This window comes from Rhagoletis pomonella, unplaced genomic scaffold (genome assembly GCF_013731165.1).
Source record: "Rhagoletis pomonella isolate Grant_MI unplaced genomic scaffold, Rhpom_1.0 Rhpom_scaffold_00003, whole genome shotgun sequence".
NCBI lineage: Eukaryota > Metazoa > Arthropoda > Insecta > Diptera > Tephritidae > Rhagoletis > Rhagoletis pomonella.
The window spans coordinates 97,550,369-97,614,257 of record NW_023458557.1 but is presented as its reverse complement, the minus strand read 5'-3'; the positions used below and the strand labels follow the sequence as shown (position 1 = coordinate 97,614,257).

Below are 63,889 nucleotides of genomic sequence, written 5' to 3'. Positions count from 1 at the left end.
GATTTTTATCATATCTTAGCTTTTCGACTTTCATTTAAATTTAATAAAAATAAAACCTACAAAAAACTCTTTGCTAACGCTCTTCAAAGCGATTTTATTTAATTAGTACATACATAGCTGCATGCAACTGGCTTGGCTGGCCGCTTCCGATTTGACCATATTTTCAATTGTGTTGTTCAAGTTTTTCCATCCACATGAATTTTCAATTATTCTCCTCTGCACGTCCGTCATTCGCTATCGACAGTCATAAAACCAGCTGTTTCGCAGTCCTGTGATATTTTTAATTCCAATTTTTGTCATTATTTTTATTTTTTTTTTATGTATTTAGTTTTATTTTTATTTTGTTATTGTTATTGTTTTAACTTTTTTCATTGCTCTTTGGCATGAATTGCAATTCCGGTTTAGTTTTTAGCCGCTTAAAGCCGGTTTAGCTGCGCACACACAACAATTTAAAGGCAAAGCCAAAGAAGTACGTAGTAAAAATGGTAAAAGAGTATGCAATGACAGCGACGAAAAAGAAAAGGAAAACCGAACTCGCCCAGACAAGTTGCTGACTACCGTTGAAGGCGAAGCAGTCCAAGTACAATTTTTATAGTACATATAGTGTTTGTATCTTTGTGGGCATACATATGTACAAAAATATGTATGTATGTACAGTGACGAGCAAAACTGTAACATGATGTAACACTTTTTATTTCAGCCACCGCTATCTTTCATAGTTCTAACGACTTTCATACTTTTGTTGTATATTCTTATTGGTACACTCCTACTCCCGCTCTCATAACGATTTGAGGTCAATCCAACAACAATAAAAAAAACCTGGAGACAAAAATGTAAGTTAAGGCAAATGTTACAGTTTTGCACTCACTCTCAGTTTTGCATTTTACAGTTATCTTTTGCTTAGTTGGAAGTCAGATGACTTTTTTCTTTATTGTAATTTATTCAAGAAGTGATCACCAATAAATAATATGGTTAATCAGGAAACATAAATGTAAATAATAGATTTATTGCGAAAAGGCGGGACCGCAGGGAAAGGGGCAAAAAATTGTGGAGTTTGCCACATGAAAATGTTAAGACTGAGAAAAAATATAGCCTAAAGTGTTACTAAGGACAAAGAAAGTCTGTCAAAATATATTACAGTCCGATATCTTGTGAACTTAGTAGCAAGTAGCGCTGCAGGCACTACTACAGAAGCGCTTAAGGTATTAAAATTGAATGGAAATCAGTAGATAGTGAGGCGAAAAATTGCCAAATTGAGCAAAATGGATCATAAAAGACGAAAAAAGCAAATTTGATCAAAATACATGTGCGAGTGTGGCAGCGTTTTGCTGCATCGCACGAAAACCGGACCGTTGTCTATTGGGATATGTTAGGCATTACAGAATGCAATAAAAAACACATTTTTAAGATTTAATTGAGGGTTATTTGGTTTGACAAGACTAAATTAATAGCTTTCAATCAGATGGCCGGGCATGGTATTGGATCAAAGGCCCAAATTAAGCCTAAGCGCATCATGTAAGGCACACTGTGAATCACAGTGGTCGGTCAATAATAGTTTGGGGTTGTATTTCAAAAATGTTGTTGATCCGTTTGTACGCATTATGCGTAAGGAACAGTATATGTTCATATTTTAACAAAATTTGCAAGATGTAGTCAAAAAAATTAGAGTTTCTGCTGAAAAAGCAACCAAAACACACTGCACATGTTCGCAAAGACTGGAACAAAAGCAGAAATTTGATAATTTGAAATGACCTCCACAATCCGAGGACATGAATCTCATCGAGAATTTGCGAAATCAACTAAAAGCGCATCTTACTAAGTATCCAAGTCCGTCCAATGGAGTACATGAGCGGTGAAAGCACACCAAGGATATATGGGAGGCTATACCTCCAGAATTTTTACAGCCATACACGTTAGGTATGCCAAATTGCAACCAGGAACTAAATAAAGCAAAAGCATACTGAACATTGTGTTAATAATTCTTTTTTTTTGTGAAAATTGTCAAAAAGTTATTAAAAATATATGAGTGCAAAACTGTAACATATGCCTTAATTTACATTTTTGTCTGCTGGTTTTGTAAATGTTGTTGAATTGACTTCAAATCGTTATGACAGAGGAAGCAAAGATGTACCAATAAAAATATACAACAACCGTATGAATGTCGTTAGAACTTGGAAAGATAGCGACAGCTGAAATAAAAAGTGTTACTCCATGTTACAGTTTTGCTCGTCACTGTATATAGGAATTGTATATGGTTCTCATACGAATTTTCTTGTACTTGTTTTGATAGCGGCAATTGCAAGTTGTGGGCGCTTCTTGTTCATCGGCGGCTGTTAATGTAGTGCGCTTATAAGCGGCTTAAAAGAGTATGACCCAAAGAGGCTTTACAACAAGTAATTTTTCCACTACCAATTATTACGTTTGTATGAATGTATGCTCATATGTAGTACGCGTGCGAGCATGTAACAGATAGTTATTTTTGGGTGTGGATAAATAAGCAGTTACTCACTACTCGTACTTGCTTCGCATTGCACATATGGTAACACTGAGGAAGGAAGAAAGAAAGTTTAGAATTGAAAAAATTTGCAAAACCTCTTTTTTAAATTTTAAAATTTATAACATTTGCATATCAACGCCCGAAAGTAAACACAAGACATGCAAAACCAAGGGCCGAGAACAAAACGTATGATCGAAACTTAATGTCGTTTTCGTAGTTTTGTTCCCAAGAACGCTTGAGAATCAAAACCAAATTGAGAATAAAACTGTCGAGAATGTTCTCAATGAGAATTATATTGGAAGAAATCCCTGTGGAACGTTTCCAAAGAGAACTAAATGCGAACAATACTTTCGCGAACTAAGGAAGTTTCTAACGGAGAAAGCAGAGATAACAAATCTTCTCTGATCTATTCGCAAAAAATGTAAGCGAGAACAAATTTTTTAACATTGCGTTCATTAGTTTGAAATTTTTTAATATTCAAATTAATTAAAAAAGAACTGAAAGATAATTATGCAAATGATGTCAACGAAATACTTAAGACACGAACTTTTCTTGTAAAGTAAATGAAAAATTGTTCCATAAATGGACAGTTCACACTAATAATAAACGATCTGCAAATTGAATTCTTCCAGATTTCCTCGGGCTTAAAATGAACAATCGTGCTTCTCACTGAGGCGATTTTTCATTCCAACATGCAGATAATGTTCTTGATACTTTCATTCTCACTGGAAATGTTCCCAAAAGTTTCGTTCTCATTCTATTCTTCTTGAGAACGTTCCCGAGAGTTTCGGATTTTTCAATTATTGGACTTTTTCCCAAAAAGTTTGAAAAATAAAAAGAATCCAGGATTGTTGTCCAGGTCCTGGTATCAAAGGAACATTGATAACTTTATTCTACGGCAACATTATGTACAGTATCGGACATATCATACCAACTTCAAAATAATATTGTTATTTATTTGTTTTTGAAATTTTTCAATTAAAATACAGTTCCTCCTCTAACGGAACACATATAACCAAAATTTGAAACTTTGTAAAAACTTAAAAAAAAAAACTCAAAAAATGTTCATTCAAATTTCAAACTTTTTTCTGAGAAATGGTAGAATTTTTTGAGTATACAGTTTTGTAGCCTATCAGTGCATTATCTAATTTGCAAGATCCAAGTATTATCGCTGATTTGGTATAAATTTTGTTGCCGAAGGGTTGCGAGTTAATTCCACATAAAAAAATGCGACAAAAGAAATCTTTTATAAATCTTGTGCAAAGTTTGAAATTTTGTCTTAAATGGTTTATGCTAGATAGTGATCAATACATTTATAAAAAAAACAATAAACATTTAATATCTTTAAGTTTACATTAATGTATTTATTTTCAATATTTATCACATTTGCTCTTAAATTGCTCCTAAGCGATTTCTCTCTCTTCATATTTTTTTCTCTTTTTATGACACTTGCACATTTAGTCTTTAATTGAACTCACTCTCACTCACTAAAATTGCTGGTATCAATTTCAGGTTTTACAACTCACTTGCACTGCCAAATTAAGCTACCTTTGCGCGCATGCGCAGTGGCAATTATTGCCTTTTGCCAACTATCGGTGTGTACAACAAAAAAAAAAAAAAAAAAATAAACAAGTAAACGAGCGCTACAGCTGTACAAATGGGTATGTTAACTACTTTTTCATTCCTACATTGTTATTTTAAAACTATATTCAAAATCCTTTATAAAGGAGGCAATTTTGATATCCGTATACGTCGATCACTTACGTTAATGAATGATTTGGATATTCCGACGCGTATTGTATCTTATCTTAAACTATTATTTACTTTTAGAACATTGCAAAATCGTATTTTTTATTTTATTTTTTTCGATAAAACAAAAAAAAATATTTGTTAATTTTTTTTCGGTCAAACTCAATCATTATTTTGTGATTTTGGAGTTTTTTGATACAAAATAAAAGTTTTTTTTTCATTTGTTCAATCATTTTTAACTGTCAAAATTCGTTTGTATGACCGTTTTAAATTTTTTGTGATCTAAAAAATTAAGTTAGAAAATAACGGTATGGTAAAAAATAAAAATCCAATTTTAACGGTTCAACCTTATTTATAAAGATCATAACCATTACGGCCCCTGATATAAATAAATACATATTTATATATAACGATAACAACATGAGTAAGTATGGGAAAGGAATTAAATAGTATACATATATCTATGTACATCAGGGTGGTCCTTAAAATGTCAGCATCATGTGGCACTCCTTTACAAAATAAAAACATCCACAAAAACTAAAAAATTTAAAATAAAATGTTAGGGGTGGTTACTGGGTATGAAAAAAATTTTTTTTTTTGTAATAACGAAAATTCAACAATATTTGGACTTTGGTCAGCTAGAAATCAGGTAATTTATTCCAATTTGTTTCAATAAATTGTCAAACTTGTCAGATTTTAGCTAAAAATTTTGTAAAATTTTTGCAGATGTAAAAAAAAGTTTAGCGGCATATTGTTCCAAAATGTGAGCCCTGATATAGAATTTTTTTTTGCAAAAAGCAGAATTGTACCCGCGCGGTTCAGGTTCGTATTCGCCAACGTTTTCGATGCTGTTATTTATATATTATACAGTCGGTGTCAAATGTTAATGTACACCTTGTTACAATACAATATTCACAATTATTTTCATGGAAATTCTTTTTCATTAATTATTTATGAAAATATAGTTCATTCGGTAATAAAAACCGTACAAATCAAAGTTTTACACTTAACATAAAAATTTCAAAATTTTTATTGAAAATTTCTAGAAAATTCTCGAGTTAATTCTTGTGAACTTTACGTAAAGTGAGAAACTTTGGTTTATATGGTTCATATTACAGAGTGAACTATATTTTCATAAATAATTAATGAACAAAATTTTTCGTAAAAGTAATTATGAATATTGTATTAGAACAAGGTGTACATTAATATTTGACATCGAAAACGTTAGTGAATACGAGCCTGAACCTCGCAGGTGCAATTCTGCTTTTTGCAAAAAGATTTTCTATATCAGACTACCATTTCGGAACAATATTCTGGCACGCACCCGACAATTGACGACAAGCTCGATCGCCAAACCACATAGTTACCAAAATGTCTATTTTCCTCTTATTTTTAATTTATATCAATAAGTTCGCTCAATCGCTGTTTTTGATCGCAATCCATCGCTAAGAAGATCTACAAAATTATTTAAACGCCCAGCGCCAAGTAGGGTATCTGTTGATGGATGTGTGCCAACTCTGCAATAGAGAAAAAAACCTATTGGCGCTATGTATAGAATCCAAATCATAAACTTGGTCTTCTTGAAACATGAAGCCGCACCTCCGCGTCAGAATATACACTTTTGCCTGTGTGCTAGTGCATGTGTGTCGTATGTATGTACATGTTTGAATATAAGCAACTCTTTGAAATTGTTATGCTTATACATATATATGCAAGTCAAACCGCTTCCAAAACAACTGAGGCCAACGTTGAAAACATGTATTTAATGTGGTGAGAAGTTGGCGACGACTCCTAGTCGTGGCTGGTCTGCGATCGCTGAGTGTGGGTTAGGGCTTTAAAAAAACGGTGAAACGAATTGTGAAAGAAATCCAAAGAAACGCATAACAGGTATGGCAAAATGGCCACATTGAGTTGTTTTGGAAAAGAAAAATTTGTAAATAAATTCAATTTGTAGCTAAACATTTCCATAAACTAAAGGAAAAATTTATCCTGTGTGTAGATTATTAAACTATTCGATACAAAGAAAAGCATTGTGTTACCAAAAAAAAACGAGCAAAAACCTGCCACGAATGCAAAATAAAATTTTTCAAAAGCGCAAAAATGATTAATTAGAATTCAGTTATGTAAAATTGTGTGTATAACAACGATTTTTAATTTATGTAAAATAAATTCAATTAACGCATGTTCAATAACAAAATTTAGTGTTCTAAACAAATTAAAACAAAAAAAAAAAAACTAATTTAATTTCTAAGAGTCAACTACTACCTGGTTTGGTTCAGCAAATTAAAAAAAAAAAAAGACTAATTAAAAAAATATAAATCAATGAAATATAAAAATACATTTATTATTGCATGCAGCTCATTTGCTGCCTTATTTATTTCGGTGTTTAATTAAATTTTTTATTTTTTCTCACATCGCTCAGCTCCAAGTATATACATAAATACATTTCCAGTGTTGCAGTATATTAAAAATGGCGGTTTTGAAAATTTGCATATTCGCCATTGTTGTTGGTAAGTGCATCTATATATATGTAAATATATAATTGAAATTTGAATTATTCAACATTGACAATTAACTATATGTTGCATGTGTGTTTGTTAAATGCCATTTGTGAGTTGATGAATGTGTAAATGTTAAAAATTATTGATTGTATAATGAAGTATTCTTTTTTAACCTTAATGAGTGTGTTGCAATGGATGTTGTTGAAGAAACTCTAAAAGTCTATCGCCAAATCTAATTGCTTTTCATGTTAACTTGAAATATCAGAAAACACAAACTCTTGCAAGACTTATGAGCAATCGGTCCATAGTCTAACTCACGTAGAAACGTCTTCATATTCATTGATACTTTCAGTAGATAGTTGGCTTGACCGTAGGCCAACAAAATTTCAAAAAGTTTTTGCGGCACGAAAGGTGAACCCTGATTCTTATAGGATTTTTTCCGTACAATCAGAATCTGAAATTAAAAATATTAGATTGGCTCCAGTTGTTGAGATATTTTGACTTAAAAGTGACAAAATACTAATTTTTGGCATTTTTTAACGGGGTCTTGTAGAATCTTTTGAATAAAATGTAAAAAAAAAAAAATGCTAAAGCACAAAATGTAAAAATTTAATTTTTATAAACATAAGTTCTCTGTTATTTTTTTTTTTATGTTTTTTGCCTGCCTACCTGTGCATTTTAAAAACATATCAAAAATAAATACTACCAATTAGTAAGGGGCGCTAGATAGCTTAGTTTTAAACAACAAACTTCTGGCACGTCGTGTAAATTTCGCATAGAATGTAATTGGATCAAATTCTGGAAATTCGTAAGTGTTTACGCATCGTTCAATTCGGAAAGTTTAATTTGGATTACCAGATAAGCACCCTTAAAGTACGTTTACATTTAAAAATAGTGTTCGGTAATCAACCCGTCAAGATGGAGCTCAATATCTTCTTTTTGCCACTGTGATCGTTTTTTACTGACGAAACAAGATATATTTAAATATATTTTAATTCATCATCTCATTAAAAATGCATAAAAGAACCTCTTGTTCTTGCTAGCGTACTTTTTTCGACAAAACTTGCTTTGCTACCGAAAAGGTACAGGTTTAATCTGAGATTATTTCATAATTATAGATTAGCGAGGGACGAATTTCGTGTGCATAATCTGTTTTTGTGTTTTTTTTTTTTTTTTTTTAAATCACAGATTAGCGAGTTAAAGTATGAACAGACGGCAACGTTGATCCGGATTAACCGCGCAGTTGAACTGATCTCTCTCTCTCTCTCTCTCTCTCTCAGAACTTTTATTTTTACCTCCGACCTTGTAACATCTCAAAATTCTGTCGATTTCCTAACATATTTAGTCCCAACTATATATGTACATACGTCACAACACGAGCCTATTTGTGCATAAATCATCATACATTAGCGCCAATCGACGTCAATAGTCATTAATTAAGTATCAAATTGGGCAAACAGATAAGTAAAAAACAACAAATTAATACTCCGTGCTATCTTAATAATTGAGACGATATTTGTATGGTGATCCAACGACTATTTAGTTGCCACCAAATTACAGCTGCCACAAGCCGCAAAAACAAACAAACAAATAAATTCGACCGGTCTGCTGCTCGTCTCATCAAAACTTGTGTTTTCTAAATTAGTATATTTAAGTATATATTTGCACATACATACATAGTATGCACATTAGGGCGGGTCCATTTGTATGGGAGATTTTTCGCCTGTAGCACAGTAGGATTCTGAGCAAATTTTCCGAAGAAATTATGGGTATAAAATCAATTTAGAGTTTGCCAAATTGCGTAAATAAGTTTCTTAGCACTTGGCTGTAGTATAGTATATGTAGAAGTGCTTAAATTTTGTATGAAAAACATGCTATAAGGGATTTTCTGGTATGAGAAATCGAAACAGTGAAAATTTTCAAATTCACATGGAATTTTTTTGGCAAACTCCAAAAAGATTCTTCAGCAAATTTGCTAAGAATTACACGTACAATTCTCCCATGCTATACGCGCATAGTAAAAAAAAAAAAATTGATCCGCCCTAATGTACATACTTATATAGTAAACGCTTAGTATTAATCTGGTATGACTGCTATCATGCCCATCATTTGTTATTGTTATGACTTTTTACTTGTAATTTAGGCCGACGCCGCAAACACTTCTGTGGTCGGCTACTCGATTTTACTTTACCGCCATTCCATCAACCACACTATGTAAATGTACATACATATAATATATACATATACAAAATATGTATGCATACGAGTCGTCATACCCTGTAGAAAAAAAGTATCGGTTGATAAAAAATAATCCACTTGTAGTTAGATTTTTTGCGGGATTTCGGTAAAATATATAACTTTTAGTTAACAACCAAAACCTAATTTGAAAGTTTCAAGTTGAAACTAGTTGAAAAGCAATGCTGACGTATCGGGAGTTGGTTTTCTTTACAGTTTCAAGCTTTTTGTTAATCGTAGTCAAAACCACATTTTACAAAAATGTTACTTCAAATTCTTAAACAAGTTCTTACTATTAATTCGATATTTAAAATTTTTCGGGAGCTCATCCCTAGTTGACACCCAATGCAGAGGTAACCACCCTTGGCTATTTCGCGGCCAACGCCACCTTAAGTTCCTTCCTAATCAACTTCAAGTTAACTTATAGTTAGATACATTTTCTGCAGGGTATTTACAAGCATAGTCAAGTCATCAAGTGCTGCTGTCTGAGTTGAGATGAAGCCACAACCTTCTAGCAGCACACGTTTCTTGTCTCTCAGAAGTCTAGTCTTACCACTTTTGTTCTCCTTTTTGTTGGCCTATCGGTATATTGATATCTTCATTTAGATTCAACTAGCTGTCAACTGGCTGTGGTTTGGCGTTCATAGTATTTGCTTTAGCGTGCGAGTAACTCAAACCTGTATTTTTGTGGTATCGCCTTTTGCTTTGTTATGAAACCTGATGTTGCCAGATGTCCCTTACAAAAGGTTGCATTTACGAAGGACGGAGAAAGGGGAAGAATGAAATCTCTTGGTGCGAAAATTGTACTAGAAAAGTACGCAAAGTAGCCAATTAGTAGTGAAATGCCTTTTGTAAATTCTAATGTATTTGCAGGAAATCTGGCATTTTAAACGAAATGTTGAACGTAATATTGATATATCTACGTGAATTACGTAATTTATGTGCTATTTATCTGTATAAAAACTGCAAAATTACTCAAAATTAATATAAGACTACTATGAGATTGATGTAAACATCCAATGTTTATGTTTTCATCAGTTAAATATGCTTCATATACATATACAAATAAACATATTGCACAAAAGCTTATACTTTTATTTCACCCAAAGCTACACTGTTTCCATGTAAACTTGCAAAGAAGCAACACGGTGCCACTGCTAAAGGAGCGGTGCGAGAGAGACAACTGTCAGTTTAGCTCTGATCCAGTACTCCATGAACTTGCAGGATTTTACACGAACTTGCAGGAAGTTGCAGGAAAAATGTTTCCGTACTCCAAAATCCTCCAAAATCCTGTAAATGAGAGCGACTTTTGGAGAGTTGTGTAGAGAATGAAGTTGCAAAATTTTACCCGAACTTTTTCTTCTGGTAAAATCATGAAAAGTGTCAAGCAATCACTGGTTGACGTTTTTACGGGAAAAATGGATTTTTTGTTCCCGTACTTTTTGTTGTTACTCACTTTTTACTCTCACTTCAGAGAGTAATTTTGCTGTTTGACAGTTTTACAGGATTTTTCACGAAAAGTATTGGATCAGAGCTTTTATCGAACCTTGTATTATTGAATCATGATGCTGCCGTCCATTGGTGAGCAGAGCATGGGATGACCTTAAAAGTGAAAGCGATTTTTATCGCACTGTCTTAGCGGTTGTGGTTGCTTATCTACACATATATATTTATACATAGTGATTGTTTCAATATTTCGCACCTGTTAAGTGCTTAAAAACTGGTTTTGATTTAATATTGTTTTATGCCAATCGCTGATTGCGTGTAAACATTGATAGTCATTGATTGATATGTGATATGCTGATGCTGACGTTAACTGCAGTACGAGTTATTATAACACAGTGACTCAAACAAGTGACCAAGTGTTGATTGTTTTTTAGTATTTACAATATTTTTCAAGTCGAATTTTTTTTTTTGGTATTTTTCTGCGAAAATATTGTCCAAGTTTTAACCAAAACCATATAAATCAAGGTTTCAAGCTTTATACAAAATTTTGGAAAATTCAACAAATTTTTATCAAAATTTCAGCCGCGAAAACAGTCCAAAAAAAAAAAAATCTACAAAATCAACACGATTTTTTTAGACGATTGAAACTTGCTCTTCATTATACTAAAGTTGTATGGGCTTTGACACTTCATAGCCAAAAATGTTCTAAAGATTCAGATTAAAAAGTTGAAATTTTGATGAAGATTTGAAATTTTTTTTTTAAGTTTTTATAAAGTTTGAAATCGTGATTTAGCTTAAAAAATATTACGAATATTTTTTAGCCCACAAAAATTAAGAGTTTCAAGCCATATTATTGCTAAATTAAGAAACGCCAAAACTGTAATTGGCTCTACTGAAAACTTTTATAATTTGAGTTGTGTGGTTATTGCAGAGGTTCGTCGATATGTGTAGCGATAAAAAAAAACTATAAAAGTAAAATACACTTTCTTATGTACATATGTATGCATTTAGCTCTGCCAATCACTATTTTCCGCTGACCCATTTTGCAAATTACACAGCTCGTAAAATCAAGGCAAACGACCTCGCTTGCCAATTCAAGTTGAACCGATATCTTTCATTATTTTTTTGGCAGATATATACTTATGTACATATGTACATTCATATGCACTTGCGTACGTATTATAAATATTTTTGTATGCATCAAAAATTCAACTAAATAACTGTGCAACGAACCTGTAATACAAGAAAGACAAGACTTTCATACATAAATATTTATATATGCATCAGTAGTGCCTCATATGTACATATCAGGGATGTTTCGAATGCAATATTTTTCACATTCACGAATGCGAATGCGAATGCGAGTTTTCGGATTGCGAATGTGCGAAAGCGAATGCGAATGTTAGGAATAAAATTAAAAAAGCTATACTCAACTTAAACTCATCGTTTTTATTACTTGAAAATTTTGTAAATTATTAAAACATTAAACGTGTGCTTAACCTATACAATGCTTTAATCTAGAAGTCAATGTTCAAAAGGGGCCTATTATATTTCAAAAAAAGTAATTTTGCTGCCTTTTCTCCCAAGAGGCAATTTCTTAGAGGCTCGTATATAAGGCCGGCGGCACTGAACAGTTGCTCACTTGGAACCACCAATCGAGAGGATTTTCACCGAGATGAGCTCGTTTTTTTTTTTAAGATAGGCCTTCAGTTGAGCTTTAATTTTACATCCGAGCCTTCGCTTTCGCTGGAGGAATGTAAAATTATTTCTAGGTTGCTTATAATACTTTTCGCAGTACTTGTTGAAGGCCCATCAAAGTTGCTTGATAGACTACTTTACCGTTTAGCGCCTGAAGGTAAAAGCCGGTCATTATCCGCATCCTGCTTAGACAACAGACTTGGAGCCATTTCAACAATATTGGAGTGAACTCGCTGCCAATGCACACATTCGCATTCGCAAAACATTCGTATCACATGATGTGAATGCAAATGTGTAAAATGATGCGAATCATTCGCATAACGAATGCGAATGCAAATATTCGCAACATCCTTGGTACATATTGACCACCACGTACCGGTGCGTGTATGGAATTTTAAATGCGAAAGCGGGGCAGACGTTTGCGTGTCTCAAAATAGCATTTGCGTGCTTTTATGAATGTCTGACTGTCCGATTCAATTGACCAGTGGTATGCGTTTCTTGCATGTCGACGTGGACGACGGAAAGTTAATTGATTTTGGCTTTTGGTTATTGAATTTTTTTTTTTTTTTTTTTGATTTATTTGGTGTTATTTTTTTTATTAACTAAAGTAATGGGAATTAAGTTGTTATGTACATATACTACATATACATAGCTACATCTTAATACATAAAAAAAATCCCGTGTCACTGTGTTCGTTTACGCTCATCTCCGAAACCTCCAGAGATATGCAGCATAAAATAAATCAATTTGCATGGGAGTTACCACACCGCCTTGTCCAATAACTCTTATTTTTCACCATGAGTATGGGATTGATTTCTCATATGTACATACATACATATGTCCACACCAAGCTAGTGTACTTTACCCAAAATATTTGAAGAGATATGCAATATGAAAGTTTCAGTTAGTATGGGAGGTGCCACGCCCCTTTTCCAAAAACGCCGATTTTCCGCCGTGAGTATGAATTTGAATTCACATATACATATACATATCTCCATACTAACTTAAAGTACCAAGTTAAAGTATGGGAGGGGCTATGCCCCCTTGTTTTATGGGAATTATTTTCAGTCGTAAGGCCATCCAAATTTGGTTCTGATCGGGAAAGCTGTTAAGAAAGTAGCCTATTTTTAATCCAGGCCATAAACCCTCTGTGTGCGAAACTTCATGCAAATCCGTTCAGTCGGTTCCCGCTTGATAGAGCCCCATACATCCAAACATACAAACTTTCACATTTACAGTATTAGTAGGATTTCGGCTATTGGCAGCCGCCGAAATAGCATCAGCTATATTAGTAAGGGTGCAATTAGGCATTTAACCGTGGTTGCGCATATTGGACATTTCCATCAAAAAAAAAAAAATAAATAAAAAAATAAAAGCGCCTGATGCTTTGGCTTGATGCATTTCTGAACACGACCTATTTGTTTACTACCTCAAAATTTTGACGGTATACACTGAGAGATTTCCTGATGGCCAAGGAAGTCATGGGAGAACTGTAAAGAAAGCGAGTTGCCTTCTCTTGGAATTGAAGGCCGTGTTTATTCAACTACGATCAAGTTAATATCAAATTAATATGCAAATCTTCACTCACGATCTAATAGTTAGTGTATAACTGTAGAAAACGATGGACTTTTCTTTGCACAAAGAGTGGCGCCACTGGTCAGTAGGTGAGAAAATGAGAATGAGTTTTAGAATGACTGATCAAATGTCGTTTATGTTATGAATTTGTTTCAAAACTTCTTTTCACAGATTTGTTGAACTTGTGTTTGACTATTTATATATCGCAACGGCAATAATAATGTCCCCTGTTAAGGCGCGTACACTCGACGACGTAAAACCGTAGACGGTGTCAACTGACACGATCTATCTTATGGGATTTGCCTGTTAACGAAAACGCATCACCGAATGGCGGCGACGTAATTGTATGCTCAAGATTTTGTTAAATGGATTCCCCACATCCGGCCGCTATCTTGATCCAATGGTACAGTTATTTTATTGATTCCGTGGCTACCATATAGCAACCCATTCTGCATCCAGTAACTTATTCTTGACAGACTATTCGCTTGAAGTAAACCCCAATCAGGGTTTAAACGTGACGGAGAACCCAAATAAATTGGCTCAGTTCTATTTTTTAAGTCAAACACGGACGCTCTTCCACGAGTCGGGTCTACGTAACCAAGATTTTTCAAAATTATTTGGAACCTACTCGCCTTCTGGCAAAAGAATCGCATTAAACGTCGGACCTTTTGTACTTTTTGGACCCTGTTCTAGAAACCTCAATCATGCCTATTACTAATAAAAACTGCCAGCGGACGATTATGGTTAAGCAACAGTCTTTTTTTAGACCTCTGTCGCCACCGTAACTGTTGATACTATTACCGAAACTGTCATCTGTGCATGAAATGTACAGCAGCGAATCTGAATTTTAATTCAAAATTTGAGACTATTTTCGTGTGAGCTGGAAACTAAATTAGCTAAAGTCTCCGCTATCATTAAACTCTTGATAATTTTGTGAGAATGAAAGTGGTTTTGTTGTCGTGTATATATTTCCAAAAAATAGCTATAATTCGCGATAAATATTTCTTTTCCCAGAAGCTAGCGCTTACACATGTTTGTGCAAACTTTGTAGTAAGTATTTATGTTACGAGTTAATCGTCCTTAGATGATTTTCTCAGTTCGCGCCATCTAAATGTGTCCTTCGACTGGCTGTGCATTACTATGAAGCCTTTATTCCTTTGACAGCTTGTCTTACCGCCTGTTACGAATATATATGAATGGATATATGTATGCACATATATTTTCTCTTGCTCCATTGGCAACGGCCGTTCCTTTGCTGTCTTTAATAATTTTTCTAATGGCGTTTTCGTTTCTACAAAAAATGTTGCCTTCTCATTGCCCACTTCTTAGTATTTGTGCGTAGAGGGCAAAAAGAATGTAACCCTTGTTTGGTAGAAACGTAAACGCCATAAATAATTGCACTTGTTATTTTGCAACATTGTCGGATTTTCTACTTTTTATAACATACATATGTACATACATTCGACGTGTCGGAAAAAGGCTTGGCTCGGATTACTTAAGAGTTGTGGACTTGGTTGGTAGCACATGCTGTTGACATTGCTCAGTACGAGTATTCGAGTTATGGCAACGAGCTCGAGTATTTTCTGATCTTGCTATTGACAGCCTTAATTTTTTTTATAACTTTTTTTTTTTTTTTTGTTGTGTGAGTGTATGTTTGTTCGCTTGAATCATGCACTAGTTATTGCCGCTTAGAGGTACGTCATTGACACGGTTCAATGAAAATTTCAACTTATCAAGCAACAACAAGTGTACAATTGCAAAACCATTAGCAAATAAGTGTGTGTGTGCGCTTGGTTAATTCAATTATAAACAGCTCATTCTCCTATCTCGCACTCGATATTGACACCAATACTCCTATCCATATGCAGTAATTCAGTGGTCAGCTAAATATCTCTTAAGTGCATTACTAGCTTGAGCTACTACAACAGCTTTGTCTGACAGCAGCTCACCTTGAGTAATGCCATACATTGCCTTCTATTTGGATTTAATTATGTTGCTGTTGTGTATGGCGGCAGGGAGCCTTTAACCTTCGATTGTGTGCAATTTCGCGGAAATTGCAAGTGCTCATGTCTCTTTCATCGAACTGCATAATGTCAATGCATTATAATGACAGTAGTAGCGAGCGTATTAAAGCAGTCGGTTTTCTTGTCACCATATATAGGTAAAAGTATGTAGGGGCATTACACTAGTTTACAAGGGAAGATAGTATGTTTTTGGCTCACTTCGAAAATACTATATCAGACGTGTGTATGAATATTTAGATAAAAGGAAGTTAAAAAAATCATTGCGCAGTATTCTTTTTAATTGACTTCAAAAAAAAAGGAAGGAGGTTATCAATTCGTCCGAATATTTATTTATTAAAACCTATAAATTTAGTGAGCTATTTTCTAAATAATCATAGAAAGTATATTGAGAAAATCGTCAAGATCGGTGCTGTATAAGCCTTATCTCCTATGCCACTGATAGTTCAGATACAAGTTTTTGCGATATATGTAACTACGGTGACCATTTGTACCGATTTTGGCGGGACAGTATCGATTTTGAGAAAATTGTCCCGATGAATATTTTTTAAAAGTTGGGATGTATAAGTGTCCTGATTTTTCATATTTGTACCGATTAAGTCCAGATTTCCAGAGTTTTCTTTTTCATTTACATCTCGCGACAAAAGATAGCACATTCATATTTTTACCAGTTTTGACTACTTTTCTTTTGCTTTTTTTAAAGTTCATTATTTTTATATAAAACTATAGCTGTTTATCTAACACATACCATATAAATCTAAATTTCAGACTTTGTACAAAAATTATAAAAATTCTACAAACTTTTCATCCCAATTCCATGCATTTTAATTTTTAGAATAATTTTTGGTATGCAGTTTTATAGCTTATTAAATTCTAGTAAAAATGTGCAAGTTTTAAGTTGCTGAAAAATCGAGTTTTTTTTTTTTTTTTTTTTTTTTTTTTTTTTTTGGCGCTTTAACGCCATGCAGCTTCACTGCTAATATACTAATTTATTTATTTATTTAATATTATATTATAGTTTTCAAAATTTTAAAATTTTTAATCGAAGAGCATGAAAAATATTACTGAGATCAAAAAACATAATGTATATATGTATTATATATGGCGCTACATCACCCAAAATACCAAGTCTTCTTATTTTCAGAAAAAAAAAAAAAAATTACGACTTTTCAAGGCAGTTTAGCGGGCACCAAACCTATTGGAAAAATGTCTCTATTCTATCTAGTAACCACAAACAAATTTTCAAGAAAATTAAAAATGCTGTTTTTGAGAAAATTGGCTTTTTGATTTTTCCAAAAACGGCCGCCATTTTGTTAGTTTTCAGAAATTTTCAAGTACGCAAAGATAGAGCATCAAAAACACTTCTACAATCAAAAAACTGCATTGAAAAATATTAACTTAAAAAAAAATAGAATGATAACAAAAAAATAAAATGTTCAGCCGTTTTTCTCTAAAACCACACTTTGCACTAAAATTTTCAGATGCTCGTAACTCGGCGATTTTTTTTTTGCCAAACAAAAAAATACGTGTCTCTTTATTTGTAAAAAAAAAACATGAAAAGTATTAAACTTGATTTCGAATTTTGAACCTATTCACACTGCATGAATTTAAATAGAATCAGCCCATATAAGTCTAAATTTCAGACCTTGTACAAAAATTCCACAAAGTTTTCATCTCAATTCCAAGCAAGTGTTCCAATTCGTCGAATTTTTATAAATGCTCTACAAATTTTTAAATTTTGATTTACACGCTTTTTCAAGGTAGATAAATATAACTTATATTTTCTTAAAAAACTAACAACATTTTTCAATTTTTTTCTCGGTGTTTTCTTTTAAATAAAACTGTATTAAGCCTTTTTACTCTATAAACAAAATTGTGCGTTGGGATTCGATGCCTTAGAAATGTGCCGATTCTTGGCCACAGAAAAATGACCTCGAACCTGACATTATGGAGGTTAACGGACCGCGTATTCGCGGGTCGAATAACCTAGGGATATATACAGAAGTTTGGCTTAATATGCAGCAGCTTTTTTTTGTTTTTGTATACCTGTGTAATTAGATAATGCAAAAAATTGTTGATGAAAATAATTGTGAATATTATATTAGAACAAGGTGTACACTTTCATTTGTCATCTAGTGTATGTGGAAATTACATGATTGACGGAAAATCTAACCGCTCACGCGTGAAAAAGCGTGACACGTAGAAAATCACGTGTTTGGCCCATCTCTAGCATGAATAAATACCTAATTTTTTTTCAATACTTTAAGTGGTCTATTTTGTAATTGCGATACATACATACTTACATACTTACATACATATATATTTACCCATTCCAATTCTAAAAATTCTTGTTGGATTTTGCCCTCAGCCATTTCGCAGGAGTCGTACATATGCACATATATATACGATATAAGCGTTGTATTCAGCCACACTATCAACTTCCGTTTATTCCATGTTGCTTGTAATTCTGTTTTCAGGATTTTAAAAATTTTAAAATTTAGGTGGCAACCAAAATTTAATTACCTTTTGCTGCGGCGTTTTTCAATTAAATACAAGTGTATACCGATGGTAAACAAATTATTTAGATAAATACATAAAATTAACACAAATATAATTGTAATTAAAATAAAGCTGCCATAGAAAATTTCACCGATTATTATGTAATTGAAACCGTTGGAAATTCATGCTTGTCATGCTTTTTCCAGCATAAACAAATATGAACTTTGATGCAAATGTGTTAATGGACGCGGGCAGTGCTACATTTGAATACTTGCGTTTGAAGATAAATATTTTGGCTTTTATATAAACCCAAATTTCGTGAATATTAGCATCCTTCAAGCGCAACAAGTGAGCTGGCTATAAAATCAAATTGGCTTTTTGATAGCGTGTTGAGGTTTTTAATGCTTTTTAGTATTTCCCCTAATGCCTAGATTAATTTTATTGCGCAAATATACATCCAATATTGGTAGTGGGTGTGCAATCCATTACACATTTTCCAGCGGAAGTGAATACTTTGCATGTCCGTTGGCCTAATTTATTTATGATAAAATTATCGCGTTTCTGACGTACATAAGCAATTAGTAGTTACTAATTTCGGGGGATGCGGTCCGACCTCCACGAAACAGTTATTGAGTTTGTTGACAGCTTAGGCAACGCCTAACATTAGTCCAGTCAATTGCTCCTATGGTGACCATAGATTAAAATTTCCGTTACAATCAAAGTTTGCCCTTTTGCAGAAGAAAAGTGCGATTTTGGAGTTCAACGCTTTTACCCTGCGCTCGCTGAACCGCCGTGAAGTCCAAATGTTCGAAAAGAGTCATCAGGCAGTGAAAGAAATCCGTATGTCTTTCTCGCTAATGAAAACGATTGATTGGGTAGTGTGCAGAAGCGATCGAAAGAGAGTGAAGAGAGTGGGGAGAGAAAAGAGAAAGAGTCAGGTGTTATTTACTCGATTTGAACGGGTCAGGTAGAATTTTAAAAAAACAATAGTGGTATTCACCGAATTGAGCAAGTGGCCTGGCAGAATTGAACGACTAGAGATTAGTCCAAAGCTGTTTCCAGGAATATATCTATGCCCGGGAAACCAGGCTACATTCTTTATGCATCGCGTTGCCAAATCGCTTAGAATGATTTCTTGAATTCTTACCTTCGAAGGGGTTTTGTTGCACTATCGATTTTAAATCGAAGCCTTCCGAGTAGACAGTGATGGCGTATTCTATTACAGGCAAGAAGCCTTACTTGTATATCCTAATTCAATTTAGAGGACACTACAATACTCTCGTTGACGCAGTTTTATACTTAGAAGTAGTTGTCTCGAATGTTGCCTTTATTATTTAGCTCAGAACCATCGCTGAAGATTGCAATAGGGCGAGAGTCTAGCTTTTTACTCTTAACCATTCGCTCCTTACGGGAATTTTTGTCGATAACTTGTTACCAAAGTAGGCAGGTAAGATGTCTGTTTGCCTAGTATCATTTACGCTATGCTGGAGTTTCTCTCAATAAGAGCCGAGAGGGCTTTAGGAGCTTTGTAAGGGTTGTAGGGAAAGTCTCTCATGATAAATATGGTCACCGTAAGTATAGCCCAAGTAGTCCCTTATTTGCGATTTAAAAAGAGTTTCTGTTCGAACACACTTTCTCCCATTCTACGATCGAAATTCGCCGCTTTCGCACATCCACTCGTTCTCCAATCTTTCTTTGGGTTAGCGAAGCACTAGTTACGAGCCAGCAGCGGGTACATGGCTCAATTTCCTCAGGAAAAAGCCCAAAGTCTCCAAAAAATGTTAAGTCTCGGTAGGGTAGAACTGAAGAGAATGCTTGCTGTGCTCATAAACTGAACGATAACTTTGTCTGAAATATATTCGGGTTCATTATTTTTTTTAGTTTTAATAAAGATGCTGAAATCTCTTCGTCAAAAAAAAAAAAAAAAAATCTTTATGTGGAAAAAAATGCTCAACACCGCCAGCAAAAACATGATCAAAAATCAAGAGAATTTTTTAAAAGCTTCAAACATGTTTTTTTTTTTACTAACTACTATACAACTGCATACTGTAACTGTAAAAATTCTGTCGAATTTTCGTAAATTTTTTCCAAAGTTTGAAATTTTGGTTAACTTGGTTTTTGTTTTTATACATAGTGGTAGTAACTACTTTTATAAAGCTCATAATGGCTTTGTACCAAACAGATAACCATCCAGGTATATTGCGCCTAATAAATATACTCTTATAAAATTTCGTTACAAAATCTATGTAAGCCAACTAACCTCATCTGAAGAAATTTCAGCTGAATGCAACGTCCTAAATAATGAGTTAGCGGCGGCTGCTGCTGCTGCTGATGAGGTTATTCTACAAAATTTCGGTGTTAAAGTAGCGTGTTATTGCCAGATTTCTATTTAGTTTATACCTAAAATGGAGAAATTTGTAAAGCTAATATTTTGTGCTAATGACAAAGGCGCTTAGTTGATATAAATTGCAACACTGCGCCGCCAAACCAAAGCTTACTAGTAAGCGCGCTCAAAATTAGTTGACACCGTTAAAAGGTAGTCACACAGCATTATTGGCGTTGTTAGAGATTTGCTTGAAGGTTTGGCCGTGCGGTAGGTGTGGTAGTTACATGCACTTAAGTTACTTACAATTAGATATGTATATATACATATATACTTTCACACTGGCAAAGCAGCGCAGCGCAACACAGCGCAATGCGACGCGACATGCTGTAGAAACTAAAATTAGCGTTTTGGGATTAATTAAGTGCCACTTGAAAATGTCAAACGCTAACGTATGCATTCATCGCCCTCAACTTAAGTTTGAGGTTATGTACATAAACGTTGTATGCAAAAGCGTTTGCCGGATGCAGTAGCAGATAATGTTGGCAAAAGGAATGCATGCATTAGGTCGAACATACATATGTATGTATGTATGTATGTATGTATGTATGTATGTATGTGTGGAAATGTGTAACTGTGTCACGAGAGCAATAATATCTATATAGTAGATACCCTGCAGCAAATCAAACCGGTTCAGAACTTGCACTGAGCTAGCCTGAAAAGGGACGGTACTGGTTCTTCATCTATCCCAACTCAATGCTTGCAACTGTCTTTTTTAACATGGCGATGTCCTACGAAGTGACAATTGTCGCCCTCTGCAGAACTTTTGAATTTGTTCTGAGCTGACTCTGGTTTAGATGGTTCTGATACAGTTCATATAACAACAGTTCTTAGATAGTTCAAAAAGGGTCACCTCCGGGCTAGAAAAAATGTGGTTAGTTTTGAGCTGGTTCTAATAAGTATAGTATAGAGCCTTTTCTGTAAATAAGCACGCATACAATTTTGTAAATAAAAATACTTCATTATATGTTTCAAGAGCTATTTGTTTTGAACTAATTTACTTTTTGACGCAAACTGTGCTTTAAATTTAGGAACATAAAGTGTCAATTACTCCTTTACTTTCTAAAACCGTTATTCTTAAAAATAATTTATATTTTTTACGTATAATGGGTATTTCTGGGATCCCTATAATTAAAAATCTGAACTAAGTCGTGTCAAAAAATGAGAAAAAACGGTGATATATTGAATTATTATTTGTTATAACTCAGCGTTAAATTGCATTAAATTTATTGAAATGTAATACATAGACTTTCCGGCATCTCATAAGAAATATAGAATTTTGAATATTCACAATAGTTTTCATACTAAATATTTTTCGTAAATTTTTTATTTAAGGATGGCTCATAAGTATTATAACATAAACAAATAAATTCACGTTTCTAACTGTGTTGGAAATTTAGTAGAAATCTAGAAACTGTTATAAAAACTTCAATATTTTAAATCAGAGTTTATAAGTATGCAGTTCTATAGCCAATTAAATTTTAGTAGAATTAATCGCGCTGATTTTTTATAACTCTTTTTACGCACGCTCTTGAAGGCATTCTCCTATTTAAATATTTTCGTTTAAGATGCAATACTACACTTTACTACACTAAAATTTTATGGGCTACAAAACATACTCGAAATATTTATAAAAAATATCTGATTAAAAAATTGAAATTTTGAAGACAGTTTTTAGAGTTCTATAAGTTTGCAGCACAGTTAGGAATTAGAATTTAAATGGTTTATGGAGTATGAGACATAGTACTTAAATAAAAACTAAACGAAAAATATTTAAAATGAAGAACATTGGAAATTAAAAAAAAATCAATTTCGGGGGCTTACGTATGTACATTATCGTTCATATCAATAGCACTCCCATTTCAAAGTGAGATTGTTTACCACTTTTGCTAATTTTTTTAGATCTGATTAAAAGGTCAAATATTTTGACGAAAAATCGTTAAATTTAACTTTGTTTTGTATAAAGTTTTAAAACACGGTTTATATGATTTTATTCGTATTTTATACGTACGTAGATATGTATAAAAATGACATTAATGTACCAATAACGACTTTTTTGGAAATATTTGAGCAGTTGCCCCATAAAATATGTAGCAACATATGGGTTTCAACCGTCCAACTCTGCATCCCTTTTTCAGTAGTTCAGAGACAGTTCTGAAATTTGTAGGGCGGAACTAGCGCTTTGCCAGACTGTTACTAAATTTTGCTGCAGGGTATGTATGTTTGTGTGCGTGTGCACTACATATGCATGTATGTATGTATGTACATATAAAGTGTTTGAATTATGCGTATATATATATTTATAATGTGCCTCATTGATATCCCCATTGGGGATTCTAACAGAAGAGTAATGGAATTACACTGGCACATAACTTACAATTCCCATAACGTTCATTTTGTAATCTGTTAAGTGCAATCTGTTTCATCTGTTTCATCTGTCTGCATGCAACTATACATATGTACATACATATGTATGTATGGGAGTGTAATGCATGTAAATGCGAGAAAGTGTCACTAATAATGGCCGCGAAAATTTGCAATTAATGTTGGCTCACACACGTGGGCGGAATTAGGACAAGACAGTGCTTTATCATCAACGAATACATACCAACCTATGTACATATACATAACTATACGGCCGCAGAGAATTTTGTCTTTTCATTTTATCAGAGCATGACGTACATACATATGTATGTATGCACGCTCCGCCGTTGTATTGGTAAAGCGCACAAGCAAGTTTAAGTGACACTTCAAGCTTCTACTTCTCCCCTTAAACTGATCGAAATAAATTTAACACATTTTATTGTTATACTTATTTCCTATAACGTTGTATGTATGTATTTCTATTCGACTTTTTTACTTGGATATTTCTTAACATTTGACTGATTTCCATCTTTTCCACAATTTATGAAAACAAAATTATTTCCAGAAAAAAAAAAAAATAAATACACCGCAGCTACTTCCATTTAGACATTTTAAGTCAAACTAACAAGTGCATATTTGCAATGAATACACATTGTGGCAAACAGCAAATATGCATTGTTGCAAGAAATTGCGTAAATAAAAATAAGACATGAAGTGGCAAGTTGAAAGTAGAAAGTGACAGCTGCACGTAAAAGTACTTAAGACAAACGGATTGACAGACAGATAAAATAACACATACATATGTATCTATTGTATATAGAAAGGAAATCTGCAGCAGATTATGTATTAGTGATTGGCCGCTGCTTAATGAAAGCAACAACAAAAGAAAAAAAAAGACAGCGACATGAAAAATAAGAAAGGTGGTAAACATACAAATATTCGTATGACAACCGCATGCAACAAAAATATGATAGTAAAATGCTAGTAAACTTTGTTTTGAAGAATGAAGAGATTGTTTGAAAGTTGCAGGACACTTGCTTGAGCGAGTTGAGTGTGGCAGATAAATTGTACAAAAGTGTGGCATGCAACATTGACAATGGCATTGACAATGAGTGTACGGTTGGTATGAGTGAGTGGTGGCACTTTGTGTGGAATGAAATGGAATGCAACAAAGGTATGATAAATATAAACATAAAAATATTTAAACAAAATGTTTAACTAAATCGAATGAAATAGAATAAAGTAAACTGATATAAGCTAAAATTAAATAACGCAAAATAAAATAAAAAAAATACAAAAATATAAAATGAAATAAAATAAAATGAAAAAAAAAGAAATAAATAGTGCATGAAAACATTACAAATAAAATTAAGTAAAAAGAAAGAAATATAAATTGTAAAATAAAACATAAAATAGAAAAATAAAAAAAAAACATAAAATAAAAAAAAATATAAAATGAAATAAAATGAAAAAATACATAAAAAATTAAAACTTAATTCTAAGTGAAAAGAAAAAACAAAAATATAAATAGTAAAATAAAGAAAATAAAATTAATTGTTTTTATTTCCTATCGGGTTGTATAAATATGTTTTATAAATTTTCATGATGGGCTAGTCCGATATACATAATTATCGCCAGGGCGATACAAATTTATAAAAAATACAATTAAGTTAAAAAATCAATAAAAAAAAGTCATAACACATTGAAGCGAATTAAAAATTCTATCTTATTTAAACAATTTGAATTCAAAAGAAATTAAATATAATAAATTTTATAATGGAAATATTTAAATACGTACACAGTTACAACATTTTGCCGTATAAACATGAAGCTCTTATAAAAGAAACGCGCAAGACCGGTCACAAAAGATTTCAAAACCTCGGAATACCGGTAGTGAAAAAAGCCACGCAATATGAAAAAAAAATTACGAAATAAAAAACTGAAGGCGATTGAATACCCAAAATAAAACCAAATTTCAAATAAAATAAACAATAAAAAAATTGAATACAAAATGTTTTACACAATTTGAGCAAAAATTAATCAATAAAAAATAAATTGTGGTTAATAGAATAAAAGTAAATTAATAGGGCAATTTTTAGGCAAAGTTAGTTTCAAAGGTTCGGTTTATTGTAGTACGAAAATCTTACAAAAAAAGCTTGTAGATTTTATTGTTTTAAGAAAAAAAGTAGTTTTTAATTGCGTTTAATTAACAAAAACCTAATTTATTCTATTTATTCTATTATCTCTTTCTTGGATTACCTTATTAATTTTATTTTTTTTAGTTTTTACATTAAAATTTGTTGACAAAAAAAATATATTTTAAGTTCATGTAATTTTTAGAAACTTATTTAATGTATTTTTCTTATTTTAAACTAATATACATGTGTATGTACTTGTTTTATTTGGCTGCAGTTGACACAGAAGAGAAACGACTGGCGTGCTGTTTTGGCCTCGACCAAAATCGGCCACAGCGCCAATATTTAATTTTTTAATTAAATTTCAGATCTTATTGTTTTAAATGGGAAAATATGTATGTTTTTAGTTACATTAAATTTTTAGGAACTTATTTTATTTAATTTTGTTTATTTAATTCTTTTCTATTTTTACTTGAATTTTCTTTTAAATTCTAGATTTTATTAATTTAAAAATAAATGTAATGTAATTTTTTCGTTTTTAGTTTAGTTAATTTAATTTGGGTTTTTAATTTCTTTTGCTTTTTAGTTTTTATTGCTTTACAAATTAAATTTAAACTTAATTTGTCAAATTTAAATTTAAAAGGTAAAATACATATTTTTTAATATCTTTTAATTTTTAGAAAGTTGTTTTACATAGTTTTCCTTTTTCTAATTTGTTTCCTTTGTAGTTTTTAGGTTTTATTGTTAAAAAAAAAACACACATTTTTTTCTTTGGTTTTCACTTAATTTTTAGAAACCTATTAAATTTTTTCATCTTTTATAAATTTAATTTTCTTTTAGTTTCCACATTTTATTGTTGTTTAAGAAGAAACGTTTTGTTTTAATTTCAGTAAATTTTTGGAAACTTAATTTTCGTTTTTTCTTTTTTTATATTTTCTTTAATTTTTAGATTTTTATGTTTTAACAAGAAAAAATATTTTTTTTTTAATATCATTTAATTTTTTCTTTTTTAATTTAATATATTTTTTGCCATATATATTAGTTGCCAGAATTGCCCTGAAATAAAATAAAATAAAAAATCAAGCTAAGAAATTAACAAATTTAAACTAACAAAATTATTTAAGAAATAAAAACAAAATAAAACAAACAAAAAATAAATTGTAATCGTTTTTATTTATTTTATTAATAAATACTTATAATTTTTTTTTTCCTTTAGGCACCGCTTTAGCGCAACGCAGTAATTTCCGCTCCGGCGCCGGACATCCAACGTCACAGCGACATCTGCCTAAGCGACCCACAGATCCGCCACCAACAGAAGAGGGCTACGTTCCGACAGACGAATGCCCTGAACCGAATGGTTTCTTCCCAGATTTGCAGCAATGCGACAAATACCACGCATGTTTGTGAGTTAATAAATACATATATATTATCAAATTGCTTTCAATATTTTCCGATAACTTGTTCCGGTTTTTTTTTCGCGTAAATTTCAATGACATTTTCCATCTCCATGTAGCCAATATTTCGAAGTTGTTGACATTTAGTGTGGTAAAATTTCGGTTTCAAAATAAGGAATTTTTTCTTCGACTCTTAACGGGATATAGCTAGATGTTGTATGTTGTTCGGCGGGCCTGCTATTCTTTTGCAGATTTTTGGCGACGAAAATTAGCGATAACGAATGTTGGAATCCAGCTGCTGGTATCCCTACATTCAATATAAAATACAAATTACATGCAAACATCTTTATGTCGATTTAATTTGACAGTATTTTTATATTGTCTCCAAAATCCATGGGACTTTAGTACATAAATATTAGATGCAGCTCATTTCACATCACCAACCGTAATCATATACGCCCTCACACTGCCGAAAATAAACACATTTAAGTGGCAACACTTAACACCAAATACTTTCTACACCCACAGCGAGTTTTTACCGATATTTATGATAAATTTTTCCTACCAGATATAATATTAACTTGACAACAACAAACACTTTGCATACACTTCTGTATTATAAAACAAGAAGAAATTTTTTCACGCCAGTAATTCATTTATTCGTTTCATGTGATTTTGTTGCTACACTGTATGTATAAACATGTGAATATATATATAAATTAATTGCAGCGAAGGCAAATCTACTGAACGCCTTTGTGCCGATGGTATGGTCTTCAATGACTACAGCCCTCTGGAGGAAAAATGTGATCTGCCATACAACATTGACTGCAGCAAGCGTTCGAAATTACGTGAGTAGATTAACTTAATAGGCTTATCAATATGTATACATACATACATATATGTATGTACATATATAATACGCATGTTTGTTTATACATATACTTTTACACATCCTACATTTACTTACATAATCTTATTTATAAAAGCTTACAAGGAATATGGGCGGGAGTTCGAGTTATTTTAGCTGCTGTCGGTAGATTTCCTGTTTTTAAATTCGAATTCTATTTAAGCTGATCTAAAAATGTTCTTCTGATAGTCAGTGACGCAGGAAATGAACATAACAATTCGCGAAAGTTGAAATCCTACATACTCTAAAGCTCTATCAACGCACACATTCTCAATTGTGTTATTTTTGTACTAAAGCAACTTTATACGTGAGCGAATTCGTTAATGCAATCAAAGTGTGAAATGAAATATGATGTTCGAGTGTCAATATCATGAAAAAGGTTTTCTAGCTTAGGTGAAAATATTATTATTAGCGCAGTCGTTTGGAAATTTATTGCGTGGTGTGAGCAAGCAATTTTCATGCTGTATTGTGTGGGTCTTATTTTTAGTACTCGTTCACCTGCAAATATTTATAGTCGAGCGTTTGCTTAGCTTCAGACTCCCTTCAACAACTTGCTCGTGTGTAGTTGTTTCTATATATAACTGCACCTTTTACTGCCTACGCAGATCTAATGTCCAGTGAACTTTGCCATTTGGCCGGTCAAATGTCCGCAGGTTTTGCTCTTTGTTGTTGTTGATGGTGTTATACCAAAAGGCAGTACTGTTTGTCACCAATTTATAAGGTCGCTTGTTGATACTATTTTTTTGATCTCAAAAAAAAAAAAAAAGGAAAAGGGAATTGTTTAAAATCCAATGCAATGTCCTTAAAAAAATGAAATCTATTAACACATTTCAAACGCCGCTGAAACGTTTCTAAATAAGGTTAGGTCTATATTGGGCCCTTTATGATACCACAAGTTATCCAACTCAAACTGCACTTCAAAACAGTTCGTAGTGTCAAAGCATTTCTTTTGGAGTTAAAGCATTTCTGGCAAATTTTTTTTTTTAATTTCACTTTTATTTCAACATATTTTGATAAAAAAAAATATACTCTTGAAAATAAAATATTTCACACAAACAGCAAAACATATAATCGATAATCGCATGATGTTATTGCCTGAAAATTTTAAAATGCACTCAGTGGCATTGTGCTACTTATGTACAGTAGTCGAACAAATTATAGCTGCACCAAATTTACACAAGTTTTAAAATATTATTTTGCTGTTATTTATTGGAGAATGAACTATATTTTTATAAAAAAAAAAATAACAAAAGTTCAGTAACAACAAAAATAATACGTTTAAACTTGACTATAATCTTTTGACTACTGCACATTAGGTCAAATGATTACTTTTTCTGTGCGAAATTAATAGCAGCTAAAATATTGCACTATTTTAATGTAAAATGATGCCAACCGTTAAAAAAATTTTAAAGTCAGTAAATAAAATGTGAAAACATGACTTAGCTTTCGTAAGACAGACTTTTCCGCGCAATGTTTTTGTATGTTCAAATGATGAGTATATGTGTTTAAGTAGTACTTGAAAACATTGTCCAATTAGCTTGGTTTTGAGGAGAGATTCATAAGGCAGTTAGTCCAGAATACCTTTAACCCAACCAAACCAAATTAGAATTTGACCACTTGTGAGGTAACCTTTCCTTTCCTTTAAAAAAAGTGTTATAGTAATCGGTTAACGTGGTCCAAAGTTATGCGGAAGTCGGTTAAAAACAAATACACCAGCAAGCTTTTAGCGTCAAATGATTTCAGGGTAAAATTGTCAAAGCCCCCAAAAAACTTAAAGGAAATAATAAAATCATCAAAACGATTTCAGTCCTCACCATAAAGCTAATTGAGCATAAAGTTTGCATTTGAAGAGTAGGGGTGCCGCGAAATTTTTTTTAGCACGACAAGGCTGCCGGGGTGAAAAAAGTTTGGGAACCCTTGCTTTAGGGGATAACGGACTCCGGTTTCGAAAAGAGCATCGAAAATTACTATAGGAAGTTTGAGTTTGAGTTCCAATAAAAATTGTAAAATTGGAATTTTTGTTTCGCAATTCATCGTCATATAATCAATGTAATTTTTTTCATTTGGTTGCACACTAGTTTTATTACTCTAGATTGTTTCGTTTTGGCAAGAAGAACATTACCTTAAACTTTTAAAATAAAATAAAAAAACGTTAAATTTCAAAATTACAAAATAGCTGCGACAGATATTCTACATGCTGCTATTTTTTAAATTGGGTGGCACACTTTTGAAACTGCACAGATATGCTGTATTTGATGCCGAATTTCATTGCCTCTAATATGAACATTCCATTTGAAAACTTCCAAAAGGTTTAAAAAAAAAAAATCCTTAAAATTTTTTCAAGCGACAATGAAAAAATAGTAATTTCGGCACTTTTTCGCCTAAATAAATATTTTAAGGCTAAAACTTTTGAAATACTTGATTTATTTTTTATTGTACTTTTTTTCTGGAACTCCACTGATTGCAATAAGTGCAATAAGAATGCTTTAGCGTTTGTTTTTTTCTTTGACGAGAGAAGAGAGTGACACTAAAAAAACAACTCGTGAAATTAGCCCAACAACTCTTGTCACGCTGAACCTACACACAGAAAGGCCCTATCTTATATTTTTGTTTGTTTACAGAGTAGTTGTAAAACTAAAGTTCTTCAGTAGCGATTTTCTTCATTGCACTCTCATTTAATAAACATAGCAACTAATATTTGGATATAACTAGTAGCTAATTTTAAATTCGACTCAGACTTTAGGAAGTAATCTTCCGTTTTTGTTTTTCCCGAGCTGAATTTCAAAATAAAATCAGTTAGAGGTCTGTCAAGGAGTGTTAAAAAAAAAACGCGATTTATTGAGATCCTGCAAAATCAATGCAGGCCAAGCATATCGATGAGCCATAGAACAATAACAAAATGTAAATAAAATAAATACATTTGTCATCCATTTGACAGCTGCAGCAATTTCAGTGATTTTAAATGACACAAAAGCCCGAATTTGTATCTCTCGTAGAGATAAGTGAAACACACACAGCTTTTCTATACATAGAAACCCATTTCAGAGTCGCTCGATATGTTTTTTTTTTATAATTCATGTTTTTCTGTATGCTTTCTTCCCTATGTGTTTTCATTAAAATTCAAGTAGCGTAAAACGCGTAAATTTTAGTATGCCACGCATAGTATAAATGGGGAACACCAGAATATTTTGACACACTTCTTAACGGTATTGCTTAGTGGATTTGTGGTTGAGTTTAAGTATTTGGTTGCCAATGGCTGCGTGGATTTTTTTTTTTTTTTATAGGTGCAGGACGTAAACAAAAATATGTAGATATTTACGTGAAATAAAGTTGTCATAAAATATTGCATCTAAAATTCTAAACACCACGCGTTTCATTAAGTGCTAGCCATGCTTTGTAAATTCTAATATTTGAACGTCGTCTCTCTCCACCCTTTGAGTGAATGTTTGAGCCAACGTTATTTCGACGTGGTTGGTTGTCTGTTGACGCTAAGACACATTTTGGGTTAGATATGAAGTTTTTTTTTTAAACAAAGCCCGAATTTTTGGTAATGAAATTCTTTCGAAGGACAACTTAAATTATTGACCTTCTTCTTCTTGTTCGACTCTACAACCGTTCGCCAATTTTGTGCCGTGACAATAAAACTTCGACAATTTCCTCTCTCCTACGCGAATTTGGGCCAGTTTTACATCATGTGTGCGGACAAGTTTTTCTGCACTTGATCCTTGCATTGCGCTCATGGGCACCCTTTCGAACGATATTTTCACACAGGAGTCTCCTCATCCATGCGTACAATATTTTCACACGCTTAAGTATGCCCACGCAAACAGAGCCATAAATCTAGCGTATAATAGTTCTCAGGCTTCCGAAATTCTTTCAAAATTCGTTCCATTTCCGATCAACCACCGTATTTGCCTGAAACGAATCTATTATGCAACAATCTTCTATGTATGAACATATTTCTATGTCGATTGAAGCCATACACGCAAAGTTCGTTTTATCTAAGAGATCTAAATCGAAGGCGACAATATAATTTTTTATTGTGAAAATCAAACAATTTCCGGTATTTTTTATAACATAATATATTTTAAAACATACGACTACATATCAAAAGCTTACTTAATCCAATTCATGCTTTATGGATAGTAGATGCGAAAAACAACGGTTTTGGGGGCGAATGACATTTTTTCGGACCTAGTGGGAGTGTGTTCTCATGCCGAGTACCTGGCAATACTGAGTGCACGTACGGTACGTACAGGTAGATATGATGTTGCCAGTTAAACAGCAGCAACTTCCCATCCAGTCTGATGCTAGTAATTTGCCAAGTCTACACGATGCCAATCATTTGAGCGCTTTAGAGTCCATGCCGGGTCCACACACAAATATCGTTTTGGTCGCCTTACCAATATACACTATCGCTGGGCCTGAGGCCCTCCAAGTCGGTATATGAAAACGAGGCAAATGGATATACTCTGTGGCGGAACAACAAGAACAACCAAAACAAATAAATTTTTCAGTGTTCTAATTTAACATTTTACATAATGACTTCGGTGACACTTCACTCGAATTGTGTTCTTTGTCACTCTATGGGCTCTAAGCCATTCTAGTTCTCCTTTTACAATATAAGATTGCGAATCAGATGCCGCCAAAAGAGTTATATCCAGATGAACCGGAGCTCAAGATGGGGGTAGCAGGGTGTTGGTTTACTCGAAACACTTACATATATAAGTATGTCTTTTTACTTTCGCCTATCTAATCATTTTATCAAATCCCGGTAAATTTTCAAACAGTAGAAGGAACTTTGTTCTTTAAAGACCCGAAAACTGCAGATATTTATTCTTAAACGGCACTAACTAAGCCTAAAAGAGTCCAATTTAGGGGTTATCGCCTTAATCTAACCTAACCTATCGTCCACTATTGCGGCATCTCTGAAATAGTCCACTTTACTCTCGGATATCTACCTAATGCCATGCAGACTTTGTATCGTATTTTTCCAGTATTTCTCTTTTCATTTCATTGCATACAACTAGTCCTCTCGTGAGGTAAACGCGTAATTTCTGTTTGATGAAATCAGCGGTTATACTTTTATGTCCCTATTTACATATATTGTTTTGCCACTTGTTGCTTTAGTTGCATAAACACAAGGTGACGCAAATAGTTTATTTTGCTTATAAATGCAGAGTTGTACACTACCAGAACCTGGAAAAATTGTTCGAACTCACTTTTCCAGACCGTTTGATTTCTCGACTAGAGCTTTTCGGTTAGCCGTCGAGATCGTCTCATCTGACGGCTCCAGACTACTTTCTATGGGGTTACTTAAAGGGGCTGGTCTACGTAAAGCCTTAGTCCCTCCGGATCATCAAGAACAACATATGCCGAGAACTCGACTATCTACGTTTGCCAAACCTAATGCAAAATGTCATAAAAATACCCGAAATCCGTATCAACTCTGATGGCCGCTAAGCATACAAGTTATAATTATTTTTGAAATGACGGCAAAGGAAAATCGGATAATACTTTTTGCGGCACCTTGTAGTTGAGTGATAATAGCTTGCGCTGTGGGAAATTTCTACGCTCATTGCAGCAACAAATTAAATTCAATTACAATTCGCAACAGCAGATATGGCTTACTGCGCAGGCGGTCGATAGCCCACAATGTATTTGCGAGTGGCCTTTACTAACTATAAAAAGCGAGGAGGGTTTGTATGCATGTATGTAGGTAGTTTTTTTTTTTTTTAAATAGTATGTTTTAAACCCATTAAAGCTATAATAACAGCAAAGGGAAAGTGAAAGCAGAATGCATCGAAATCGTGCTTAAGTGCTGCTAACCAAAATTATGATTGGCTTAACGTAAGTTTGAACGCTAAAGTTATTTACGAATTCGCTTAGTCGGCTGCTTGGCTAGTTAGAATTTGTTGGTCGGTGGGTCGCTCGATTGAAAGTGCAGATTGCGCTTATCACCAGTGTGTACTGTGCACATTAGGGTGGTCCGAAAATTCATGCCTGGGGGGTTAAAATGCTAAGCTCTCACCACCTAGGAAACACTTTTTCGTAGAAATGATATATGTAGAATTCTTTCGAATCAATACATATTTTTCGATCGAAAAACTCAGTTTCCCTTTCGGCGACTACCAATAACAATATCCAATTGTTTATTTAACAAATTTTTAATATTAGCTTTTTTTAAAGGACTTTCAAAAACCGAAAAATGCAAGGGGGACCCATAAAAAATCGTTACTATAAAAAATGGTAAAATAAACAATTGGGTATTATTATTGGAAGTCCCCTGAGGAGAAACAGCGTTTTTCCGATAAAAAAAATATTGATTTTCAAAGAATTCTATACCATTTATAGGAAAAAATTGTTTTTTCCCTCATTAAAACTTACATATATGGAAAACTTCAAGGGCGTTGAGGCAGTTTTAAGTAAATATATATTTTTTTTTTAACAAAATTCTTTTTCTATTTAGAAAAATGCTGGGGGTGAGAGCTTAAAATTTTTAACTTTTTTTTTGGACCACCCTAATGCACATACATAGCACATATATCCATGTGGTACTCGGATGCAGTGATAACGAGCTGAATGGCGAAGCAATTCTGCAAAGCTTTAAAATCACTTTAACATTTATTTAATCATGTCTTTGGCTACATATATGTATGTATGTACGTATGTACTAAAAAATAGTAGTGGGCACTTAACCTTTATTGAAGATTATCTTTTAAAGCCCTTCATGTTAATAGCGCTGGTCATTGATATTACAGCGAAATAAATGTTGAAGAGTTGGTATTTAAGGATATACAGAGCTTACATATGTATGCCCATATGCACGCTGTTATTTTCGCCAGATTTAAGTATATAGTAACTTTTCCTTGTATGCTATGTAAGCTGCTCATTTTCGCTCGCTTTCGTTGACACCTATTTTCTAATTGTGAGTGAATAGCCTTTTTAAGGTATTTTTATTAAAACATAATTTTAACGCACACAATTTTCAGCTAATTGAATAACAAAACTTCGGCCTTACTGCCATATGCACATATTCTAGCGAGTAATTTAAGCCCTGCGTGGTACGGTTATCCCATATAATGCCAACCTGATGTGGTATCTCCCACTTAGAAGGTGCATAAATGCCATTTAGTTTACTGAAAGCACACGGAAAACAAATTTAAAATGTCAACATCTAACGATTTGCATACCTCCTATCACAACCCTCCTTCCACCAGCCGCCATCCTTCTCCTTGCCAATGCAATAACCCGTGCGATCCTTCGTTCGAAACTTATAGCCAATCAAATGGGTTAGCTCATCTGCTGCATTGCCGCTAAATCGACCCAACGCTTTCAATTCGTACTGCGACCCCTCATCGCCAATAGCAAAGTGATCGTAGTGCGCTATCTCCTCCATGCTGTCGCTATTCAAGCGCATCACAATTTTCAACTCCTGTGGTGCATCGCTGGTCAGCCAGTAAAGCGTTTCCATGCCCACAAAGAAACTATTGTAGGGATCACCGAAGCCCGTCTTGTAGTTAGCCCAATTTAGGTTGAAGTCCGTTTCTTTGTCTTGCCGCCTATGCACAACGGTCCAAGGGCAGCCACCGGCTACATCGGCTAAACAATAGACTTTGATGGGCGTAAAGCCAGAGATGTGTAAGCTGTAGACCCCGTCGCGATCGCGCGCACCAACTGGCAGTATATCTGCGCAACTTTTGGGAAAGCGTTGCAGGAGGCGTGCCGTAAAGGAGTCACTTAACTCGCGCATGCTGTGCGGAGGTGTGTGGAGAGGAGATTGCTTTATTTTTATTAAATATTTAAAAGACTTATTAATAGAACTTGACTTACGTTTTCTCCATCAGATCGCTTAAATGCTTCAATGTAATGGGCGTTTGCGCTGCATGGCTGTTGAAATTTGTGTAGGAAAAATTCAACTTTTACTTTGAAATTAAAAAAAAGCCAACCGGAAAACGGGACTGCTCTCCACTACACACCTTTTGTAATCTTCCGCGATTGCACTTTTGTTGCACTGCCTTAGCAAATTGCGCATTGTTTCATCCAAAATGATAGTCAAGTAATCAGCATCGTTTGCATTCCTCTTCGATCTATTTGTAGCGCTAATCACATTTACTAATAGCAGCGCGCTAATCAGCAACGCTAATACAAATTGCTTCCTGAAGTGTAACATCTTACAGATTGATGAATTGACTGACTGCAATGGGAGAGCAGATGCTTTGTTTTTATATGCCCAGTGGAGGAGGGCGAGTACAAGTGTTTGCTTATCAGTTTCGCATTTCATTCGCGTTAGTAATACTAATTCAAGTGTTAAATGCTCGGGTTACATATAAATTTAATTTCTTGCTGTTCAGGCGATAACAAAAAAGCTGAGCAGCTAAGTAGAAATTCTGCATCGTTTCGTAAATTTTAGACCGTTTTTGGCTCGGTTTGAATGCCGCTATTTCATCTACAATGACGTCATGTTAGGTTAGGTTAGGTTAGGAGGGCGTATATGAATAGTTCTATAAATAATATTGCCTTGTGAGTGCCCTATGTGAATGAAATGCAAGATGATGCACATTAGGGTGGTCAAAAAAAAAATGCACGTCAAAAAGTAGTGTCGGAATTTTAATGCTCTCACCTACTAAGATTGTTCTATACTAAAAAAAAAAATTGTACCCCTGTTTTTGTTTTTTGAAATAAAAATATATTTAGAGGCCGTCAAGCGACTCAAAGTTTTCCATGTATTTTGTATGGAAAAAAACAAGTTTTCGAAAAAAATGGTATAGAATATAGGTATGGAAAACTTTGCTTCTCTTCAATGGACCGCCAATAATAAAGCATTAAAATACCGACTTTACTTTTTTTTGTACCACCCTAATGCACATTTCTCTTAAAGAAAAACAAAAGCGATCAATGCATTGCCATCCCACAAGAAATTGAGGAGGTCTAAATATTCCATCTCTGCTATCTCTGCCAGCCTGGTGAAGAAACGTGGCCCCAGGAATTTAAGTCGCCTCGATTACAGCCCCGTATATTGATATATAAATCTTTTTTTCACTTTTGAAGATCGTGTGCAATATATTTGTGTAATTATTAGTATCCACATAACTTTCCTTTAAACCACAATAAATTTGTCAAGAAATCACTCTGCAGTTTTCTCTTGCAATAAATTGGCATAATAATAAAAAAAAAAAAAAAATTAACCAGTTTGTATAAAATTTATGAAATTTAATTTAACTAAAATGCTCGATTGCTTTAAATTCAAGCCATAGCTGAATATTGGCAAGAGCACGTTGAAGTGGCAAATAACTAACCGCAAAGTGCAAAGGAAAAGTTGAAAACTACAAAAGCAGCACTGTGCCAACTATACTCTTGTACAGATATATAGATAGCCGCTGCTAAGTACTCAATTAAAATTGCAAGCAACAGCAAGATGAGCAATGACAGGCTGTAAGTGGCCGACTGCTATACACACAGTGCAACCACGCAATCATACACACATACATATGCATATGTTAATGTACCTGAGTATAAATATTTGCACAAACAGATATGTGTGGGCCCTTTGTTTGCACAAAACTTTATTAACCCAGACACGTGTAGGTACAACTCCACCTGAGATGGTTGTAACGATGCACATAGGTGCTTATGTAGTATGCATGTACATATGTACATACCCTGCAGGAAATATATCTAACTATAAGATAATTTGTAGTTGATTAGGAAGGAACTAAAGGTCACTATTATCTGTGTTCATATTTTCTTTAAGGAACGCTAACTATACTTCTATGGCGATGGCCACGAAATAATCAAGGGTGGTTATGTCAACTAACTTGTAACTAACTAGATACTTTTGGACATAACATATCAATAGGAAAAAATTTTTTTTTCTACTTTTTTACTTATTTACTTTATTTTATTGCATTTCATATTTGTTTACATATTCTGCTGTAGGTGGTCGCATATTCGAACTCCGTCAGATAGTAATATAAAACTTTGACTTTCCTTTTATTTCCTCAATTCGAAAAAGTACTTGTGAAGTGCAGGAAGAAAGTGTATTCAAAGTAAAATTTGTATGAAGATATTTAACTAGAAACTCGTTTAAAGAAAACGTTTTCAGCTTTTTGTAGCTAACTAAAAGTAGCTTATTTTATAGAAATCCCGCAAAAAAAGCTAACTACAAGTTGGTTATTTTTTATCAATTGATAATTTTTTCTGCATTTGCATGGAGTCACTTCATATCACTTTGTATGCTACTCGGATATCTTCCATGGAAAATTGTGGTCAGTTGTAGTTTATTTTGTATCGCACATTGACAGGCAGGTATGCACATCCGTACATACATAAGTATTTAGCAATATAGCAGACAGCACACAGCTATGTAAATGGCAACTACAAAAACAATTTTATGTTTGAAACTTTGTGCGGCAGGCCATGATGTGTACAAAAACGACCACTGTGCCACCTTTCGCAGGCGAAAGTTGTTGAAAAATACTTATAATGTTTGTATACGAGTATTATCAGCTTTTAAGAGTGTAGGCTCTTTTTTAATCTTAGCTAAATAAAATTGATTATAAAGAAATGGGTTAAATGCAACTTGCACTATACTTTTAGCTAAATCCTTTTAATAAGTACACATTATAAATTTGAACGTTTGGGTTCATTACCAGCATTTCGGCGACTACTAACATCAAGCGCCTAAGTGCATGCTATGCACTTCTGCAAGTGCAAAAATCTCCTTTATGAAATATATGAAATCTTCACATACATATGCACTTCTCAATTGCCATATAATAAAACTTTCTTAAGTAATAATTTGATGCCGCTTCAAGCGTTTGCGGACTTTGCATGACTTACAATCAGGCAGAGGTGATCATTGATGATTACACTGGCACACAGACAAAAAAAAAAAAAGGTGTGTTCTTTTAACCAGACCCAGCCCTACCGACATGTATCTCGACTCACTGAATCCGAATCTGAGGTCCGTTTTACTCGTTCACCTCCTAAATTTCGAGTTAATTGCGCATTTTTTGCATGTTTTTCTGTTTTTCGTAATTGACGAGTCAAATGAACCTTATATCCGGACAAAAGCGGGTCGAAATACATGTCGGTAGGTGGCTCTGGTTAAATGCACATACCACTTTTTTTGTGTGCCGGTGTTACCATTGGCCAAAGTGCCTACCTACCATTTTTTGATTCAATAAATACTTTTTATGTAAATATATGCAAATATATATATATTCAAACTATTTATATAGAAATATTTTTTAAAAAGGGTTACCACCTGTTCAAAAGGGTTAATTTAATTTAACCAGCAAGTTGAAGTATTTGAATGTGGGTGCCAAACGAGAGAGATTTAAGAAAACTGTATTCCGAACATACTTTTGATGAGGGTTGCCACCTTTTCTGAAATTAAAAATATATTTAAATAACAAGTTAAATGAAATATTTGAAATATGGGTGTCAAACGAGAGAGATATAAGTGAGCTTTATTTGTAAAATATTATTGAATAGGGTTGACAGCTGCTCAAAAAGGTAAAACAAAATTTTAAATTAAATTAAAATCAATTAAATTTTTAAGTTATTAGAAACCGTTTAATATACATAGGGGTCAATGGAAAATGATTTAAGAAGACTTTAGTTGGGTTTAGTTATTTATGAAAAGGGTTGCCATTTAGAAATAAAGAATCAATTTAATTAACAAGCTAAAGTAAACATTTTAGTATGGGTAACAAAGGATAGAGATTTGCTTATTGTTTTAAATGTAAAATTTAGCTCAGTTAGTTGAAATTTTACATCGTGGTATCTTCCATTTTACCCAAAATTTTTTTGAAAGCATTGCAAAAGCTAGTAGTTCCTATAAAGGAAATAGTCATATTGTTGCATTGTACGCATCTCTTTAACACCACATCTATTCAAAAGAATGCTGCACTTAACTATATTCGACTTTGTTGACTGCCTTTGGAGCTTCTTACACTCTGAAACATTTGTTAACAGTTTAGGTTATTTAATGAAAATCGATAGTTTAAGGCCCAAATTTAAGCTGCGGCCCGACTAGCATACATATTCAGCCATATTTTATAGCCATAGCATAAGCTCCTGCACTGAGTTGCATGCCACACATAGTTTATTGTAATTCCAGTCGCTTGTTTTTTGCTTCTTCACTGCAGCATTTTTTATTAGCGCATTATTGTCATTTGCCGCCAATGAAGCTGCAACAATGGGCGCCCAATTTATATGCATTGCAACTGCAACAGCGCTTTTTTTTTTGTTTATGTGTTATTAAACTACTCTCTATGCACTTTGTTGTTTGTTTGTTGTCTTAAACATAGCGGTTATTGTTGTTCAGTTAGTAGCATGCTGCTCTCCATTGCCTAAAAGTTGCTGACATGTGACCGCAGCGTATTGTTGTTTCTACGCCTTTTTGGGCTGATGCAGTTGGCTGGTCATTCACTTGTAGCACACACGACCGTACGTGTATACCTACAGTGACTCAAACAAATAATGACGTGCTAATATTTTTTTTTTTAATATTCGTAATGTTTTTCGGGTAAATTTTTTTGGTCTTTTCCTATAAAAATATTAGCCAAGCCTTAAGCAAAACCATATTAATCACAGTTTCAAACTTTATAAAAAGTTTAAGAAAACTCAACAAATTTTCATCAAAATTTTCACTTTCAAACGCAAAAACAGTCTCCAAAAAAAAAATCTCAAAAATCAACGGGATTTTTTAGCGCGTTGAAACTTGCACTTCTACTACTAAAATTGTATGGGCTATAAAACTGCATACCCAAAATTGTTCTAAAGATGCACATTAAAAAGTTGAAATTTTTATGAAAATTTTTAGAATTTTTTTAAATTTTTTATAAAGTTTTAAATTGTGATTTATATGGTTTTGCTTGAAGCTTAGACAATATTTTTATGGAAAAATAACGAAAAAATAAAACCTCAAACAAATTACGAATATTTAATAAAAATCAACACGTGGTCGTTTGTTTGAGTCACTGTGCATATGCAAATTATTGTGCAAATTTATGTATGTATGTACATAAGTTTGTTCTGCCCGTCGAGTACCTAAATTGCATTTCGCTGTTATGTAGCTTTGTGCGCCTGTAAATATACTATGCTTTGCTGTTCTCTGCTATTTTTTTTGCTGGAATTGGTTGCATCATTGAAGCATAAAGTTCAGAAACTCTCTAAAGGCACTTAATTGTGTTGTTTCTTTTATCCGAATGCTTTTGTTTGTTTTAAATTTAGAACATTGTCTAAACAAAAAACCAAAAAAAAAAAAGAAATATTTGTGGCAACAACAACGCAGCTTTGAATGCCTTTACGGTTTTGAGTTCTTAGTTTTACACTTGCTTTTTGAAAGTTTTGCCTTCAAAGAAGAGTGTCTGAGTAGCACTGATTGGCTATTTTGCCACTTTTGAAGCGCTTAGAATTTTAATTTCAATTCAAATTCAACATGGCCTTCAGCGTTTATACATAGGCTCAGATTCAAGTTGAGGTGACTACCTTAACCAATTATGTTTGCTTAGAATTGGGTTTTTTGCGAATCCAGACAACCGCTCCAACAAAATCTTGCTTAATTCGTTGAGATGCTCCACTCTTTCAGAGAACCCAAAGTGAATAGCCCTAAGTGTGGAAAAAAAAATGCAAATAAGAGATCTCTTAACTTTAAGTTTTAATAACAGAACTTTGAGATGCCCACATAAGTATCCTCTACTTAAGTATATACATATCGCACACCTAGATCTAGTGAGCTAACTAAAAATTAAGATCCGGATATATGTATATACATATATATATCACTGCTTCTGGTTCGTACAGATTCAACGTAATTTATATAAAAACAGGCATAATCGTAGTTTTTTTTAGTTAGTGTATATGAGCAAATCTCACGAGTTGTTTAATTTTTCGACAAAACCGTGTTTGTTGGTCGAAAATGGTGGCACACTTACCTTAAACAGTGCAATAACTTCAGTTTTGCATAAAGAACAAGATTTCATTGCGAATTTGTATTTAAATGGAAGCTTAATAAAGATAAACAAAACAAGTTAAAATAACAACTGGTGTGTTCATATGTACATATACCTGTAGTTGAGTCTGTAACGTCTGTAACGCCCCGTAGCACCGTACACAGTCGGCTAACACGTTTACTCGCAAAAGAAAATTTTCAATGCTTAATGTCAACATTTGGAAGTATCTTAAACTTTTAAAATTAAAATGTCGTTATATCAAAAATTACCAAATAGCGCTGCCATTTTTTTTTTTTTTAATTTGGTGGCACACTTTTGAAAATTCACAGGTATGCTGTATTTAGTGCCAACTTTCATTGCCTCTTATATGAACATTCCATCTGAAAACTTCCCAAAGTTATAAAAAAAAAAATAATTTCGAGTTATAATAAAAAAATTAGTAACTTCGGTACTTATTCACCTAAATAAATGTTTTAAGTCTTAAAGTGTTTAAATCCATTGATTGAAATAAATGCAAGAAAAATGCTTCAGCGTTTTTTTTCTGGCGAGAAAAAACAACTCGTGGGATTTGCTCATATAATAATGAAGGAAAAAATATATATGCATTAATTGTCCTATGAATTGATTTATGCAAGAAAAATTGCCCAATTTGTTTTTCTTAGTTGATCGCTGTTTACATCTTGGTGTGCGATATGTAGTATTTGTGTTTATATATGTATAAATTCATGTGTAATTAAAACAAATTCGTCATCCTTTAAAAAAGTCTCTTTAACACTATTGACAATTACACACAGAAACACCGCAGCCCTCCCAGCATTGCCCGCGCAAGAACGGCTATTTCGGTCACGAGGAGGATGGTGTCTGCGATAAATTCTACTACTGCGTCGATGGACAATTCAATATGATTACCTGCCCAGCGGGTTTGGTATTCAATCCCAAAACAGGCATCTGCACTTGGCCCGATGAAGTGGGCATTAAGGGTTGCAAGTCGCAGGACATATTTGAATTCAAGTGCCCCAAAGTGAATGAGTCGGTGGCGGTTACACATCCTCGTTACGCCGATCCCGATGAATGTCAATTCTTCTATGTCTGTGTGAATGGCGACGTACCGCGCCGCAACGGTTGCAAGTTGGGCCAGGTGTTTGACGATGATAAGAAACACTGCGACTGGGCGCGTAATGTGCCCGAGTGGTAAGTCGACCGAGCGAAGGTGAGGAAAAAGCTAAGTAGTAAATACAGCTTTTTCCACAATATTTTATAGTGGATTTTTAATTAAATGGTTACTAATATCATTTTCATCCCACAGCGCCGATTGGTATCAGGGTCGCTTGACCGACGCTGAATTGGAGGAGTTGGAAAATCCTAAGCCCAAGGTAAAGAAGGCACAACGCACGCGTGGTCCATCACGACGAAAGCCTGCCAAGGCGCCTGTAGAGGAGGAAATCGTGGAGGAGTAGTGCTAACTGAGAGCAGGAAGATTCAACAGCTGCGCGCTGCTTAGGTTTAAGTTTTATTTTTTTGTTTTTGTTTTGCAGTTGATCGAAATTCTCAAATAAAAGCACACGACAAAATGTTGCTAATAAAATGAAACGCGCTATTTGCTGGTTGATCACTCATTCGCAAGAAATCGTTAAAAATAAATGGGTATGAAGAACGCGTTCTAGCGCCTATATTTATAGATTATGTATGTTTGTACATCAGACTGCATCACCAAAAAAAGTTGCGGGTTTTCTGGCGGGATTACATAATGTATTATATTTGAAGACCTCCACCAAAGTTTCTCGGAAAAATATTAATATTAACGTGAGCTGGACCGATTTGAAAATACCTCTAAAAATGGAGTTTTTATGAATAAAAATAGTTTCTTCAAGAACTTTTTGAAAAAAATCCCCTCAGATGACAAAACAGATTGAGCTTAAGAAATCTGCATACAAATATTTAAAAATGTTTTCAACTTAATCGTAATAATGAGATTTTTGATGCTGTTTTTTTTACATTTTTCAAAGATTGATTTACGAAAAACTTTAATAACTGGGCCGAAACTATTCTGATTTAGACTTTTGTGGTCTCAGTAGAAAGTTATTTTCCCACTCTTTTTATTTCTGTGCAAAACAAATTATTTTTTTTTCAAATACCAACAGATCTTAATTCAACTCGAAATGACGCTCGTTCATCCTACCTTTCTCTTTCATGCCTTGAATGAGTTTATTTACAAAAAAATAAAAAGGGTGAGAAAATACCTTTCCAATGATACCTCACAGGTCTAATTCGGAGTAGTTAGGTTCAGTTATTCAAGCTTTTCTTATGCCAATCTTTGAAAAAAGTTGAAAAAACAGCATTAAAAATCTCATTATTACTATTACGTTGAAAATTTTTTAAAAATATTTTATGCAAATTTTTTAAGCTTAAACCGTTTAGTCATTTGATTTATTTCTTTTAATCTTTAAGAAACTATTATTATACATAAAAAACTCCATTTTTGTAAGTATTTTCGAATCGGTCCAGCTCACGTAAATCTTAATATTTTTCGGAAATATTTTGGTGGACGTCTTAAAATATAATAGATTTTATAATTCCAATGGAAATAGAGTACCGATTTTTTTTTTTTTTTTTGTATGGGGAGTGATGCAGTCTAATGTACATACATACATATGTAGCAATACTTGTGTAGTGTGCGGAACATATGGGCGTACATGTGTACGTTTTTTATTGAGTTTACGCTGGTGTCAAGTTATTTTATATGGCTTCCGATAAATTGCAAAATTTTTATGTAATCGTCGCACTTTTGAATATCGTAGAAGCGCCTTTCTTTGCAATTTGTTGACATCCTAGTGAAATGCTTGGTTTTTGTAAGACTGCATGTTTGTCTGCTAAAAATTTGTTTTATGTAGTTTCTCAAAACAAAATGGATTATCAGAGAAACCTTTCGGAAATAGCACTCCTTTTTCTGTAAGTGGCATTTGGAGTATTTCAACAAATGCTTTCCACGATACTTATCCCAAATCCTACACTATAAGGTGACAAGCGAGAAAGGAATGAATAGCAGAAATAAACTCAACGACCTTTGTTATGAAGAAATATTCACATTGAATACTGAGCTTATAAACTATAAATTTAGGAGGAGGTCCTAGAGCAGTGTTGCCAGGCCTTCGGCATGAAAAAACGTCCCTTTTGGTCTGAAAAAACGTTATTTCCTACCCCAAAACGTCTTTTTCAAATATATGCACAGAGAATTGCTCTTATTAAACTTTTATTGTATACAAAGGTACATACATAGGTATTTACGTAAAGTAAAATTCATTGTAAACTGCTTTGAGATCGTTATATAATAACCTCCTCCTTTTTTGGAAGTCGGTTAAAATCATTTTATACATACACTTGTGATCAGCTGATTAAGTCATCAACATTTTCATCGATTGTGGCAGCTTTTCTTTTGTTTATTCAATCTTTATTATTTTTCCATAAAAGCCTAGCTTTTTATATAACAAAAAAAAATATAAATCCACATTTCAAACTTTGTGCAAAAATTATACAAAATCTGCAAAATTTCAGCTAGATTTTCACCTTTTTATTCAGATTTTGAAGAATTTTTTTGAGTATGCTATCAAAAGGTTTTTTCTTAACAGCGGTCGTCCCTCGGCAGGCAATGGAAAACCTCCGAGTGTACTTATGCCATGAAAAACAGCTTCTCATAAAAATACAACCGCCGTTCGGAGTCGGCGTTAAACTGAAGGTCCCTCCGCTTTGTATGACAACATCAAGGCGCATGCCACAAATCGAAGGAGAAGCTCGGCTAAACACTAACATACATATGTGTAAGCGCCAATCTATTATTATTATTATTATAATCTCAACGATGGGGATACTACTGTTAGCTAGATAAATCAGACCAAAGCCTGTGGGTCATGGCGGCTATCTTAGAGGGGAGCTCTCTCGGCAAAAAAAAAAACCCTTTTAAACATTCGCATATGAATTTTAAGAAATATGAAATTAAAGCTCAATCAAATGCCTATTTTAAAGAAAAACCAGCCTCTATCGATGAAACCCCCATCGATTGGTGGAAAACTAAACTAAAATATTACAAATTGTCGAATCTGGCAAGCAAATAATTGAGGTTCCACATGTTCAGTGTAGCCAGCCTCTTATTCGGCATTCGCAAATGTGAAATATATGACATATGTACGTTTATTTATTTATTTTTTCTACGAGAAGCAAGCATCGAAACAGGTCAGTGTGGGACTTTAACTCGAACTCAACCTTCTACTGTCCAAGTACCGATCGCCGCGATACCACCGCCAAGTATATCGTCGGGACGGGGTTTGAGCACTAGGCTTGAACGTTCGTTCCAGTCGGATGTACTCATCCCTGGGCTGCACATAGTAGAGAAAGGCCTTTTGTAAACTATTTAATTATCTCTTAGATATAAATACAGCTTAATTCGCTCTTATAAACAGGAGGAACAAATGCCTTAAAACAAAATGTATGTATTTCACGCTGGTGTTGCATTGAGCAGACTTACAGAACAGACGAGTTTCAAGCCCGTATACGTATGTATGTATACTGCCTTTGCGGTTGAAATGGCCTAGGCTCCAACCCGCGCCTACGTTTCATGTGCACGAATTTCGACGCACACTTTATTGCCGCCTGGAACGGCCTAGGTTCCAGTCCGCGCCTACGTTTTGCGTGCACGAATTTGGAGACCGCTTCCCCTTGGCGTCTGGAATGACCTATGTTTCAGTCAGCTCTTTCGCTTGAAATGGTGTATTTCATCTTTAATAAGCGGTCTGAAAGCACAGTTATCTAACCCGCACTGTCTTAGCGGTTGGAATGATCTACATAGGCTCCAATCCGCAGCGCATCTGCTCTTCAGGTGCACGAATCTCAAAACCGCACTTCCTTGGCGGCTGGAATGGCCTAGGTTCCAGTTCGTGCCTACACTTTGGCTGGGGAACTTGATGATTTGGTTGCAATCCGCGGCTACGCTTCGGATTGGTTTATTCACGAGTGATACGCCACTATCTCTCTAGGCTCCTCAGTTGCATTAGAATTGAAGTTAGTGTGTCGCGGGGCATGCCCATTCACTGGCTCCTTTCATTATGTAGTCGACTACTTACTGCGCCGCTCCAACGGCTAGTCTCAGTTGGTTCATCTGCCGACTGAGTCGAGGGCACTTAAAGAACACGCAGCGGACGTCTTCTTTCCCGCCATTTCTAATGTGCTAATGTTTCAGTTTAAACAGGTATGCCTAAAACAGCCATGCCCGCTCAAGAACTGGCTCAGACAAAAATCTACTTCGCCATGCCTCCTACTAATCCATGATACCATGGTACCAGATTTGGTATACAGCGATAAGTCCAACGACCCTTAGTCGTACTATCCTGCTGCTTTCCCGGATTCGACGTCAGTCTATTTGAGTTAGGGAACGCGGGCCGGATGCAATGAGCGTCGATTCTCTCGCCAGAATATCTACGAGTTTCATGCTGGCGATTACGAAAACTGCCACGTCTGATACTGCTCTGAAGGCGCTGCAAACTCTGAGCGCACACAAGCGGCATGTTGAGTAAACTCCACGGAAGTATGCTGGACACTGTGCCGCATTTGACCAAATTGGGGCCGGGTACAGTACTTGGCTTTTAACCACACTCGCTAAGAGTAGACGCCTGCGCGTCCCAATGACCAAAGATGCCAGCACTCTTCGAAGGTAAATTGGAAAGGCATCGTTACCATGTGAGTGCGGTAATTTTCGAGGTTGCCGAAAGGTTGATGGCTGCTTATGCAGAAACGCTCTCTCCTTGCAACTCCATTTTCGTGGGACGTATGCCTAAGACATGCGTGCTTTTTATGTGCCGAGCTCTTGAAAAGCCTTATCCTATGGCTGATATGTATGATGTGTCAGTGAATTGGCTAAGTATTGACTAAGTTTGCCATGCAATAAAGTACACCTGGCTTGGTCACACTATTTTTTATTGGCGATGGAACCCAATTTGAATGTGTTACAAACCAAGAGATCTTAGAACAATCTCAGATGATCTGCATACTCGCATCGCTCCGTTATTATAATTCCGCATAATCTTGTAAAACGTACTATGTAGTACTTTTCATCCACCCCACCACCTATGTATAGTTTCCAAAAATCAACCATGTTTCTGAAATGAAATAAAATGTCACAATCTAAATAAAATTTTTGTTGAAGCATATCGATACTTTTTTTGTGTACGAAAAAAATTAAAAAAGTGTATTAACTAAATAAAATCCAAAATGTTCGATCAATGTATGGGCGATTGTTATAATAATCAAAATTATTATTGTGGTAGTCCCGCAATTGGGCAATGGTGGTACGACAATAGTTACTACGGACCTTGGTATACCCATTATCCTTTCGATAATTGGAATTGGTACTGCAGTTTCAATAACTACGGAGAAGGACATCGCGCTGATTTTCATTGTCCAAATAAGTCACCTAAATGTAATATAAACCACGAAAATAAGAGGTATGAACGTCACTTAAGCGAACACTACGCGAATCTTGAAAGTGCGGAGCCTTTGAGGAAATCTTTGAAGATCGATTGCTTCGCCACAGAAACGGGGGCACGTAAAACACAATCTGAATTACTAAAGGGCAGCTCCAGGTGCTCGCTAAAAAAATCGACCCCACGACGTAGAAACTGCAACAGAAGTAGAAAAAGCAAGCTTAGCGCAACGTCACAAAGTACTACAACATTTGAAAATTTGTTGGGTAAACTGGGCATGCAAATCTGTTCGAATGGAGGCACGTTAGCCTACATTCTATTAGAATCGGACGCACGCAAGAAGGATGAGCAAAGCTGTGGCGACAACGCCAATGTGAAACCGAGCAGGAGCTACTCAACACAGCCAACACATGAGCTAAAGAGTGAGTTTATAGATGAATTCCATCGCCAGCTAAATGAAACTGGATCGTTGGATTCGACGTCGGCGCATAAGCGATTTATAAAAAACTTTAATAAAATGTACGCTGATCTAGGTGGCAGTTTAAGATTCGGTGTGAAACGAACCACTGTGCATAGCTCGGCAGAAAAATGTGAACGCAAAATGGCGCAACCGAGCCAGCACTCCACAGCAAAAGTCAAAGGAGAAAAATCTGATAAAATCATAAGGAAAAAGGAAAGTGTGCATCGAAAGGAAGCTACGATCGGAAATAGGGCAGTAAATAAAGAAAATCGCTGTAGTACAGAACCCCTAATAAACAAAGGGAGTAGGTTAAAAAAATTAAATAAAGAAAAAGAAGAAAATCTAGGAACATCAGTCTTTGCAACGCCGAGGAAAATGAAAATCGAAAACTTATCTACCAAAACTGAATATAAGAGCATCTCCAACACGCGCAAGCCAAGTGAACAGAAGTGCAGTACGTTAGCGTCCAGGAAAAATATGACTCAAGCAAGTAGCTCACCACCCAAACGATGGCGAATATAGGACCATTGTGGAACTACAACTGATGTTAGCAGTTATTATTTTGTAATGAATATAAAAAAAATGTGCGTGAGTTTTTAAAGTGATTGTTTAATCATCCATTACTTTAGCATTGGATAACTCAACAAACACTTTGAGAAGTCACAGATAAATTTATGTAAGTGCAACGAAATTTGCTAGTAGGAATAATTGTATTTTTTGTTAGTAATTCTTCTCGATGTTTTATACATAATTAAAGCGTGCAAAATAGATATTTAAAATAAAATATCCTCATTTAATTATGTAATAGAAAAATTCAGTTCTTAATTTCATAGGATATAGTGCATAAATAATTGTGCATACTTACAAGTGAAAAAATAATCAATGTTTTTCAGAAATGCCTCACAGCTGTTCTATGTGCTACAGGGATACAATCAATATGTATGGAAAAAGCTTTAAACGTTCTCGGACAAAACCAGCAAGAAAAGCTATATTTAAATGTGGTGAGTAGAGTTTTAAATTCTCTACTAGTAGATATATTTTGTTACTGCTCTTTAGCAAGTGAGAACTGACAAAACGAGTTGAGAATGAATACGGTAGGTCTCCGTATTATCTGTTATATTTTTTAGAAAAAGTTAACAACGCCCGTAACGCAAATACAAAAAAAAAAGTAACTAGTTGAGCATATGCGGCAAAACCGTACGCTGGCTTGTGGGCAGTTCCCAGGCCCCGGATAGCTCCAAGAGAAATAAGGAAAAGTGGGAAGAAGTTACTTCGGATTTAAATGTTGTCGGTGGAGCCAATACAAGTGCTGGGCAGTGGAAAAGAGTATGTATATATATAGTATATTGTAATTGATTGTGTATTAAATTTTAATTGTAATAAATAAATTGTTTTGGTGTTGGATTGATTGGAAAATAGCTAAAAATTCGCAGCACAGCAAGGAACCACTGTATTCATAGCTACAGAAGGCAAACAAAGATCTTCAAGCTCGCCTTTCCATTCTCAGGAGAGGTACATGAATGCGTGCTGGAAATAATTAAAAAAATTGTAACAAATAAAAATTCCAAAATAATATATGTATATTTAAAGTCTTTTATTGTTTAGTACACACATTAAACAGATGGACAACTATTCAATAGATACAAAGTGAAGAACACAATATTAAAAACTTGCGGCATTAAATTTTACACAAAAAAGAAATACATTCGCGAAACTAAAGAACAAATGCAGCTAAACTGCATTTTTAGTTTTTCTCTTCGATGCCACGATTTTTTTAAACACTTTGAAAATTAAAAAATAGGGTTGTTTATAAAAATTATTTAAAAAATTCAGTCCATTGTTAAATAAAAGTTTGTGTATCAAATAAAAGAAAATGTTCTTTTAAAATTTTAATCCTTTAACGTGTTTGAAAATTTCCAATAATTACATGGGTCGAAAAAATTATATTATATTTTGTTTATGTTTTAAAAAAGTTTCAAACTTTGCGCAATGTCTTAAAAAATGCAACAACTTTCTTGCTTTTATAATTAGATTTCCTATAGAGATTCTGAGTGTGCAGTTTTGTAGCCCATTAAAATTCTAGAAGAATAAAGTGCATGTTTCTAATGGCTAAAAAATACCGTAGATTTTTTTTAGATATTTTGTCGTAGATGTTACGGTTTTCCAAACCGATATTGCGATTTTCTAGCGGCTTTAAACTTGCATTTTGTCATACTAAAATTGAATGGACTATACAACTGCATACTTAGAATTTTTCTAAAAGAAAAAGAAAGTTGAAAATTGGTATGCAAATTTATTGAATTTTCCTGAGTTTTGCACAAAGTTTAGAGATTTTATTTTTATGATTTTTTTTTTTTGTGGTGTAAATGAACTATATTTTTATAAAAAAAAATTATCGAAAATAAATTAGAATAAAAAACTTTGCATATACATACATATTGCGTAAAATTCACTGTGCCAATACTTTTGTTCGCCACTGTATGTATTTCATACAATTTCTGCTCTCATAAGCATTATAGAACCAGCAAATAATGGCGTAACCATAAGTCTTGGGATAAGCAAGCAAATACTTTTTCCAGCACGCCGTTTAGTCGTTATTAAGAATTGTTAAATCATAGTCACAAATAAGCTGTATATTCTTTGAAAAAAAAAAAACAGTCTAGTACCGTTTTTGTGAATGTATTTTGTACGTGAGTGCCATTTTTGTGTATATGTTGTGTACATGCATGTTTATTTATAAACGTATGTGTTCCTTTTCTTTCGTACGTGTTTATTGATGTAATGTAATGTTTTCGGACGGTACTACCTCTTACTGCCAATATAAGAGTATTACATATATAGCTTAAACCGTTTTGTCATTTGAGGGGATTTTTAAAAAAGAATCTTTAAGAAACCATTTTTATTCATAAAAAAAAAACAATTTTTGTAGGTATTTTCAAATCGGTCCAGCTCACGTAAATCTTAATATTTTTCCGAAATATTTTCGTGGTCGTCTTAAAATATAATAGATTTTATAATTCCAATGGAAAAAGAGTACCGGTTTGTTTTTTTTTTTTTGTATAAGGAGTGATGCAGTCTAATGTACATACATATATAAGTAATATTCCATACCTGATGCCTTCTTGGTGTAATTTCAAAGTGGAAATAAGCATATCTAACTATTGCTGTTCGAATATTTAATTTAATGTTTACATAGGAGTACCTATGCGTACTTGATGTATAAGTAACACATTCTACTCATGAATCATTTCAACACTGCTTGAATAAATCACGCTCATTTTAAGCAAGCATGTCATAGAGTAAATATGATTGGAAACGTAGATCGACAAGTTTGCCATTCGACCTGCATACCTTCAATTCTATAGACTCCACCACTTATGAATACGAGTCCATACAAACTTCAGTCACATGCCTATGTATGTACATTAGGGTGGTCCAAAATAAGTAAAGTCGGAAATTTAATGCTCTCAACCCCTAGGATTGTTCTATATTGAAAAAAGATATCCTTATTTTTTTTTTATTTTATATTTAGAGGTCGTAGAAATGGTATGGAATTCTTAAAAATCAATATTTTTCAATCGAAAAAAACTCTGGTTCACTTCAGGGGGGCTTTCAATAACAATACGCATTTGTTTATTTAACCATTTTTTAATTCCAAAGATTTTTCATTGATTTTAATTTGTGCGCTTTGAGCGACCTCTTACGTATTTTTTGATTTCAAAATAATAAATATAGTGTTAAATTTTTTCGGTATAGAACAATCCTAGGGGGTGAGAGCATACAAATTCCGACTTTACTTTTTCATATGCATTTTTGGACCACCTTAATGTACATACATGTGTGCAAATTCCCATATGCTCTTTGTTTCACCTGCGCTCAATTAATGATGAGTTGGCAATTTCTGCCAATTTTCAACTAAATTTCACATAATGAAAAGAAAACCCAACTTCAAGCAGATAAACTAGTTACATAATAGGCCCTACACACGCATTGATTTATCGGCCAACCAGTTGACCAACCTACTTAACGAAATTCCCTACAAACTTGGTGCGGACCAGTTGGCCGATTTCATTTGAGTGACAGTTTTTGAACTGTGAACAACACAACAGCCCTGGTAAACTTTTAAGCTATGCTAGGAATGCTTCTCATTTTTATGTATTTGTTATTGCTACCGCCCCCGTTTTCATAAATTATACGCATTATCACTAGAGAAACGAACTGAAAAACACATGTTAACCTTAATGCGCCTTTAAAAAAATTACATCGCATTTTAGGTTGCCAACTTGTCTACAGACGGAGCAACAAGTTTACCAACCAACCTGCCTCAAAATTCAAACATTTTTGATTTTTCTCCAATCTGACGAACAACTTGACGAAGGTTTGCCAACTTGCCTACAAACGGCTTATTTACCACCAACTGATTGGCCGATAAATCAATGCGTGTGTAAGGCCTTTAACGTTCAGGGTGATTACGTAATATGTATACCACATGCAAGCAGTGCGGGAAAACGGCGAGCAGCAAGGTAGAGCAGATGAATTAAATGTTAAGCTTTTCATTCATTGTCAATTCAACAGCTTGGTAAATTGAACAGTTTCAAGTGCGCATTTGAGTTGCATAAGTTCTGGAAGAGGCTTCAACGTATGTATGTACTTATGTAGGTATATATTGTGGAAATTTATATACATACATATGTATGACAGGTTGAATGTCTTTTTTATCTACATATACGTACATACATATATATGTACGTATGTCTGCTTAATCTTTATGGTTCAAAAACTTCAGTATGTCCTGGCAGACTGGCCTGGACCACCACATAAAAGCTTTGGTTCAAGCCGGCGCGTTTTTGTGAATACGTCTGTATATGAGTGTGCATGTATGTACATATGTATGCATGAATGTGCACTACTATGCATACTTACGCTCTAACCACTCAATAAAATACTACATGTGCGCTGAAATAACCTTGAAACAACGAGAAAACTTAATTTATTTTCGCCAAATGAACACTATTCAGACTTAGAATTATGCAAAATCGACAGTTTTACTCAAATTATGACATATACCTGTGAGTGTGTACATTTTCATACAAATGTATGTACATTAAGGCGGGGCAATTTGTATGGGAGATTTTTTTTTCGACTATGCGCGTATACCACATTATGATGCTGCGTGTAATTCTAAGTTTTTCGAAGAAACCGTGGGTCTGAAATCAATTTGGAGTTTGCCAAATTTGCGAAAATAGGTTTCTTAGAAATTTGCTGTAGTGTCGTAAAGAAGTACTTAAAAATTGTATATAAAAACTTACTATAAGGAGCTTTTTGGTATGAGACATCAATTTCTGAGATTATCTGTTTCTTAAAATCCCAGCAAATGACGAAACAGTGAACATATTAATATTTTCTTCGAAGCCTATTTTCGCAATTTGGCAAACTCCAAATTCCTTTTAGACTCATGGTTTCTTAGACAAATTTGCTTAGAATTACACGTAGAATCCTCATATGCTATACGCGCATGACAAAAAAAAAACAAAAAATTACCCACCCTAATGTACATACATTGTGTCTCATATCATCTAGTATTTTTCTGCTCATACATTCCATGGCATGTGTGCCACACACTTTTTCATTATTTAACTATATGTATTCACATAGATTAAGATACTTTCACACACACACCACTCACACTCTCTGACTCAACTATTTACATAAGAGTGGTCCAAAATTGCATGCGAAAAAGTAAGGTTGTAAGGTAAGTAGCATTGTTCTATACCGAAAAAATAAACCCCTATTTTGTTATTTTGAAATTAAAAAAATTAGGGAGTGCGCTCAAAGTTTTTCATGTATTTTATGTGGAGAAAAAACAACTTTTCGTAGAAATGGTGTAGAATTCTTAGAAATCAATATTTTTAGATTGGAAAACTCGGCTCCTATTCAGGAGATTCCCAATAATAATACCCAATTGTTTCTTTAACCATTTTTTTGCGGCAACTATATTTTATAGGTCAGCCAAAACCGCCAGAAAATGCAATGGGTGACCAATAAAAAATTTTTTATATTAAAAAATGGTTAAATAAAAAAATTGGGCATTAATACTGGAAGTCTCGTGAAGAGAACCAGAGTTTTCCGATCCAAAAATATTGATTTTCAAGAATTTTATACCATTTCTACGAAAAATAGTTTTTTCTCCATATAAAATACATGTAACACGTTGAGCGCTTTGAGCACTTCCTAAATATTTTTTGATTTCAAAATAAAAAATAGGGTATAATTTTTTCGGTATAGAACAATGCTAGGGGGTTGGACCACTCTAATGTACATACATATGTATGTATGCATATACATATGAACATATGAACATATTTGCACTTGATGTTGATGTTGCTACTGCTGCTGCTGCTCCCTGTGCCAAATGTGTTCACTCGCTCTATGCCAATTCAATTAGCTGACATCAGTGTCATTTTTGTCATTTTTGTCATTTTTGCCAATGCATACAAAATTCTTCTGCAGCCATGTACTCTCTCTCACATATGACCCTTTTTCTTTGCGAGTTTCCCCTCTTTCTGCTGGTGCACAGACAAAGCCATCAGCAGTAGTTTAGAGCAATTGAAGTGTAAGTAGTTGGAGAACAAAGGCAGAAAATGAATGTTGGGAAGTAGTGAATGTATGCAAATTGCATTCCAGCTATGGAAATATGTATGTACATATGTATGTTCTTGGGTAAGCATGTATGTACATACATATGTGTGTAAATAGATATTAGCGTAGACTGCAATTGAGGACTTTTGGTAATGTCTAAATATCCACAGGCATTTTCAACATTCTTGCTTAATTTGATATGCACAGCTGAAATGATTAGACTAAATGATAGCTTGCATTTTTGTGATTTAAAAGCTGTTGTGAGTAATATTTCATAGAGTGATTATACTCAAACATTCTGCCAGCATACTATTCCACGTCAATGCTATGTAAATTTTTTTTGTTAGGGGCTATTAGATACTGAACAGACTCGTAACGATTTATGTTCCAAAATAATAAAATTGTGCTAGCGGAAAAACATGGTCACACACGCGTTAAGCTCTATTAGGCCGTTCGCTTTTCATGTAGCCGTTTATAGTTATATTATTAAAAGCTATTATTTAACTTCACTTGTATGCCCTGGAATATTTCATCAATTTATGATTTATGAGACTTGAAAATTCAAACTTAGCTCATAACACGATAGCAATGCAATATGAAAGATGAATGAAGCCGCTAGGTGGAGCAGGAATCTAGACATTTGCAAAACCCGTACTTATGGTCCGATTTGGTTTTATATTTAGAAAGCATGTTTTAACAATGAGCTATATGCATAAAACCTAAGCAAATGCTTTTTCTTGAAATTGCAGGCCTTTTACTCGATTTGCTCAAATAAATTTAAGTGCACGATATGAAATTTTAAGTAAAAGCTTAGTTGCTTAGTTTTTAAGTAAACGGCTCAATAGCTTTTTATTATTAACGTTGTATTTTCTGGAATTCAGAGGAACTGTCTGTTGCTTGACAAACTCAACCAAAACTAATGTTGTCCACTTCACTAAAAGTAGAAGTTTGGACGGTCTTCTTTTCCCGAACCTTAAAGGATTCACTGATCAAATTCTTTCCGAACGGAAGTATTGAAGCGTAGTCCTAGATAATAAACTTTTATCGAAGTCTCAAGTTGAAAACAAAACATATCCTAAACACTTGACAGCGTTCTGGCAAATGTAAATAGGGTATGTCACTTAGAGGAATCCTATGATGATGAAAGCTCTCAATCAAAAACTTGGGAAATAAAAAAAAATCAAGCTTCAAATAAAAAATCAGAAATGATTTTAATTCACGCAACCCTGCACGGCACTGATATGTGTAAATAGACCTTAAAGTTTTTAATACTCGTGTTCGTGCTCGTAGGTTCATGAACTCGTATTTGTATTCGCCTTGTATACGTACTCGAATACATATTCGTATTCGTATAGGTACTAGTGTTCGCATATATATGTACATACATATTCGTAATTGCATTTGCATTTTTTACTGATATTATTTAATAATAATATTGGTATTGGTATTCGTACCCATTTCCTTATTTAATGTAAAATAACATCGCTCGCATGAACGCATAAGCTCCCTGTGGATTTTCATTGTACTAAAGCGTTAATTGGAGCATCACAGTGCCAATATCAAAGCGAAGTTTTGCCCAACCTAAACCTAGCTACTAGGGATGTTAATTTTTTCGCTTTTTACGATCCCGGAATTTTCGGAATGTCGTTATCACAATCCCGGGATTTAGATATTCATTACTTTTCAGCAACTTGAATCGAAAAAATTGCTTCTTTATTGTTTGAGAAGCTCTCCTACCAGGAAATAAATAATAAATAAATGGGGTTGAAACCTACTTTTTTATTTAAAGTGGTGCTTTTATTTTTTCCCTCTAATGTGAGGATTTATTTTGATGAACTTTGTCATATATGATTAATTCGAAAAATTAAAAAATTCAATGCAATGTAGAATAAAAATATGGGTACCAAATGAAAGAGGAAATTTCTTTAGAATCTTAAAAAATTAAAATTTTTTGGATTCACAAGGACCAATAGGTAATTTTTTAAGTCGATAAAGTTAGGAGGATGAAATTCAAGGATGTTATCGAGTTAATATTAGTCCTTAACATATAATGCTTTTAAAAACAAATATTTCTAAATTTCAAAGATATAATTTTAAAAGGACATTTTAAATACTTACCAGTCCTTCTGCACCAAAAAATTGAATCTGTTTAAATTCTACAGAATTTCCTCTTTAATTTGATACCCATACTTCTTCTGTAAGCATATTTCACTGAATTTATTAAATCATTTCTGAATTACTGACGTCAGAGTGAAAAACTCAAAACGCAATTTTACTAGTTTTGGTCCATGGTTTCGCGAATATATTAACTTTTGTGTGAAAAATTTACTATCGCACGGTGTTATATGTATAATGATTATTATTATAAAAAAATATTAACAAAATACATAAAAAATATTAATAAAGGAATTTCTATTATTGCCATCAGTTCGAATTACAAATCCCGGTATTATTTGCCAAGAATCCCGGGATTTTCGGGCTCTAAAAAAGGCCGGGATCCCGGGATTAATATTCTCACTACCTACCAAACAAAAAAAATAAAAAGTAAGTGCGCCTGGGCCACACTGTAGAAGTGAAACTTAGGTTACATACATATCCATTTTTCTCATAAACAATATACATATATACATAATACATACATATGTATATCTGCTTTTGCTTATATATAGGTTATATTGTTTCTTTTTTCTCTCTAATTACATTTATGTTATTTTAAGGAAAAAATCGATATCGACAGAAATATCGATAACAATATCGATAAATATCGATAACAAAAACGGTAAAATATCGATAACCAAATCGATATATATATCCATAAAAATATCGATAACAAGATCGATAAAAACCAAGCCAAATTGATAAATATCGATAACAAAATCGTCAAATATCGATAACAAAATCGATATAAATATAGATAACATAATCGATATATATACCTATAAAAATATCGATAAAAACATCGATAACAAAATCGTTAAAAATTTCCATAAGAAAATCGATAAATATCGAAAACAAAATCGATAAATATCGATTACAAAATCGATAAATATCGATAACAAAATCGATAAATTTCGTAAACAAGATCGATAACAAAATCGATAAATATCGAAAACAAATTCGATAAGAAAATTGATAAATATCGATAACAAAATCAACAAAATTATCGATAACAAAGTTCCAAAGATATCGATAGCAAAATTGATAACAATATCGACAAAAATTTCGATAAAAAATCGATAAAAATATCGGTAACAAAACCGATAAAAATATCGATTATTTTATCGATAAGTCCCGAGAATCCCGAAAATCTCTAAAATCCCAAGATAGTTCCCAGATTGAGTCTCTGTGTTTCTCTCTATATCCTTTCCTCTTTAATTACCTTTATTTTAATCTTTCTTCCCCTATCCTCATCTTTACTTTTATCGGTATCCTCGTCCTCCTCTTTGTCTTTACTTTTGTGTTTATCATTTTCTTCATCTACATATTCCTCTTCACCTTTGTCCTTATACATATAAGTAAAGTGTTTGAATTTACTTTAGGTCGTCGTCTTTGCTCTTATCTTTGTTTTTGTTTTTATTTCTACCTTTGCCTTTATCCTTTACTTTATCTATGTACGTACTCACCTTTATTTTCATTCTTGTATTGGGCTTTCTCTAAGTGTTATTCTTTAACCTTTTATTAGCAATTTTTTGTTAAATTAATACCATATGCATACACACAAGAAGCACTTGTTTCAGCACCAACCATTTCCGTTGCACAATTTCCATTGCATCATTTCCGTTGCACAATTTCCGTGTGCAATTTCCTTTGAATTTGCCAATTTACTCCCAACCAACCAACCGCCGCTAAAGAAGTTTCACTTCAATATATCAGTACTAGGCTAGCGCCTCTCTTTCATACTAACTTCGATTTAATTGCTTGAAAAATAAGTGTAAATCGTATTTCTCTCACCAAACATTTACATATGGCATTTTTTTGCATCCCATCATTTTCCACTTTTTTGTCCAACGACAGTCTGTTTGTCATGCTTCACCTGATCCATTTACCGAAATTGTCTAGACAGACAACTCTGAAAATTTGCTGCACCTGCTGCTAGTGGCGACAAACCACCAAAAAGTTACCAAAAATTAAATCGTCGAATCGGCTGATAAATTGTGGCAATTTATAGTTCAATGCCCTGAAAACAAACATTTCTTCTATTCATTCGTATGGATGCAATTCATTAGCATTTTTTCGTTGCATACTATCATGCATGGTAGTTATTTATTGGCTTAAGTTTTTCCAACCGATTGTTAGTTTTTAGCTGTGCGTTTTTTTTTTTTTTTTTGCATACGTAAGGTTTACAAAAAAATTCACAAACGAAAAAGTATATTTTTCCTTTTGCAAAAACAACATTTGTTTAACACGCAAAAACACCGCGAAAAATGTCGCAAATCAACAGTCAACCAACCGCGTGTAGTAGACCAGTTAGTCAACTAGCACGTTTACATGCATATGTGGTGAGTGTAATGAACATGTGCACGCGCGTGTTTGTGTGAGCACGTATGTGAGTTCGAGTGTTTGGGCGCGCATTATGCGGTTTTTTGCGTAATGCACACTTTATAAATCATTTAAAGCGCCTGAAAATATGCAAACACAAACAACTTTGTTTTATTTTTTTGTGCTTATATAAAATAATTTAATAAATAAAATAAAATAAAATAATTTTCACCTCACTGCAATTTACAAACATATACGCATATTATTATTACTACTCTGTAAATCAACAGTATGTAAAGTAGAAACGTTAAACAATAAATAGATTGAGCTGAAATTGAAAGCACATACATACATAAAGCACTACATAGATATGCACATTAGACCGTACCACCTTACAAGCAAACAACAAAAAGTTCGCCATTCACCCCCTCGGTCTATAAATGGTATTTTTGCAAGGCCTTTTTATACCTACTTACGTATGCACATTAGAGTGGTCAAATTTTTGTATGAGGGGAAAAAATTGCATCCTAGCAAACGGGATGATGGTGATTTTTATAAAATGACTACTGAAGCTTTTAATATTTTTTTAGATAATTTAAATTTGAAATGTTCTTAGGCTGCTTAACAAATTGTTTGATTAGTATATTTACACACTTCTTCTAGAGTAAAATATGAGCATCATAACAACCTCTAAATTTATTCTTAGAAACGTAAAGTTTGGTATCAGCACCTATTTCGGCAAGAGGAAAAATTTTGGTAGGTGCCCATATTTCGGAAATTTTTTTTTGGACCACTCTAATGCACATTCGGCAAGACAAATTTTTTAAAATTATTTTTTCTTCTGGAGTAATTAAAGTACTTTTTTTTCAAAAAATTTTAAAATTTTTGGTGAGTTTTAATTTACTGGCATTAGGGTTGTACATTAGGGCGATAACTGAGATCTGGTGAGTAAGTACTAAAACGGGGTACAGGTCAATGAACTTTGGAACAAAAAAAAAAATCGTCTCCTAGATACAAGAACATCGATATATCGACTTTTACATATTAGCGTTCGGCTTAAAAAAAGAACATTTTTTTCGAAATCACCCTGCAAAAATACTTTAGACACAAGGGTGTGCTGTGAACTTTTTTCCGGTCCGGTCTAACGCATATATGTATGTATACATATGTACATGTGCACAAAAGTGCTTTTAGAGTTTAAGGCAGCTGCACGGTAGCGCCATTGATTGGAAAAATGCAACCACGGCCGCCATTACCACCACTGCGACTACCAAAAGCGAGTACACACACACACACACACACATAGATACATTAAGCAAGGCATGCCATGGCGTATGAGTGACATGCAATTTGATGAAAATTAAATTTTTACGTGGCAGCCGCATTCAGCTGCAATGAAATACACAAAAGCTTTTATTTTCATTAAAAATACATACATACACAGCCGACATAATTATGATAAAAATTGCTTACTGCTGCTTTTGAATTTTTATCAAAATTTCACTACTGAAATATTTATATATGCAAATATTTGTTTCGGAAATGTATAAATACATATGTACATACTATGTGTCGCTTTCTTCTCTAAAATCATTATTATATTTTTCGTGCGTAACTCATATTAAATATCATTGGAATGCGGAGCTGAAAAACCAAAAGATTTGATATTCATGTCTATGATATAAATTTTGATTTTATGGATTTGAGAGGCGTGTTTTATAGTGGAACAATATTTTAAGATTTTAAAAGTTTTTGGACACTGCGTTTAGATATAGCAGATTTATATATTATGAGCTACGTGTGGGCTGGTTCTGACATCAATTTTGGTGCGAAAAAGAAGAAAAAACAAATATCAGAAATGCACCGAAGTGTGGGCAATTTCAAGGCTAGCAACTTCTACTTTCCAATAAAACAACTGCGACAATCGCTGCGGTGGCGATAGTTACCGTTCTCAGTATCTACTTCCAAGAGTTTGCCCTTTTTGGCTTTGGAATCAGAATTAGCATTCCTTTTTCCTTTTATTCGAAAATACGCATTTCTACAGACATAAACTGGAGGCAGAAACAACAAGTGCGCCTCAGCTTGGCCAGTTATGGATATATTTCTATGGTTTATTTAATGTTTCATATATATTTTTTATAAAAGTCTAGCTAGTTATACAACGAACACGATACAAATCTACATTTCAAACTTTGTACAAAAAATTTTGAAAATTCAACAAATTTTTGAAACAATTTAAAATTGTTGGTATGCAGTTTTACAGCCCATCGAGTTTTAGTATAATAAACAAGCTTTAAGTGGCTACAAAATACCGTTAATTTTTTAAAATTTTCTTGTCGACGATGCTAGGCATTTCTTTACACATAAAAAAAAAATGTTCGCACATACGCATATATGGAAAAAATAATTATTAAATATCACCGGTATTTTGTAGCCACTTAAAGCTTGCTTTTTATATTAGAACTCAATGGGCTGTAAAACTGCATAGTAGGCATATAACAAATGTTGACGAAAAATTTGGCATACCACCACGTGGTGGCAAATATTGTACAAGTAATGAATATCACTTTTTTAGGTCATTTCGGTTCAAAAACGTTCCGCGCAAAAATGGATTTCTAAAAAAAAGTCAGATTTTTTTTTATTTTTTTTAATATTTTTATTTTTACATTTTTGTCAATTGTTATATGAAATAAGTTTTAAGTTTAAAGTATGTGATGATTTACACAATGGTAAAATGTCTTGCACAATTTTAATTGCACGCTCTGCGCAGATGTTACTTCGCTGAACTTCCTCAATAGCTGATGGTTTATTTACCCAATGTCTGAGAAAACATTCATTTGCTTTTGTGAAGCCGGCCAATGATTTCTGTAGTGTGGCGAAATTATTTTTGTTGAAAGTATGATCGGAAAACCAGATTTCGCTCCAAGCACCGCACACAAACTTACAAATAGGATATAATTGCAAACGATATTCAGGAATAAGTATAAAGGCTAAAAGTGCCAAAATAGCTCTAGAATTCCAACGGGCATTACTGAGTGCTGGTATTGCTTTAAATTTTATGTAGGGAAAACGTTCATTTTTCTCGAAGTATTTAAAAGATTCGACCAATTCATATAAGTATTGCATGTCATTTCGCCATTTAATGCTTTTAACCTTAATACACTCTTTATTTTGTTCATACTCTTTTTTTAGATCATCGTAATTTTCTATTAAATTTGGAATAAAATTGTATGAAATATTGGGCGATGATGTTTTTCCCTCTAAAAGCTCATCCATGACATGTTTTAACATCAAATCTAGCACATGATGTTGACAACCAATATACTGTGGAGCGGGCAATGAAAAGGATTTCAAAAAATTTTGTAGGCGAGTGACAACACCATGGTGTCTGCCAGTATTCACACTGGTTGTATCGCAAATTATCATTTTAATTGATTCCAACAAGTCGAAATCACATAATAATTCTTTTATTCCGTAAAATATCGTCGACGCTTTTCCATCATTCAGAACTAGTACACCTAATTTTACTTCCCTAGAAGCATTTTTCAGTACTACGACCTGATATTCCTTCTTTCCAATTTTTTTCCCGTCAAAATGCAAGCACCAGTTTTCATTTTTAAGAGTGTTTTTCAACAGTTTTTTCTTTTGTTCGGCATTTTTGGTGTAAGCTTTGTAAATTCCAGGTTGGGATGGCGACAATATCTCTACACCAGATTCAGACAACTCTTTACATATTTTTGCGGCCTTTCTAGTGCTAACGTTTGCATTCATAACTAAATTAACAGCTGGTTTCATAGGCTTCTTTTTTTGTAATAGGCTGGCAGGTGGTTTGTAGGCACGGTGGAGAGAATACAGAGGTGGTGCCGATGACGATACCGCTACTCGGCTCTCAGTGATTTTGACAGAATCAGCTGTTTTGGTGACGTCATAGTAGAGAAGACAGCAGTAGTGATGTGCTCAGTCAATACTTTCAAGTATTGATCGATATTCGGTAACGATTTAAAATGTATCCAATACTCTCGATACTCGGTACCAAAACATTTAGATTTCAAATAAAAGCGCACACAGGCCAAAGATATGGAAAAAAACGGCTCAGGGGAGACTCGCCAATAGAGCCGATAGAGCTTTTAATACTGATTCAAATGAAAGATGTATATATGTCGGTTCCAGGCCATAACGCAGAGAAACTCTCACTTGTTTGAAGCATTTTTGTTCCAGCTGAATCGGACGATATCATTTTTGGAGGCCAAGGGGCAGATTCTATAACCAGTTAGCGACAATTTTCGAATCGGTATCGGGTTTGTTGACCTATGATATGAAATATTGTTACACCAACAAGTACGATATCGATCCGAAACTTCTCGCTAACTGGTTAGATCTCCCCCTGAAAAGCTTCTTCATCCGTCAAAACATTTTTCTTGAACCTTGGATCGACTAAGGTTAAAACTGATAAAATAATATTTTTCTGTGGCG

General features: G+C 33.8%; 2 protein-coding genes across 2 annotated transcripts; one reads left to right on the top strand and one right to left on the bottom strand.

Moving 5' to 3' along the window:
* Nucleotides 1-6,025: 6,025 nt before the first annotated feature.
* On the top strand, nt 6,026-42,965 carry LOC118735913 (protein obstructor-E). Its single transcript, XM_036465941.1, has 6 exons — nt 6,026-6,133; nt 6,669-6,756; nt 26,320-26,506; nt 27,227-27,345; nt 42,163-42,559; nt 42,675-42,965. Exons 2-6 carry the CDS (start codon nt 6,717-6,719, stop codon nt 42,823-42,825), a joined length of 894 nt encoding a protein of 297 aa, XP_036321834.1. The 5' UTR covers nt 6,026-6,133; nt 6,669-6,716; the 3' UTR covers nt 42,826-42,965.
* Nucleotides 34,012-35,634, bottom strand: LOC118735912 (angiopoietin-4-like). The gene is made up of 4 exons (XM_036465940.1): nt 35,384-35,634; nt 35,238-35,294; nt 34,598-35,158; nt 34,012-34,543 (listed from the first exon to the last, which is right to left on the bottom strand). Exons 1-4 carry the CDS (start codon nt 35,575-35,577, stop codon nt 34,393-34,395), a joined length of 963 nt encoding a protein of 320 aa, XP_036321833.1. The 5' UTR covers nt 35,578-35,634; the 3' UTR covers nt 34,012-34,392.
* Nucleotides 42,966-63,889: the final 20,924 nt, after the last annotated feature.

Bases quoted from the DNA above. Each gene is read 5' to 3' on its own strand.
- LOC118735912 (XM_036465940.1), bottom strand. From the start codon at position 35,577: ATGTTACACTTCAGGAAGCAATTTGTATTAGCGTTGCTGATTAGCGCG. The intron at 35,159-35,237 runs GTAAGTCAAGTT...ACCTCCGCACAG, and splicing joins AGCGATCTGATGGAGAAAAC to CATGCGCGAGTTAAGTGACT. The intron at 34,544-34,597 runs GTATGCAAATCG...GTGTGCTTTCAG, and splicing joins AAGGAGGGTTGTGATAGGAG to TAAACTAAATGGCATTTATG.
- LOC118735913 (XM_036465941.1), top strand. From the start codon at position 6,717: ATGGCGGTTTTGAAAATTTGCATATTCGCCATTGTTGTTG. The intron at 26,507-27,226 runs GTGAGTTAATAA...AATTAATTGCAG, and splicing joins GACAAATACCACGCATGTTT to CGAAGGCAAATCTACTGAAC. The intron at 27,346-42,162 runs GTGAGTAGATTA...AATTACACACAG, and splicing joins CAGCAAGCGTTCGAAATTAC to AAACACCGCAGCCCTCCCAG.